At 33.9% G+C, this 72,089-nt stretch overlaps 2 protein-coding genes across 3 annotated transcripts; both read left to right on the forward strand.

The window, feature by feature from the left end:
- Positions 1–29,991: 29,991 nt before the first annotated feature.
- LOC149555916 (pentatricopeptide repeat-containing protein At1g11290, chloroplastic-like) lies at positions 29,992–30,852 on the forward strand. The gene is made up of 3 exons (XM_089829626.1): positions 29,992–30,286; positions 30,384–30,611; positions 30,683–30,852. Exons 1-3 carry the CDS (start codon positions 29,992–29,994, stop codon positions 30,850–30,852), a joined length of 693 nt encoding a protein of 230 aa, XP_089685752.1.
- Positions 30,853–37,524: 6,672 nt separating this feature from the next.
- Positions 37,525–39,828, forward strand: LOC149555917 (ATP-dependent Clp protease ATP-binding subunit). Of its 2 annotated transcripts, none has more exons than XM_089830011.1 (2): positions 37,525–38,239; positions 39,405–39,520. In XM_089830011.1, the coding sequence occupies exons 1-2, from the start codon at positions 37,690–37,692 to the stop codon at positions 39,455–39,457; spliced, it is 603 nt and encodes a 200-aa protein (XP_089686137.1). In that variant the 5' UTR covers positions 37,525–37,689; the 3' UTR covers positions 39,458–39,520. The 2 variants fall into 2 exon arrangements, with proteins under 2 accessions (XP_089686137.1, XP_089686136.1); XM_089830010.1 differs by having other exon boundaries at positions 37,529–38,244; positions 39,405–39,828.
- Positions 39,829–72,089: the final 32,261 nt, after the last annotated feature.

The following is a 72,089-nucleotide window of genomic DNA, read 5'->3' on the forward strand; positions in this document are numbered from 1 at the left end:
ATGTGAACATCTATTATCAATATCCATGTATCACTTTTACTAATATGATAAATAAGGGCTTTTTGTTCTTCATACCTTTCCTCGTTAAGATCTTCTTTAACAACTACATATACCACTTCTACTCCTTCCTTCTCGTTATATATGTCTAAATTAGTGTGGTGTTCCTTAACAATGTAGCATGACTTCTTCCCTTTGTCCTTGTAGTCTATGTTCTTTCTATATTTGTACTCCTTATAATTTATGTCACTCCTATGCTTGTTAAGAAATCTAATAGAAAAATTACCAACTTCATTGCATTTAAAACATATCAGGAGTATTTTACCATTGAATTTTCATTTAACTCTTGGTAGCCTCCTTGCAAAAAGTGCCTCAATCTCATCTGTATCTTCCTCTGAATCTAAATCAATTTCATCCTTATTGCTCTTTTCTTTCTTTGAACTTTCAATGGTTAGTGATGAATTAAAAACATTCTCAATCTTAGGCTCACTATTAACAAAGTTTCTTAATTCAAATGCAGTCAAATGACCAACTAAACCATCAAGAGTAAGATCATTACCATGCATAGCTCTGAATTCCTAAACAACATATACTCTTATAGCATAAATTGGCAATAGTGTTTTGAGAACTTTACTTACAACTTCTTTATTTTTGATGACACCTCCAGATGCTTTGATAACACTAAAAAACTATTCCTTGATTTGGTTAACATACTAAACAATATTTTCTCCATCTTTCATCTTCATCTCATCATATTTTCCTCTAATACTTTCTGCTTTGGATTTCAATACATTCTAATCTCCACCATGCACAAGTATCAACTTATCCCACATTTCTTTGGTAGTACAAAAATCTTTAACATTAAAAAACTTCATTCAATGCAAAAAAAATCTCAAGCATAAGACTATTGTGTTCTTTCTTCTGGTTCATCTCATCAACTATTATAGGACCAATGGGAGGGGTGTACTAGTTGTCTAGATAATATAGTGCATTATCTCAAATCCTAGATAGATAAAGCCTTATCCCACTTTTCCATGAGGATCATTTCTCTTTGTTCAAATTGTGTACCTCTCTCATATACATATTTAGATCTTTAGTTTAAGTCTTCAATGTTCTTCCTTCAATCACTCATCTCTAATACCAATTGTTAGATAACTTGGGGAGGTGGGTGGGGGTGGGCGAGGGGGGTTGTGAACCAAGTATAACCAGTTATCCTATAGGTCTTCAAAACAATTTTCACCAACTTGAACTTCTTAAACTTCTAGATCATTAACTCGGTAACACAATCTAACATCATAAGCTTAACTGATAATTTTTTCAACATCAAAATGTCAATTTTCTATTCCTTACTATAATGAGAATTGGAGCAAACATCCAACTTATGTTGAGTTACAACATTAATTAGTTAACATGAAATAAACATGCAACACAATAAGCATTCACACATTTTGACACAAGTATTTAACATGGAACCCCTATTAAGGGAAAAACCACTTGGGAACCATCAACCCAAATATTTTCACTCTTCTTAAGTGAGCTCTGTTAGGAGTTAAACTTGCTAAAGGTTACATACACATTGTTAATGTGACCTTGTTAGAGGATTTACTCCAAAGATCATCTAGACCATATCACTCCTTGACATTTCTAAAGAGTGACCTACTTTAAAGGACTTACAAATATTACTTTTGAATGTTACCATATAGGATTTCAAAAGATTATTAGGTCCACTCAGTTAAGATATTTTCTACTACAATGGTAAGAAAGTGACAATAAAATGATCTACCAGGTTTTATAACTACCTTGCTTTTTTAGATCTCTACTTTTCTAAATTTCCTTCTTTTGATACCTTTTTGGCTAATTCACACACTTCACACTTCAACTTAGCACTTCCTCTGCATGATCCTCACAATATTGTTATGCTTAGTTTACCTTATTCTTTCTTTTTCAATAAATCGATCAACAACATCACCACCGACAACAACAAAAAAACATATTGGTCATCCCTATGAATTTTTTTTTTTTTTTTTTTGTTTCAAAATCTTGTTGTTTTTCCTACTTAATCACAATCATTATATCTCCATCTAGTTCAAATTTACTGAATCTAGATGCTTAGGAAATAGACTTCCACCTTAAAGTTTGTGCTCTATTTTAAATTGATAAATCTTCTCCATTAGATATTCTTTGAGTTTCTCTAGTTTTTGATCTCATAACTAACTTCATCCTTATCCTTGAAACTTCTTGAACATTCTGTTTTATTATCAAACATCAACCTCAGATTAATCTTTTCTCACTTGTTCTCCATGTTCATCCTTAGTGAAGATTACAACTCACACGATCAATACTAGACCCGATTAAAACTGAAATTGCTTGGTTAACACTATTTTCCCTTACATATTTATTAGGTGCCCAGTGACAATTGTAGTAGCTCAGTCTATATTGTGTCCTTTTATTCATTGACCAAACTATCTGGCCTATATATCTTTCTTGAGATTATGCAAAACAATCAAACCAACATTATACTATTACAGTCTAACTCATTCATGTGCCCGTTGAATACCATACACTTATCAACACTTACATCATCATACTTCCTTCAAATTCTCTTTATGAACCAAATCCTCCTCATCAATCAAATGATATGGCACTCTAATGAATTAGCATAATGTCTAACCAATTAAGGCTTGACATCAATGAAAACATAACAACTAATATGACTCTTACACATACATTAACAACATTATTAGTACAGATTATCATTTTTTTTAGGTATTCATTTCTAATGTTCTAGTATTCACATTGCTATATGCAATACTTTGATATAATGGTCTATCTTTCCTTGCATTCAACACAATACTTGGCATCTAACTTGACATGTGTCCATACCTTCCAACTTGCCCACACATCATTTCTTCTTTCTGTGGCCATAACACTTTATAATAACCTCTTTTCAAATTCAATGCATATCTCACAAGTTATTGTGCTTTGGATTTTGAAAACCTCTATTTTTACTTCTCCATGTGCCAAATCATTCTTTCCATTTATTAACACTTTATAATCTCTTTCTTTTGTCTCTATTTTCCATCTTCCTATCATATTTGCATGGTTTTCACCAAATTTGCATTTTTTTGCAACTAGTACTTGGTGATTTGATAGAGATCCATCCCTTGTGTGATTAATAACTGGTATTTCATTTTTTAAAAATCTACTCTCTCTTTTATTTTCTGGACATGTTGCTCATTTCATTTCCTTCATTTCACCCAAATGTCCACTTGACATTAATTCCATTTCATGTCCATATCTCTTCATTATCTCTTCTTCCAGTCTTGCACAAGTTTCATTTATTTTTATCTACACCCATGTGTTCATTTGATTATAACCTTTCTCAAGCTTATTCTTGCTATATTTTAAAATCAATGGATTATGCATCCCCAAATTTCCGTTTCTTTGTTTATCTGATTCATGGCCAACATGGAATCTTGGGAAATCTCATAGATGATTCTTTGAATAACTTTTTTTGTGTGGATTGTGTGGTTTGCAACCAACATATTGTGTGGTACTTGGTGAATATACACTAAATCCCCTCACACAGTGGCTCATTTATCCTAACTAGGTAGTTTCAATCTTTTGTTCCAATGTACTTGACCTATTGGAGTCGGAGGATGATCTTATTGTGTTGGCTAGAAAAGTTCTTTGACAAGGTGTGGTTTCATATTGTGCATTACAAATTAGGTTTGAGAATTACAAGTTGTGTAGTGCTGATGCTTTAGTTGGTCCTCTTCTCAAAAAGAGAAAATGTCTTTGAAGGCTACCCACATGATCTCATTTATGATTTACTCAAGGAGATACCAAAGAAAATGAATTTCAAGTATATTGATAGCATCTTGTATAAGGATTCTAATGAGATAGGTCATGAAATGGTGAAGCAAGTTGATACTATGGTCAATGCCCTATTTCTTTTTCTGTGACATAACCATTCCAAGGCATCCACTTCTAAAGGTTGTGGTTGACATTCAAACAAGATGGAAATGCATACTTCTACCTCTAAGTATGGTCATCGTTATGGCCACCATGGTTCTGTTCATGGTTCTCATGCTGAAGGTTGTAACTTCAGCATGGCCATGGGGACATCAATTGACATGGATCAAAGTCAGTTGGTTTTGATTCTTGGGTATATGTATCTTTTGGATGTATGTTGGGGTAGTCATTGGTGTTAGTTTTTAGATCCATTTCATAAAAAGATTGTTAATAGGATTATTTATATATTTTTTCATAGGATAGTTGTGAGGATGATAAGTATGGTCTATTGTTTATATCCCACACATATGCCATTTCTTTTTTGATTTTATGGTCAAGGTTTTGATCGTATTCTACCTTTGATCTATGTAATTTGGTTTGGTACCACACCAACAAACATCCAAAATGAGCTTCAACATCCACAAAGAATGTCTTCACCTCCTTATAAAACACCTCAACAAAAATAAGGACCACAAGAGAAGAAGAAGAAATCCAACATAACCAAGCCCCCTTTTTAGCAAGCTGAGTCCCCCCTTGTGAACCAAAACAAGCATTGTCCCAAAACTAGTAATAAGCATCAAGCAAGAGAGAAGGATTCAAGGAAGTCCTTTAGGAATATCTGTAGACATTTTACCACCACCAAAAACAAAACCAATGTCCCTATAGGAAATAATTGATAGTTCAAAAGAAAAGGCCTCCACCTCCAAAGAAATCATAGAAAAAGAAGTAAACCAACCAGATTGAGTCCCATCTTAGAAATTTGAGCAATCCTCTTCACATCCTAGAGAACGCTAGCAGACAAAAGACCACCAAGACTGTGAATAGACATATGAAATTCAAGGTAAGTAAAACCCCTTCCCATGCTAAAAGGAATGGACAATCCAAACAATATGACCACCACATCCAGAGGAGTTCTAGAGGAAGAAAAAGAAAACTGAGAAAACTTTGCCTCCCTCTTGGTAAGTTGGAAACCTCCCTTCATTGTTGGATTAGGAAGAACCCATACCATCTTCATATCATCAGCAAACCAACACCATTTGAAAACTTCCTTCAACTTTCCTCAGTGCTAGGAAACATGACATGGGCATCCAAATAACTTTAAATACCCAATATTTTATGCTTCATTTCATCGCAAACCAAATCTTTAAAAATCAAAGAAGCATTAAAAAACACAAAAACCAGTTCCATCACAAGGAGTAATTATCTATACTACTTTCATCAATAAAAAAGGGAATGACCCTTTTTACCAGCTTCCCAACAACTTTCAAAAACCCAAAGAACACTAAAAGAGGACACCCCATCCTTTGAAAATTCAAGACTCTATTATGAACTTTCACAACTCTAGAAAAAGAATAAAGGCACCGAGTGGTTCTTTGTATCCAATCCCATTGTAAGCTACAAAAACCCAAGCAACCCCTTCAACAAAAAAGGAAAGAATATCATTTGTCGATTGCCAGTCGAGTTTCTTAACACAAAAAATTCTAAAGAGAGCATTCAAAAATCTACGAATAGTCTCAATCACTCCCTCATGCATAATATCATCATCTTTGACATAACAGACAAATTTACAATCTTTTTTTGAACCCAACAACTGGCAATCCCAAAAAGGAGGGTGTAAACCAAAAAAGCAAACCACCATTACCATTCAAAAGGAACATCAAGGACCAAAACAAGGCCAAACTCTAATATAAATAGAAATAGAACTCCACTACCCATCAATAAAACTCAAAGCCAAAAATCCCAACCCTTAATCCTCTGAACATAAGCAACCACCACAGTGTATAAAGACTAGCTAATCACTAGAAAGGAAGACACCCAAAACAATAGAAAGTGACAAAAAAGGGAAAGATAAGACCATTTAATAAATAAAAAACACATCGTAGCCACAAGGATCATCATCTTCTAAATCCTCCTTCCCATCTACTCCAAACTTTGAAAATCAACACTTGCTCTTATTCCCGCTCAGATCCATATTTTAATTATTTATTTAAGGTCCAATTATTTGCATTTTAAATCTTTTAACTTTTGAAAGACTATTATTTTTTTGAAATTTAATATAAAATATATTATAGAATTAATTATACTATTATCATATAATATTTAAATTCTTGAACGATTTAATATATTTTAGATATATAATATAATATTTATTTAAAAATAAAACTATTTAGTTTACATTCAAGTTTTGCTTGTTTACATATGATTTTTTTTTCTCTAAAAACATAACCAAAATAAGTAAAATCAAATATAATATAATAAATATGTGAGAGTTTCTAAAACTCTATGTCACATGCAACTGAGCTTGGGTCATATTTTTTAAATTATGTTTTCTAATTTTTGTCTTTAAATTTTATTAATATATAGACTTTGACCTATATCATATTATCATAGCAAAATCCACACTTGTATCTAAATTCGTATCCCTAATTCTATACATAAATTAAAACTTTGCTAACCACAATTATGATACAATTTATGAGATTAGTAACATGGCTTATGCTCTATAGATATCTCCACAATTCTTAAAGCTTTGTCAAATATGGCTACAAGCCAAAAAAAAGATTCTCCCAAAATTATAGATATTTAACTACATAGATTTACTCCTCTTCGATTTAAGAGATCTAAGAGGTCTCCCCTTCATCCATCATGACAATCCTCTTTATACCCATGTCCTCTTAATCTAGTGGTGGTCGTGTAGTTCAAGCAATATATTAACATATTTTGGTTTTCCAAAAGCTACCTTAAGAACTAGAGAAATTGCTTCAAACATGCATATAATGTTTGACACTAGGTCCATTGGCAAGACCTCTGTCAAATATTCAATCTTTCACCCACTTTTTTTAATAAGAATGTGTTGAACCCATAGTTAAGATGCCATAAAATATAATGATGATCATTCTTTTATGAAGAAAATGTGGTGGAAATACCCACCAAGCCAACATCCAATTCAAATAGGTTAAACTTCCTTACCACCATGTCGACATCATCTAGAGAGGTTATATGTTCTTTGACAAACCAATTGATCATATCAATTAATTTTTGATGGTCTAGTACAAGATAATAGAAGTCAAAGAAAAAATATTGTAGTTATTTCTCTCTCCACCAAGAATAGCACCTATTTGAAACCTCATTACATGTACATATTAGACTCTTCAGCTAAATGACACTATTCTCTATCCCCTAAATTAATGAGATTATACAATCCTTCATTGAAATAGATCCACTTCCTATTTTAAAGTAGATTATTCCATTATAGTAGCACTATCAAGGATATATATAAACAGATTCTCCCCATCAAATTCTTAGCCTCTCTATAATAGTGGCTATTTTTTGTAACTTCCAACTATAGGAAATAATTTCCAAACCTTTGATAAAATATGCCCAATTTACCAACCACATACTTTATTTGACATCAAAGATGACACTATAATTTGGGAGTCTCCATCAATATGAATGTTATTCACCTTTAATTTGACAATGATTCATGTACCTTCTAATAAAGAATTAGATTATACACTATTATTAGTGCCTTTGAGTAACCTTTTTTTCCAAAGATCCTAGCATTTGTCCATTGATATACCTAATGACATACCTTTCTCTAGAGTCTCCAAGATTACCACTACATGTGCCATCAAAATGTAATTTCATCCAACCATTCTATGGGGGGATCCACTTAATTTTGTTTCTAGTTTCCACTTTGTATGGTTTACCCACTAGTACCCCATTAAACAAAATATTAATAAGGTTATGTTAGCATGAATGTTGATGGTATTCCTTTGGGGGAATATTCTAAGCATTGGAGAGATTTTTTATGATTGACATGTTGCATTCATGACTGTGTTTTTCATTGATGTCAACATAGTATTGTTTCTATGAAGTCTGACAGAGTAATAGATAGAGAACAAGGTCATACATACATAGTATTGATGATCAGGTCAAATGTGGTTATAGATGTGTTTGACCCTATGTCTTGAAGATGCGGTTAAGTGCACATCAAGAAAGTTGAAGATATGCTTGATTTACAAAGGATAGTATACAAACAAAGTACCTGAGAAGCAATTTATGATGTTTGGATTGTATCTCCTAACGCATGTGTGAGAAGTTGTAAAGACTAGGAGCTGACAAAGTTGTGTAATTATAAAATAATTAATTATCTTAAAGTGGTCCTATTATAATTAATTTGGAAATCCTCAAGGCGAACTCAAGGAATTTTTTTGAGGACATGGTATAAAGGAAGGTTATTTTCCTTGTTTGGAAATGTGTGTGAAGTATGATTGTGCGAACAAGAGTAGAATATTTGATAAATGTGAGTAAGTGATCGAAGGGATTATTGGATGCGAAGTTGGTGATTTGGTATTGAGATTAGAAGAGGAAGTTTTGTTGATAGGACAGAGGAAGTACAAGTACAGTTCATTTCTATTATTTAGAAAGAATAATATGAAGATCAGTTGGACAGTGAATTCAGTGATCTTACCCTTGAAGCTATTTGGACAGTGGGTCCATCTACCTTCCACAACTCCTAATAGGGATTCAAAGTATCCTAATAGGGAATGATATGTGTTGAATGTATTTATTGACTCCTAATAGGGTCCATCCTCTAACAAGGAACATTTATATTAGTACATCATTTTGTGGGTACCATCCCCACCGGGGTTTTCCCTTTGATCAAGGGTTTCCCTAGTTAACATATCTGGTGTTATTGTGTATAAGTATCTTGTAATGGTTGTTGTTTATATTGTTCACATGCATAAAGGTTAATAAGTTTGATAAGTGTTCTATTAGTTGTATAATTGATTCACCCCCCCCTCTCAATTATATTGGTGGACTTTACTTTCTAATAGGTTCTAATCATTTAAAATCTATGAATGCTCACTAGCAAATTATGAAGAAATGTTCATTGACCTTGAGGTATAGCTAATGACATTCTCATAATTTGACTTCTCTATCCAACTACATATTGATTCCCTTATAGCTTGTTATTATAGTTTCCTAAAAATGGGCTAGTTTAACTAAGAGACCTAAATCATTAAATTAATTAGAATTGCCTTGATTAATCAATCTTCTAATTATGTTAGTATAATTAATAAAATTCACTAGCATAACCCATCAAGAATAAATTAATCAAATAATTAGACATCAAAACTTAATCAAATTGACCAAATAATTAATAGTCAAATCTCAATTAATTAAATTAAATTAACTAAATTAATTAATAATCAAAGCCACTTTGTTTCTAGTTGTTGAATTAAATCAACTAAACATCCTAAATTTCATCTCATTACTAGGAAACTAAAAACTTAGTTCCTGCCAATCAAGGGATACTCACTTGGATCAACTATAAATTTGATGCAAGGGTAGTAGGATAAATGGGGCTAAAGGCTCGCCCTAGTACCCAACCAAGCCTTCTTAACACAACACAAAAGAAAAAACACATGAAGGAGAGATGACAATGAAGATCTAATTCATATATTTAATCAAAGTCTTGATAGATATTGAACTATGAGACCTTCCTAGTTGTGGCCAATATAATGAAGCAATTATAGAACTGTCCTCATACATGCGAGATCCATGATCTCCAGAATCTAAACTCCCCTTCTTTTATCTTGAAAAATTACTCTAAACCTACAACATGACTCCCTATATATACTAGATGAAACATCTCAAAGAACCATCTAGATCCAACACTGAAGAAAGAAAGAACCCAAAATAGGTCCACACGCTTCCCAAATGAAATATTCTTTTATTTAATGAAGACCAAAATTGTATGCATAGTCATCCCAGAAAGATAAGCCAACACATAAGCACTCGGTGAAGCAAGGAACTGAGCAACAACAACCATAAAGAAAAGACATTAAGCTAATTTTGTGATAATGAAAACTTGCCACCTTAGTGACAACATCAACTGACCAACTTGGTGAACAAAATAATTCCACTGAGAATGCTAAAGAAGATACTGAGAAAACCAAACAAAAGGTAATCAAGCACAATTGCTAAGATACCAAGAAACAAATTTTCGAAGAAACCCAAGATGCTCCTGCATCAGATAGCTAGGGTTGAAAAGAAATGATTCTCCAAATCACATGGGAGGTTCACCCTGAGCTAAATCTAACTCAAGCTAAAAAATCCATGTAGAATATTCTATTGGTTTGTTCTTCCATTTTACTAGATATTCCATGCAGTCCTTTCCTCTTGTGCTTGTACCAACTCTTTTTTCTAGAATTTGTTCAAATTCCTATGTATTTTTTTTTAGGATAATCACTTGGTACTGTCATTTCTTCATTAAGCTCATGATAGTCATACAAATTGGCAATGTTAAATATAGGTGATATGTTCATGTCATCAGGTAAGTCCACTTCATAAGCATTTCCAATGTCAAATCTCTCTAATATCTTGCATGGACTAAATTTATTCATGTTCAACTTATTGTATGTTCCAAGAATAAATCTACCTTTGTTCAAATAAACCATTACGTCATCACCAACCTAAAAAATCTTATGTCTCCTTGATCTATCAACACTATCCTTGTATTTTTTATTACTTTTTTATAACTTTCATTTCACATCCTCATTCAAGGTCTTCATGAACTTAACAAAAATTTCTCCTTCAACACTTCTCTTCTCTTCTCCAACAATATCCATCAAAATTGATATACCTCTAGGCTGCATGCAGACAACAATCTAAAAAGGCGTTTTACCAATACTTTTGTTCATTGCATTATTGTATGTAAACTCTACTTGTGCCAATACTCAATCCCAATTACTTTGTGTATCCTCAACTAAACAACTCAATAGATTACCCAAACTCCTATTCTACAACATCTATTTCTCCATTAGTCTGTGTATGAAATATAGAACTATACTTTATCTCAGTGTCTAGTTTCTTACATAAAGTCTTCCAAAGATAACCAACAAACTTATTGTCTCAATCAGAGATGATACTCCTGGTAATCCATGATATTTGACAATCTCCTTAAAGAAAAGATCTTCTACATGTAACACCTCACTTGGGAACCCAAAAGAAATAAACCTAATATGATACAAAGTTTACTGAACTATTCTAAAAATATATATTAAACAACATCAGAGTAGCAATGTGGAAGTAATATACATATACACATTGTTTACACATAAGCAAGTTACAAATACATATTTTATTTGTCAAGGTTTCCTTTGCATTGAGTCACATTTAAGAAGTTTTATTAATTGTTTAAGTCTTAAGTACAATAGCTACAATTATATTGAATGACGGATACATAATATCATAAGAGTGTATACATAAGATCAACTAATAAGATAAAGTACTAACATATAACACCATCCACTACACATGTCATAGGTTATGCAATAATTAATACAAGTACATCAATGTACATTACAACATGTCATAGGATCTCAAGATACGTGATACATAGATACATCAAATGAATAGAAGTCTCCAAGACAAGAACACAAATATCATGGGTATAATTACATCCACCAACAACCAATATCTACCAATTTATGGGGGAGCCTAATATAACAATTCACTACCTCCCGTCTGTGTCGTCACCTAATCAAGCTCCCACTCCCACAATGTAGGGAAGAGAATGAACAATCTGCATATGGATAATCAAATTATAAAACAATCTTAGGCAAGTAATCCTGAAGCCAAATCTATCTCAAGGGTATACAAACTACTAATAAAGAAAAGATAGTCAAAATTGAAAGGACATTCAATCCAATATCAACACCACATACCAAGTCAACATACACATACCAAGTATAAATCAAGTATCAAAAATTAAGAGATAAGATCAATAAAAAATATCCACTTCAAGTCAAAATTATCAAAGTATAATAACTATCAATAAATCAAATGTCATCAATGAAAGTAAATCATAAACAATGAATACATCCAACAAATAAAACACTTCTAGAGGAAAATACAAAATATATGGAGGAGACTCAAGCTAAATACTAGAGAGTTTCCTCACATGATCAAACTATTTGAGTTACCCTGGACTGGTCTCTTATTAGACCCCAAACCCTAAAGTGTTGAGTTACCATGGATTGGTCACTATGGATCCCGAACCCTCAATGTGACATATGTAGAACCAGAATACCCTCTCATGGAGATGAGTAAAACCAGCCATACCTCTCACTAGGTATCATCCAATTCCCATCCTTAGCCTATTCAGTCACTCAAGGAATAGGTGAGGCAATATCTCTAACTTATCTTTTTAGTGTATTTCCAAAATATAAATTAATATATTCTCACTTATTATATAACTTACAATAGGTTTCCTTGATATTGACCACTTTAGGTCCTAAACCCCTATTGCAAGCCACTCCCAAAGAAATGCACCTACACTACCTTCCCAAAACTCACAAATCATAATTGTGTCCCATACCTCAAAAAAACAACTAAAACTTAAGACAATCTACGAATAAATGCAAATACAAACTCTCCAAAACTTTCAATTGTTCTTTTCCTCCAATTCCAAATTTTGCTCCCCAAAACATGTATGTGTGAAACTAAACTACAAACCCTCTAATAAAGAGTCATAACCATAACTAGGGTTTCTATTGATCAATTACTAAAAGCCACTAGCTTTATTAAATAATAATTACTTTACTTATTTAGTAATTTCATGCACACTTAAAGAATTTTTAATTAAAATATTATTTTCTTTTCTTTTCCTCCACTTTATTAATTAATGCAACAACTATTTAAAGCGTAGTTTATTATTTAAATTAATAATAATAATTAAAGCTCGTTATTTAAATGTAACTCTAATTTAATTATTTTTAATTAAAGGCACATAATAAAATAATCTTTAATCTTTAATCTTTTAATAATTTGACTCTCTTTATCCAATTTCCTAAATAAGATTTTTAAATTAAATCTTTTAAACTAAAACATATATTTAATTAATTTCCAATTATTTAAATATCATCACATTTTAATATTTTCTTTTAATAAAATAATATTTAATAATTCTAATAGCATAAGATTAATCCAAAGGTCATAATTAAATTATTTACCATGTAAATCACACAAAGACAACATAAGCACAACCGACCAAAACCAAAATCAAACAACACATGCAAAGATAAATTTACAAGTTTAAAAAAGGGTAGGCAGTCAAATACATGTCCTCCTCAACACAAGTAATTAGGGTATGGTTGGGATTGGACCTAAACATTATCTCCCTATTCTTACCATTGAGTTATTGCGATAGGGCACACTCATCCTAGCAATTTAGGGAAGTTGATGTTTGATACTTGCAATTTGCATAGAAGATGAACATGTACGTGTGCATATATATATATATATATATATATATATATATATATATATATATATATATATATATATATATATATATATATATATATATATATATATATATATATAAGCTAAGCAAACATAGCATGGAGTGGTACATCATGTAGATCCCGACTAGTAGGTGACTACGTCTCCCTCCCTCAACCACATCAAGCATGTCAAACATAAATATAAACTATAGGGTAAGTAAATCCTAAATATGAATGATATCATATTCTAACATGAACATCTCATCATCATAAGAATATAATAAACATCTTTTTAAGACACGTCATATGACATCATCATGAAAGTAATTTCATTAACTAACTAAGAGAAATAAAAGCATCACCATTGCAAGTAGGAGATCATTACTATCTGACATAATCAATTACTCAACATATCAAAGTACTACATTTCAATTATTAAATAAGGGCTAACATATCCACAGAAGAGTTATATAGAACTTTAATAAATAAGTCTACAATGATAGAAAAGGAAGGGTATTACACTACATGTACTGCATGTATTTTTTTCATACATGTTATTAAATGTGTTATGTTTGAAAATCTACCCACAACAACAAATATGGAATCATTACCTCTTGCAGTCGTCGAGAAGACAAGAACAAAAGCCATGCTAATATCACTCCAAGGTTTATCAGGAACATAAATCAATATATACAATCTAGTATTTTGACTCACTCCTTTTGCAACTTGACAAACTTCATAATTCTTCATAAATTTATTAGCATTCTTATATAAATGAGGCCAAAAGTACCTTTCCTTAAGAAATCTCAATGTCTTGTCAATGCCAAAATGTCTAGATAAACTGCTACTATGCTTCTCTATTATCATATTAGTTCTCATTGATCCCCTTGACATAGATAATTGAATTCCTTTGAACAACATACATTCCCGATTGAAATAATCTTTCCACTTACTTGATTGATCTGAAATAGGTGCAGAACACTTCATCCACGACTTAGAAAAATCAGGGTTAATTTCATACAAATTCTTCATATCATCAAAAATAAGAAGCTCAACCCTCATTTCAATCATCAAAGATCTTCCTTTACGCAATGCATCAACAACTCAATTAGTCACTCCACTTTTATGGTTGATCACAAATGTAAAACTATGCAAATATATAACACATTTCACATGTCTCTAATTCAACTTATGCTAACTACCTAAATACTATAAAGCCTTATGATTAGTGTACAACACAAACTCCGTATGCATCAAATATTGTCTCCATTTCTTTAGGGCTTGAACAATAGCATAGAACTCTTGATCATGCACAAAATACTTCCTTTTTGTATCATTCAACTTCTCACTAAAGAAAGAAATAGGTTTCACTTCTTGACTCAACACAACTCCTATTGCACTACCAATTGTATCACAATACTTTATTGAGTTCAGGAAAAGCTAATACAGGAAATTCAACAACCTTCTATTTCAAAGTCTCAAAACTCTTATTAGCTTCATGTATCCACTCAAATTTTCTGTAATCTCCTCTTATAGTTTTAGTCATAGCGTTGCAAATTGAACTAAATTTTTTGATGATTTTTTAGTAAAAACTTTCCAAACCTTGAAATGATCTTACCTCGCTAAAATTCTCATGTGTAGGCCACTCAAGAATTGATTTAACCTTCTTAGAATCCATATTTAAACTATCAGCTAAAAACACAAATCCTAGATACACGAGCTTCTCTTTCATGAAAGTACACTTCTTCAAATTAAACAACAATTTTTCCTCTTTCAGTCTCTACAATGCCTATCTAATGTGTAACAAATGTTCTTCTATGGTTTTACTATAAATCAAAATAGCATCCAACTACACGATCACAAATTTAACCAAGAATTTCTTTAGAACCTCATTCATTAACCTCATAAAATTACTCAATGCATTAGTTAAACCAAAGGGCATAACCAACCACTCATACAAACCTTCTCTTATCTTAAAAGTAGTCTTCCATTCATCACCTTCTCTGATTCTAATCTAATGATATCCACCCTTCAAGTCAATCTTTTTAAAATATCTTGCTCTACCCAAACAATCCATTATGTCATCCATTCTTAGTATAGGAAACCTTTACTTCACTATTATTTTGTTTATAGCTTGGGGATTAGTATAGATTCTTCGTTCTCCATTTTCCTTAGGTGCCAACACAATTGGTACTGTACATGGACTCAATCAAGTTCTCTAATAAATCATTTCTACAAAAATCTTGAACTTATTAGTTAAGCTCTTCATTCTCGGTTGGTGCCAATTATTGTGGTGCTTTATTCGACAAACTAGCTCCCGAAATCAAAACCATACAATTAATAATGCTTCTCTTTGGTGTTAAACCATCAAGTACATTATCTGAAATGATCCCCTTGTACTTGGTGAGAAAGTATTCAACTATTTCTAGAACTCTGTCTTCTATTTCTTCACTAAGTTTGTTAGGAATTATAGCAAAACAAACATCATTCTTCTTCAGATCATTAAAGAGTTGTCTACCTTCCATCAAATAAATTTTTGAAAAATGTACGTATCCCACCAAAAAATTCTTCAATCAAAGGTAATAAGATTTTTTTCTTCCCATCAACCCAAATAGTATATTTATTCAATCTTCCACCATGTACACCATAACAATCATATCACCAAGGTCTACCCAACAAAATATGACAACAATACATAAGCATAATATCACATAACACCTTATGATAATACTTTCCAATTTCTAGATTCACTAAACATTGTTCACTTACCATTAGTGTATGCTCATCCTCAATCCCAAAAATTTGATAAGGTTTAGGGTGCTTCAACCTTTCCAATTGTAACTTTAAAACCATCTCTTCATATGCTAAATTTTTTGAACTTCCATTATCAATGATTATACTTTATCTTCAACTCTACATTTTTACTTGAAAAAAAAACTCCTCATAGGATCATCTATATAATTCTCACTCCATAATGCTATTCTAATGATCGGGTTAGTTTCCTTCTCAGGTTCATTCAGTGAATCTTCAGGTATCAAAGCAGTTCTGCTGCTACTGATCTTCTTACTCAGATTCTTACAATCAGATGAAATATGTCCTTCTTCACCATAATTGTAACAAGTTCCTCATAATCCTCCTCTAATATAGCCACATCAGTAATAACTACCTCTGCCTCAAGATGAATTTTCACTTTTCTACTCAGTCTTTCCCTTGTCTTCACTTTTCCACTTTGTTTTTCTTCTATCACGATTTGTCCTTTCTTGATCAGACTTACTACTTTCACCATAATATTTTTCTCTTCCCCTAGGGAATCTACCTCCTCTTCCACTTTTCCTTTTCTCATGTCTTTTATTCAACTTCTCCTTAACTTTCAGGGAAAATTGATAAGCCTCCTCAATTGTTTCAATCTTAACCAAACTGGTCTCCTCTTGGATTGAAGTGCTCAATCCATTTAGGTACCTTGCAGTTCTCTCCACTTTATCTTCAATGTGTCTTGATCTAATATCTAATCTGTAAAATTCCTTACTGGAATCCTTCATAAAGCTATCTTTCTACTTCAAACTTTGCATTCTCCTAATTAGGTTTATCTGATAATCACAAGGAAGAAACTTTTCTTTCAAATTTTTTACCATCTTTTACCATACCTTGATTCTAGTTTTACATCTTTTCTATCTATCTTTTTGTAGATGTTCCCACCATAAGGATGCATGACCTTTCAACTTTATGCTTGCAATTTTCACCTTCTTCTCATCTACTATGTTCTCATAGTCAAAGTATTTCTCCTTCTTGGTGATCCAATCCATCAACTCACCCGAATCCAAATTTCCATTATACTCAGGAGGGTTAAACTATGATGTAGACTTCAAAATTGTTATTTCCTTCACCAACCTTTCATCTCCTCGATCCATCAAGTTTGTAGATGCAACCACCTCCTGTACTTATTTAACTTCATCATCACAAACATCATCAAGAAGATGCCTTCCATGACATTGGGCTATCTCAACAATATCTAACCTAGAAAAAATCTACCTTAACATATCAACCAATCCTAGATCTGCATCTCTCCTACCATGAACCATCTTGAAAACCTTTGCAATTGCAAGTTAGATTACAATCTACCACCCCACAACAAATCAACAACCTAGGGTTTATAAGAAGGAACCTGCAAGATCTAGAACCTAGATCCAAAACCTACTCTGATACCACTTGACACAAGGGCAATAGGATAAATGGGGCCAAAGCCTTTCCCAAGTGCCCAACCAAGCCTTCTTAACACAACACGAAGAAACAAACACAATAAGAAGAGATAACAATGTGGATTTGATTTATATATTCATTAAAAGTATTGATATATGCCAGGCTATGAGGCCTTCCCATTTGTGGCCAATACAATGAAACAATTATAGAACCGTCCTCATACATGCAAGATCCATGATCTCCATAATCTAAGTTCCCCTTATTATATCTTGAAAAACTACTCTAAACCTACAACATGACTCCCTATATATATTGGATGAAACAACTCAAAGAGCCTTCTAGATCCAACATAGGAGAAAGAAACAACCCAAAATAGGTCCACATGCTTCCCAATGAAAGATCCCTTTATTTAATGAAGACAAAATTGCATGCATAGTCAACCCAAAAAGACAAGTAACCACATAACCACTCAGTGAATTAAGGAACTGAGAAACAACAACCATGAACAAAAGACATCGAGCCAACTCGGTGACAATGGAAACCGATCACCTCAATGACAATAAAAACCAATTGAATTGGTGAACAAAAACATTCCACCAAGTATGCCAAAGAAACTACTAAGCAAACCAAACAAAAGGTAACTAAGCACAACTGCCAAGCTACCAAGATACAAGATTTCCAAGAAACCCAATATGCTCCTGCATCATAATCAATTTTGACCACTTTTCATGGATGAATATAAATAGTTTATTCACATCTCAAATGTATAAAATATCAATTCATATCTAATAATGGCATTCTCTTATGTTGTCATTTTGAGAACTCATTGTTTGTTTGATCACCTAGCTCAGTTCTAACAACTTTTTTTCATGATATCATCTTAAATACATTCTAATTTTTATTATATATCATTAAATCTCTTGTTTTAGGACAATCAAGTCACTGGTCTTAGGATTTAATTTGAGAGATCACTCTTTAGACAATAATCATCCTAATTAGAGTGTAATAAGTCAATTTCTAATAGTTCTTATCCATTTAATTATTGATTTTATGTTGAATTAATAAAGTTAATAACTTATTGAAGTGTATGATTGTAGATATCACATTAGAAAACAAAAACATTTTTTGCACCCACCCTACATAATAGTACATATTACATCGATAGATACACTATGGTTATCTCTGTATAATCTTACGTAATTCCCAATAGAGATGTGCTAACAGGAATGTACTCTGTGAAAGTTTGTGAGGCCACCCCAATAGATCCTCAAGCATCCTACCCAACTTGTAAAGGAACCCCTAAGCACTCTAATTAGACATAAATATGCCTCAATTGATACCCACAAACACACATTGAAGAGGAAGATCACTATATCTAGTGTCCTTATGATCCCAAGGCAAGTATTGGGACACAATAGTAGGATCATGCAATGCTCTATGTAAATATCCAACAATTGTGGCTACACCTTCTCACTATTTATTGATAATCTAAAAATCCTACCTACATCCTCTAGGGTAACTATCATCTCCCCTATCGACATTTGGAAGGTGTTATGTTGAGAATGAAAATTCTCTGTGAGTGTTGTTAGTAGTCCTTGATTTTTCTGGATGTTAGATAAATCGAGTAATCTAAGAAACCCACACTACCTAATAAAGACCTTATCCTCCTTCACCACATTGTGTATCATAAACACTATATGAGGAGATATGTGACCACTTAAAATTGACTCTACAAAATGAATAACAAAATAAAAAATTAGTAACAAATGTATTATACTAATAATCTAGAACTCAAAGTGAAGTAATCAACAAGAAAAAACATTTAAAATAAAAATAAAAATAAAATGGACAATACAAATTACTAGGTACAATTCAGTATCATAAAATCATATGACTCAAAAATTAGGTATGCCTTACAATAGTGTTCCATACAACCCACCTATTACTATACGATCCAAAGCTAAGATAAGATGAACTATAGACCTAGATTTGTACAAACTACAACATACCATGATACAACTATAAAGAAAAAGGTATGAGCTATGAAAAACCCCCATATGACCTACAATTTTGGATTAAAAGATAGTACAAGATAATCTAGGACTCTATGAGAAATAACTCAAAACATCAAATTGAACTAAAAATAAGCTAAAAATGATGAAAAATCAAAAAGTACAAAAATAGATTCAGGAACTCATAGGTGGCAGATATTGTGTTGGTCTCTAATTATTGTTGGCACACATAAAATGATGTCAATAAATGGAGATTAACATTATGCTATCAGAGCTCAAGAACCACTTCAATCAATAGTCAAAATGAATAGTGAAAAAGTAACTTTACCCTATTTAACCCTTTTTGGTCAACTATAATGATTTTTTTGCTTTCATAAGTCATCAACTAAAAATCACCAACAAGGGAAGCCTAAAGAAATTATCAAGAGCTAAATCAAAATAAGTGAGTCAAAATCAGCTAGAAACTTTGGTCAGCCAAAAGCCAATCCAATAGAAATGTCAATTTTGGTCAAACTTCAAGAAAACATTGTGAATTAGCAAGAGAATAAATCAACCAGATACATAAATCAAAAGGAAATTTTGCAAATTAATTTTATGAAAAATTATTAGCAAGTCAACCAAAGTCAACTATATTCAATTTTTGGTCAAACTAAAGTCACACCAAGTCAAATTTGGTCAAATAGAGCAAGCAAACATACTGAAGGATACATATATTAGTACAACATCAAATCAATGATCTAATGACATCAAATCTTGGTCAAGAAAAGTAAAAATTGGTCAAATCACACTTGAAAGTGGTCAAACTTGGTCAAACTATGTTTGATCAACACAAAATCACTCTAAATTGAATGAATATTGATCCAAATCAATACAAAATCTATTGCACATCATCCTAATCACTTAAAAGTGGGATTGAATTAGTTTCTTCATTTTTTTAATCCTAATGGGGCATGATCACATCAAAATCAATCCAATTACACCAATCAAATCAACAAATCTAATCATAAGTACTTTATTAATAATCAAAATAAGCTCATCATTGAATTGAATCAAGTATCAACATTAGGGGCATCAACTTCATTATAAATCATATCAAGTTGATATCCTTGAATCTATTTGGATCATTAAGCTTGGGATGAGTAATTTGATCACAACACATATCAAATTGCCTAGTCATAGTGATAACTAGGGGCATATCAATTTTATCACACCTCATCAAATTGGCATTGTCTTTAGATAGTTGGCTTCATTAGGATCCATTTCAAATCAATTATCTACATCAAACTTTTCATGGAAAATAGTTTCACTGTACCACATCAAACTGGTTATCAATTTAACCTCAAAGTTCAAATCAATCATCAAACATGTGTTCAATTTCATCACTTTACATCAAGCTAAACATTTTGGCTTCTCAATATCGATATTTTTTCAATCAAGTTTGAATATGGTATTATCAAATCTTCAATTTATCTTCATTCAATCAAGTTTATAATTGGTTCCAATTAATAATAACTTTATTTCTTCACATCAATCTATTCTCAGAGTCAACATCAATCTATTCTTTGAATCAGTGTACTTCTCATACATTGATTCAAAGAGAGAGAAATATAATCACCTAAAAATGGGATAGTCTATTTAAGAGGCCTAAATCATCAAAATATTTGGAATTCCCCTAATTAATCAATCTCCTAATTATGTTAGTACAATCAATAAAATTAACTACCATAACTCATAAAAAATCAACCAAGCAAAAAATCAGACATCAAATCTTAATCAAGTTGACCAATCAATTAATGAATGCTCAAAGCCTAATTAATTGAATCAAATCAAATAAATCTTGTGGCTGGAGTTATTAATTAATTCATTTAACTAAATATCCTAAATTACATCTCATCACACAGAGACAGAATACTTAATTCCTACCAATCAAGGGATTCCCACTGAATCAAGCACATGGATCAACTAGGAATCAATCTCAACCATTCTTCATGGATGAATCTAAACCATTTATTCAATTCTAAAATCTATAAAAGAACATCATTTAAATCTCAATTGGTATCTAATAATTATATGCATACCCTTATGCTTCCATTTTGAGAGCTCATAGCTCATAGTTTACATCTTATATCTTATTGTTAAATGGATCATCTAGGTTAGTTTTAATGACTTGTTTCATGATTTATTAGCTTAAATTATCTTAATTTCATTGTAATTTGTATTATAGATCATAAAATATCTCACTTTCAGATAGTCAAGTCACTAGTATTAGGATTTAATTTGAGAGCAATCATTCTTTGGAAAAATTTAATGCTAATTAGAGAGCAATAAGTCAATTTGTAGTAGCTCTTATGTATTTAATTGTTGATATGATGTTGAACTAATGGAGTTAATGACTTATTTAAGTGTTTGATTGTAGATATCAAATTGACACAAGAAAATAGGTACACTTATTTCCTGAAGATAATTAGATTTCTTTCCCACCATATGTTCCACATCACAATAGTAGGTATAATACGCTATATATAGGAGAAGAAAGGCGAGTCTAGAGTTGGCCAACTTGTCAGCCATTCCCTAATGGATTTAGGGAGAGCTTCAACCCATCTTAATTTTTGTAAACTCCATACCCAACATTTTTATGAGAAAGACCATCTTACAAAAAAATGATCTAAATAATCATTCTCATCCCAATATAAGACACACTTGAAATTCTCTACAATATCTAGCTTAGCTAGCCTATCACTAGTTAAAGTTACCTTCTCAAGAGAAAGGTATTTAAATGTACATACTTTTGGGAGGATGGCATCATGCAAAAAAAACTTGTATTCTCTTTTAACATCCTCTTTTATTATGGATTTTATAACTTCGGGCCCCTATTTTTCATTATACTTTCCATCCTTTATTTTGTTCCATACTAGGAAATCCTAGAATAAGTTATGGAAGGCATATATTTAGTCTAGAATATCCTTTAACAACTATCATTTTTAATCTAATATGTCTACTTATGATAAATCCTTATAGGCCCTCATTGATGAATGCTCACAACCCTTTTCATGAAGATAACCTTTTACTTTTACTCCTAGGTACTTTATAACATACATGGGTTCTCTAAGTTGTGAATTGCATCTAAGAGGGGGGAATCGATTTTAAGGATCCTCCTTGAATATCGTTGAATTGCCTACTCTGATTACCCATGAAAGGTGTGGAAGGATTATTTTCTCACATTTAATTATGAAATTTATTATTAGTGATCCTTTAGGTGGGTTTGATATAGTAAATAATCCTTTATATTTGTTATTATCAAGATACTTAACCTTGATGATCTTGGCCCATGTCATTTATGTTTTCATAAAACTTCCATGCTAACCTTGCACCAAGGCTTCGATTTCTCTCAAAGATGTCGTGGATGCTTGTACCCCCATTTATTTTTTATTTGCACATGAGATAAGATTAAAAAAAATTGTGGTTATCCATATTCCCCTTCTATAGGAAATCTCTCATATGTTTGTTTATTATATCAATAAAAATTTTTGGGTGCTTGTAATTTGGATATCACGTAATATGAGATGCTACTTAAGACTATTTTCATCAATAAAATTTGACCTGCTAAGTAAATTAATCTCTCTTTCCATGATGCTATCCTTTCCTTTATAGATGTCAATATGTTCGTCAAGTATGATAACTTGTTGGCCCCATAAAAAAATGAGTCCCCAAGATATTTACATGGAAGAGATGGTTTCCCAAGTATCTTTGTATAGGCTCATTGGACACCTAAGTTTGAATGTTAAACAAATAGATCATATATTTGGTTACATTTAGTTTTTGTCTTGAAGCAACACAATATAATTCTATAGTTTGTTATCCCCATCCACAAGTTGTGGTCATATTTCAAAATGGTAAATTTACTCAATCCCTTGGTAGGATGATGAAGATAAAAGGAGACAAGGAATCACCCTACCTTAAACCCTGACTAGAGGAAAATAATCCACACAAAGCTCCATTAATAAGAAAAGAGAATGTATCCCCTCTTATGCAAGGAAAAATTAACTTATACCATTTGGACCCAAATCATATCTTGATTGATACTTTGTGTAGGAAATCCCAAGATAAATGCCTTCGTCATGTATAATTTAAGTACCGTCACTCCTATACACTCTGGATTTATTGAGTATAAGACTTCATAGGCCACAAAATCTTCTTATATAGTATCTCTACCAGAGACAAAGCCACCATATTTTTGAGAAATGATCAACAAAATGATCTTGGCTAATCTTATTGAAACACACTTATTAAAGATCTCATTTATGGTTTTACACAGGGAAATTGGTCTAAATTTTGAAAAGGAATAAGGTTGTCAAAATTTTTGTATGAGGATAACAAAGTTGGTGTTGAGATACTTTAGCATGGTTTCATTTGTCCTTGATTCCTCTAAGTCTAGAAGAATGTCTTTACTAATGAAATCCCAATATTTATATAAGAATAAAGGGGTGACACCATCAGGACCTAGGGTCTTATCTATTGCAATAGAGAATACTACATACCTAACTTCCTATAAAGGGAAAAGGCTCATAAGAAATTTGTTTTTCTTTGACACCAATATAGGAATAATATCAATCACCTCCCCAATCTCTTTTGACACATCCACCTTGTTGTCTATTAGTAAATCTTATAAGAAGGAAGTTTCTTCTCTTTGTATGGTTGATTCATCCTTGATAATGTCTCCTACCACATTCTTGACCTAATAAATGGAATTCTTGTAACCAAAGTTATCTTGACTGTTGTCTCTAGCATGTTTCCTCCAAGTTAAAATCTCATATAGATGAAGGGCAATATCCTTCTAAGTTTCAAAAAACAAAGAATTAAGTCCCTTAGCAATTATTTTCTTGTTAATATCATTGGATTGTTGCACTAAAATTAATCTTTTTGGAAGATTTTTTTAAAGATTGTGTTGTTCCATTACATGATCTTCCTTTTCATGAAGGACAATCTCCTAGCTCATTGGAACATCCTAGACCCCTTCATAAATGAACTTTCACTCCACCATTTTTTTAGAATATTAATGAACTACATATATTTGAACCAAATTATCTCTAGCTTAAAATAAGGCTTCTTTCTATTCAACCTATGGATTCCACCAATATGTCAAGCTGAAGTGCATAGTGATTTGACCCTGTCTAGGGGAGTATCGTTACATTGGGCATGCCTAACTCTAGAATCCAACTGTAATTTACAAAGAATCTATCCAAATGTACACCAATGTGAAGGAAATTTTTCTTCTTGTTAGTCCAAGCCACCTTCCCATTTTTAGGGATATAGTTGATTATGCCACTCACTTGTACAAATTCATTAAAGTATTGAACAACTCTAGTTAGGAGTGCATTAATGCCACCCACTTTATCTTCGAATCCTAATATGTAATTTAAATATCCTCCCACCATAATTTTATGATTTTCACTGACAATCTTTTTTCCAAGTTGTTGAATCACATGCACCAATATTTATCAAGAATAATGATGCATCAAAATTGGTTACTTCAAAACCCATCCAATTTGTATTACATGCTATTTCCTTTTCCTTTACTTTATTATTATTTCGAAGGATTTCCATATCTCCCAAGGTACCAATGGAAGAATATCAAATATATGATTAGTGGCTCCATTTATTGAAAAAAATTTCAACCTAGCTTGCATACATCTTAGTTTCTTACAATGAGATGATCTATGCCTCACCTATGTTGATTTTAATGTTTGACGAGGCAATATTTTTTAGGGGCATTAATGTCCCTAACATTCTAGGATATAAGTTTCATTGGTCCCTCAGAGAGATAATGGCCCTTCTACACATAAATATTTTCTTGAGAATCAAGGAAAAAACCATTTCCTTCAACTTTCTAGGTCTCATCTCAAAGTTAAGGACAATATGAATTTATGCAATGATTTCCTATTTAATTGTTTACTCTTTAGTGGCCTACCCCTTGTTAGGAATAGAGAGACAAAAATAATAATTGCATGCAAATATAACCAATATCACAAAGGAATAAAGCATACACAAGAGAACACAAGACACACATATTTAATGAGGTTCACCCAATCCCTAGGTTACATCCACCAAACAACAAGCCTAATTATAACATAAAATCCCTTGCAACTCAATACTGTTGTAAGAAGCTACAATTTCATCATACATCATAAAATCCCTAACCCTAAGACATTTTATATGAGAGTTGTGTCTTACAAATTAGGGCTAGAATATGTCATCTAATAAGAAAATAGCTCCCAATGCCTTCCATTATCATAAAGCCATTTTTCGCCACAAGGGGTGCTTCCCCTAAACCCCCATAGAATGAATCTAGGGGAAAACCACATCTAACAATGTGGAAAAAATTAACCTCCAAGTCTAATTAGGCTCTACATAACAGCAATACTTTCTTCTTACTAGATCCTTTAGGGATAAATAGATTACTTACCTCAACAAGAAGATAGGTAATGACGAGTCCCCATTTCCATTCTTTTCCATATTTGAGGAATTAAAGAGATCTATTTCTCATGTAATGTCATTGTCTTCCTCCACTCTATTATTTTGTTCCTCCTACATTCCTCCCTCATTGTCACTAAGATTCTCGCCCTCAACTACTCTTAAATTATCTCATTCAACTTATCATTTGTGACCTAAATTAGAATAATGTTAGCCAATTTTTCATCTCCTTTTCAGATGGATTTAGAGCCAAAGCCTTACTAGATTTGAATTTGCGTCACTGGTCATATCCTTAGTAAGATCACTTACCTTCTCCTCCACTCTTGTGGTTTCATAAGTTTGAACATCCCATCCTCCCAACTTGTCACTTTGTTAAACACCTAATAAATCTACCTTTGTTGCACCTGTATCCATCAAATTCATTGTCTCATCCATCTCTCTACTTCCTAACTTCAAAGACATTATTAGCTTTTAAATCACCTTCTCCTTGTGCCTCCTTGACACCAAATACATTATCAAGATGCATGAAAGAAAGAGATGCATAATAGATAAGATATGATGCAGACAACGCCAAATGTAGGATATATAATAAGGGATAGGCCAAGTGGACATTCTAATCAAGAGAGAACTAAAAAGAAAATTAAAAGACACAAGTATAGAGTAAAACAAAAAATACAAATAATAGTACTATGACCTGGTAATTACCAAATATGACAAAGGTGACGCCTCAATCATTATGAACAAGAAAGACTATGTCTCCAAAATGCTTAACCTTCTATCTAATCCCAATAGCTAAAAACCCTCGTCTCACAGCTCATGTTCAAAAATATTGAAAAAATTCAGAGCGATTGTAGTTACCCCTTCCTTTGATGATGACACCAAGAGAAGATTGATTCCATCCAAAGAAGTCACCTCTCAGATCTATGGTGTTCCAAAAATTCACAAATTGGGCACCCCTTTAAGGTCCATTGTCAACACCTTGGGCTCTCCCACCTACTCTTTGGCCTCCTATCTCACCAAATTGATTTTCCCCATAGTGGGAAATTTAAAATCCTTTGTCAAGGAATTGAACCACTTCATCTAATTATCAAGGATGCTAAACTTGAGAGCAGTGAAATCTTAGTGAGTTTTGATGTATTCTTCCTCTTCACTAAGACCTAACTCCCTACTTCTATTGAGATTTTGAAACATAAAATTAGTGTGGAGAGTGCTAATTTGGAGGAGTTGTGCTTGAGATCTACACTTTCTTCCTTCCAATGTCATTTATAAACAAATATATGGTGTGTTTGTGGGCTCCCCTCTTTCCCCCATCATCACCAACCTTTATATGGAACATGTTGAGGAGTTAGCCCTTCAATCATTCCCTCTCAAGCCTAAATGGTGGAAACGGTACATATAGATGACACAAATATTTGTTGGCATCACAGGCTTGAAAAATTAGAAGAGTTCCACAAGCACATCAATAAAATCACCCCTTGCATTTCCTGCACCTTTGAGCTCAAGTCAGATAACCAATAGATGTTCTTCTCATCAAGAAACCAGATGGTTCCCTCGATCATTAGGTTTTCCAAAAGCTACTCACACTGACTTATACCTCCACTCTTCTTCCCACCACCACCCTAGCCAAAAATTTGGTAGCCTTAAGACTCTTGCCTTGAGAGCTTTGAGAATTTGTGATGATGATACCTTAGATCTTGAGCTCAATCATCTTCACCGTGTCTTTAGGTTGAATGGTTATTTGCATAAGAAAATTTCTAGGACCCTTTGTCAAGTCAAGTCCTTCCACCTTTTCTCCTCTAATCCTAAAACTTCCCCTCCCCTGTAGGTTTTGGATGCTTCTCTCCCTTTTATGGATAATATCTCCCAAAAGTTGTCCAATATCCTTTCCAAGAAAGGGTTGCGTGTTTCTTTCAAACTCCTTTCTAGATTGAGAAATGGGGTTCCTCTTCTCAAAGATTTCAAAGACATTTTTTCAAACTCAAGAGTCTACAAGGTGGTTTGCTCTTGTGACACCCCTATATTGGCGAAACAAGTCGCTCTTTTAACACCCAGATCAAAGAACACAATGCTGACATAAAGCATGATAGGGTCCACAAATCCACTTTAGTCGAGCATTCATTTGCCACCAAACATCATGTCTATTTGGAGAAGACACAAATCCTTTTCAAAGAGGATAACTTTTTTTCAAAAAGATGCTTAAAGAAGCCATTGAGATCAACAATCACCCTATCAATATTAATAGTGACAATGGTTGGACCTTAAGCTCTTCCTAGCAACCTTTGGTATCTGTTCATGACAATGCTCCTCGTCCTTATGTTGGTTCCTCTTTCTTGTCTCTCCTTCTTCCCATGCTCACCCGCCCCACCCTCCTTTCCTTGGACCTCCCCCCCCCCCCCTTCAAATCCCTACCTCGTTGTCTTTTGTTTCTTGTTTGTTCATCCCCTTCCCCTTCTCTCCCTTCCTGGTCCTTGTTCTCCCTTTTTAATCTCCCCCCCCCCCCCCCCCGGCGTTGTCTAACTTCCTTATGGGTGCCCTTCCACGTGTTTGGGTTTGTCTCATCCTCAATTTTGGGTACACTTGCGCATGTGAACACATACACACACACACTTGTAATTTTATGTTCTTGTAAGTTTTCCACCTTTAAAATTTTTTTTTGGAGCATTTTTTGCTTATACATATGTGGGCGCATGTGTCCATTAATTACACCCCCCCACCCCCAGAGAGAGAGAGAGAGAGAGAGAGATTTCATATATATACAAACATAAACACATTCATATACATGCACAAAATCTATATATTTAATTTCTTTCTTCTAGTTTTATTTTTATTTCTTACTTTTACATTAGGGTCACGTATGTTTTTTATCTTTTAAGCTACGACTAGTATTATTTTTCTCCTTAATTTTATCTTTTTAGTGTCTTTATCAATCATTAGTACTAACATTATTCTTTTATTATTTTAAAAGTTCTTATTTTTATAAGTTCTAGTACAGGTAGTAGTTGTGTTATGCTTGTTGATACTCTTTTAGTTGTGATTCCGAACAATGTTTTTGTGTTAAAAGTGGTAGGGGGTAATTTTGGTTGGTGTGATCTACTAGTGGTTCACCAATTTGACTGTTTAATGGGCCAACCCCCTTATTTTGGTTGCTTTTTAATTCAAAAACATTATCTATTATTATTATTATTATTTTATTTGTAATTTTGTTGTTTATAATTCTTTTTCTAATATTATCAATTTGTCTATGCACAATATAATTCAAAAGCTAATGATTGTAAAAAATTATAAATGTTTGAAATTAACTTAAATATATCATAACTAGCCTTATGCTTATGAGTGCCATCCGTAGCTAGATAAGATAGTCTCGTCCACAAGATCAAATATTTCATCAAAGTAGGAATTCCCCAAGCACGTACACGACAGCTCTTGGGTAGGGCTAAATCGATCTGGAAAGATGAAATTAGGCAGAAATCAATGTTCATTCAGTCGCCCTCTTCATTATGGCCCACTCCCCAGCCAGACCAGATCTCATCTCCTCTCAATAAATCACAGATTTGGTAGACCTCCACATGAAAACCCTAAACTCATTGGTACATCTCTTGCAGCAAACGTCCAGACAAAGATAAGAGGAAACAGAAAAATAGATAAATGGGATATTATTGCCAATTCCTCTGCCCGTGCTGTGCATGCTGAAGAAAGTGGAATGAAAAGGAGAGAAGAAGAATTAACAACGGGTTTTAGGGTAAAGCTGCAAACATTAAATGGGTACAAACTGGACATAGGCAGATATTTCTGATTTTGAGTACAATGCTGAAGGAGGAGTTGGTCAGAATTTGAGTGGGGGAAGATTTGAATTTTAGTTTGACGTAGGGAGTCTCTACATTCCACCATTGACATATCAGACTACAAAGTTCTGGGGTTTTCCTCTGCCTCCACTACTTAGCATAACCATTCTTCCTCAAGCCTTTCAAGGATTCATGGACCAAGCTACAGGCAAGATTTACTAAATGGGTGCTTTGGAACAGGGTATGGAGATCCATCAGAAAATAATGGAGAGCGGACTTGGATCAAATGTTTTTGTTATGACTGCTGTGATGGGTTTGTCTGCAAAGTGTGGAAACATAGACAAGGCACGAGAATTGTTTGACAAAATGCCTCAACGAAATGTGGTGTCGTGGACTGCAATCGTTGTTGGATATGTGCAAAATGGACTTGTTGAGATTGCCTCGGAGCTTTTTAAACAGATGCGATTGGTAGGTATAAAGCCAAACTCTGCAACCTTCGCTACCATAATCCCAGCATGTACCAAAATGGGAGCTTTGGATCTGGGCATGGAGATCCATCAAGAAATAATCGAAAGCGGATTTTTCTCATATAGTAATTGTGAATGTGTTGATAGACATGTATGGAAAATGTGGACTAGTGCAGATGGCACAGAAATTGTTAGACAAAATGCCTCAACATGATGTGGTTTCATGGAATACAATGATCGGAGGATATGCACAAAATGGTTACGGTGACAAAGCCTTAGAAGTTTTTAAGCACATGGAATTGGTACACTTGCCAAACTCGACGACATTTGCCAGCATCCTCCCAGCTTGTGCCAAACTTGGAGCTTTGGAACAGGGTATGGAAATCCATCAAAAAAATAATCAAAAATGGGTTTTTTTCACATTGCGGTTGTGAATGCCCTGATAGGCATGTATGCAAAATGTCAAATGATGAAGAAGGCATGTGATTTATTTGACAAACTGGATAATCCAAACGTTGTCTCATGGAATGTAATGATTACAGGATATATTCAAAATGGTGTTCTAGATGAAGCCTTGAAGCTTTTCAAAGAAATGCCTCATAGAAATATGGTTTGATGAAACTTCTGCTAACCCATGCCATTGTTTATCCAGCCAAGAATAACCTTGGGCAACATTGAACTTTCCTTTAGGACTTGGACCCCAAACAAGGATATCCTTGTCTTTAGAAGAACTGCAAAGCCTATCCAAGAGGAGGTTAGCAAGTTCAGCCCGAATCACCATGGAACCACCTAAAGGCCACTCCCATGGGTCCTTCCAACAAGCCACATCCACTAAGCCACACCTTTTGACAATTTTGGAGTGTGCCACCTTAGTCACCTTGCATCTGTAAAGATATGGCAGAGAGGCTAAAAATGGGGATAACTAGATAGAATGGGAGGATGGCCATCCCACGAATCATGTCAGAACAAAGCACACGATCCCTCATTACATATCCAGAAAACGCCATCCTTGATAAGATATGCTCCCTTTTTAAGAGTATCTCAAATAAAAGAACCTTTCCCAACTAGAGAAAGTCTTGGGATATCCTGATAATCCACTCCCAGAAAATACTTTTGGGCAAGAATCTTGGCCCAATCCCGATCCTGATTATTGCACCACCTCTAGTATAACTTAGCAGCCAAAGCCTTGGTAGCAAGAGTCATACACCTAAGAACCAAACCCCCTAGCAAACTTGGGCAAGCAAACTGTGTCCCAATTGACTAAGCTCCACTTTGAAGAGAGAAGGTTACCTAACCAAAGAAATTGTCGAGACAAAGCATCAATTTCTTTCATAAAACCGGCAGGGGGAGTTTGCACAAAACACCTGTAAATGGGAACAACTTGAAACACTGTCTTCAGGAGAATAACTCTTCTAGCGGAAGAGAGCCACCTATTAGTCCAGTGGCTCACCCTACTATGGAATTTATCCAAAAGGTCCTGCCAATAATCCTTCAGTTGAGCTCCCAGAGCTAAGGGTACTCCAAGGTACATTAGAGGAAGAGAGTCGACCTAAAACCTAAGAATCCTAGCAATCCTATGCTGGATAGGTTGCGCAGTATTAAAGAAATAAATGGAGGACTTACCTTCGTTGATTTTATGCCCAGAAGCTTTCAGATAGGTGTCTAAAATCTTTCTAAAGTTTCTTGCCTCATTGATTGTAACCAAGCCGATCAGTCCAGTGTCATCCACAAATTGGAGGTGAGAGTATGCTGGGAGATTATTATTCCATTTCCACCCATGGATGAGCCCTTGTTCAGCCTGAAATTTAATATATCTGCCCAAGCCCTCGGCCATAATGATAAAGAGATATGGTGATAGAGGATCCCCTTGTTGGAGTCCCCGAGAAGCGGAAAATAGCTCAGTAGGTTCTCCATTTATAAGAACAGAAAAGGAGGGAGAAGCAACACAACTGAGAATCCAATCAACTCATTCCACGTCAAAACCAAAAGCTAGAACCATTCTACTCAAAAAATCCCAGCCTACCTGGTCATATGCTTTTGCCAAATCCAGCTTGATGAACATGGCCTTTTGCTTGGAGGTGGCCATAGAGTGAATAACCTTTGATGCAATTACAACCCCATCAAGGATCTTTCTATTGCCAACAAAGCCTACCTGCTCCTTAGAGATCAAAGTAGCCAAAAAAGGCTTGATCCTTTCAGCAATTAATTTGGTGATAATTTTGTAAGTAACATTACACAAAGCAATAGGCTTGAATTGATCCAAACCATTGGCCTCATCAATCTTGGGTATAAGAGCCAAGAAGGTAGCATTCAAAGACTTGAGCATTTGTTTGTTCTTATGGGATTCCTAGACCACTTCAAGAAGTTCAAATTTAATAATCTCCCAGAATTCTTGAAAAAAATCAATGGGAAAACCATTTGGGCTGAGGGCTTTTCCTTTCTTCATGCCAAATACCACTTTCTCCATCTCACCTAACGAAATAGGTTGTAAGAGATTCCTATTCATTTCATTAGAAACAAGATAGGAAATGCAATATAAATGGTCCTTGCCTCCAACATTGGAATCGGTTCCTCCCTAAAAAAAAGTTGGGAAAAGTAATTGATGGCCTCTAGAGAAATATCCTCTTTGGAAGAGAGTTGTGCTCCAATAACAGAGATGAGAGAGGAGATGGAATTACCAAACATGTGGGCTTTAACCATGTTATGGAAGAAAGCAGTGTTCCTATCTCCCTCTTGAAGCCAATCCACCCGAGACTTTTCCTTCCAAAAGATTTCCTCCTGAAGCTCCCATTCCTCTAACACCCTCAGTGTTGAGGACTCAACAATAATTAAATCCACATTCATTCCTTGGTCCCTAATCTCGCGAGTGACATTGTCCAACCTAGACTGAGCCACTAGCTTTTGGTCTTGCAGATTCCCAAAACATTGTTTGTTCCACCTTTTAAGCCTAAATTTCACATGCTGAAGCCTCTTCTTGAAAGAGAACATGGCAGTACCATGAGAAGGTCTACCCTCGTGCCACCATACTATCATAAGATTCTGTAAAAAGTGATCTCTTGACCACATCAACTGAAATTTGAAAGGACTTTTAGTAGCCTTGAAGGGAGTGACAAAAAGCTTAATAGGCCAATGATCAGAGCTTCTCCAATCAAGAACATCTGATCTAGTAGACCATCCGACATCCATCCACTAGTAAGAAACTAATAACCTATCTAGCCTTTCACAAATAGCCTCAGTCCCGCTCCTTCTATTATTCCAGGTGAAAGTACCATTGTCAGGTTTAATATCTATGAGATTCAAAAAACTGATATTATCTCTAAGCATATTTGAAGAAGCCCAACCGAGCTACCCCTCCTCTCTTTTCATCTAAGCTAGTAACAACATTAAAATCCCCAACCACAATCCAAGGAGGGAAGGATCTAAGGAACAAACAAAGGTAATTTAGGACCACATAAGAGATTTACCCACCAAATCATTAGGAGCATAAATATTAGAAAACATGCACCTTTCTCTAGTCTCAAAGTGGGAAGCAATCAAAGAGATAGATGACCTACTCGAAATCCACCACAAAGGTGTCACTTTCCTTGGATTCCAAAGATAGGAAATTCCACAAGAGCTACCTTGAGCACCCACTCCCTACTAGCTACCATGGGGCCACAACTTTGGCCCATAGCTATCCAAACCATCAAATATAAACTTGGTTTTGAAAACAATATCTGGATAATGAGACTCTATCAATCTACAGACAACCTTTTGTCTAAGGATGTTGTTCAACCCCCTCACATTCCAAGAGAGAATAATCATTTGGGAGGTTGAGAGAAGTGGGAATCAATGGGCTTCACAAACCTTGACTTAACTAATGCCTCCCCCAACATCTTAACCTTCTCATAGTCAGTCATCCTTCCGCTCTTGGATGGCTTCTCTGAGGACCCTTTTAAAAAAGGCTCCTGTTATAATCCTAAAGTAGTTGCAACCCTGGTACCTTTTGTGTTATCTAGCATCCCCTTCTGGGCAAGGAGAGTAGAAGCAGAGTTATTTAAATTGCCCCCAGGTTTTGCCCCCCCCACAAGGACACAACAATCCTTCCCCTGAAGTGGCTCATCTAAAAGAATTTGTTGACCTTGTTTCTCTTCTGGTAACTAGGCTAGATTCCTTACCTCCTCCTCCTAGGTCCCTTGTTGAGATCCACCCCATGATGTCACATCAACTGGTATGCTTTCCTCTTGCACCAATTCATCTAGAACATTAAACCTATTAAAAGTGTCATCATTCTATTCGTCCATCCAAGTTCTCTTCTTCCCTTTTCCTTTATTGCAAGGCTTAACTAGGACAAATCCCTCCTTGTCTGCAGATCCTCAAGCATAGGGGCCTTAACCTTATCATCCTTAGGGGCCAATGCAACAGAAACCAATGGTTGAGAAAATTTATTTCGAGGGCACTTATGTTGTAAGTGCCCATACTCATGACATATCCTGCATCTAAAAGGGAGGGTTTCATAGTCCAATTGTTGAACCCATGAGGTAGGGCCCAAGCAAATTTCCGTAGAGTCTGGCAGTGAATTATTAAGATCTACCTCAACACAAATCCATGCATAAGATATTACCTTACAACCTTGAGTCTGTTTAGCCGAACCTACAGGTTTCCCAAGCAATATCGAAATTGAGTGGAGAATATCCTCTCTTCAAAATTCCAGAGGTAGCCTTGGTAAACGAACCCACATTGGTACCCGAGAGGGGATTTCCTTAGTAGAATTAAATCCTATGTGCCAAGGTTTGATAAAGAGACCCACCCGGTTAAAGAAATATGGACCACCTTCAAACACCTTATTCCTGTTTGTCATATTAAAAAAAAATACCATAAAATAGCTATTGGCAACCAGGAGAATCTCCATGTCCCCCTTAGGATTCCAAATCTGATGCGCCCATGATTCCAACACATGAAGAGAGAGACGAAGACCCAAAAACTTACAAATGAGCACATGCTTGCTCCAGTATTCTACATCATTTGAAATTTGCTTAGGTTGAATAATCAATACTGGTCGATCATCTGATCTCTCTAGACACCCATTCACCTTTTTGATTCAAATAATACCCTTTGAAGTAGAAGCATCAACCCTAGTTGGGAGATTATCAACCTAGCCCTTGTCCCCCATTTGCATCAATAGAGAGGATTCAACCACCTCCATATCAATGGATAAAGTTTGAGAAGAGAGAATCTTCGGTTGCCCCGTGACAAAAACCCAAAGAATCCCTATAACCAAAACCCGACAACCCTTTACCTTTGGTAAGCAACTATCCACCATGTAGAGCCAAAGTGCAAAGGCCACACACCCTAGGCCCAACCCCAACCATCACCAATCCCTAAGCTTCCACCAATAACCCCAAAACGGCCCCCGCAATCATGCCTCACTCCCTCTCCACTCACCGGCAACCAACCACAATCGGAAGCAAAGGATGTCGCATAGCCCCGCAAGCAATAGACAGAGAATGCCAAGGAAGTGTGGGCTAGGGCATGCTCAACCTAGCCATCCTGGTTGCAACGCTCAACTCCATCCTAATGATTATTTCTATATAATTAAAATTCTTATATAATTTTATAAATGATTAGAAAAAAATCATGTTAAAACTTCAACAAATTTTCTCTCAAATTTGAGAAATAAGCTCATAGAGATCATAATCATGAAAGAATTATAGAAAAGAAAAGAAAAGAAAATGCTTATATTTCTATACTTATCAAGAGAAGATAACCATTGAATAAATTGAAAAACTTATCTAATTAGTTGACTAATATATGTGGCAAGTACATTATGTGCATTTTTAATTATTTTGTTCTAGATTTACACAAAGATATAACACTTCAAACATTTAAGATGGAGTTCTTAAAGTTTTGTAGGTTAATTTTTTGTTTTAATAGTTTATTTAATATTAGCAGACATAAGTGATCAAATGGAAATAATTAGAAAAAGGGTAGATTTAAATTAATTTTGATGGAGTCTAAAAGACAATCCAAGACCTAGTGGAATAAGGTGTGTGTCTAGGGATGGCAAAGGTAGTGTTTTGAGAATGAAAGCTAGAAGAATTGAAGATAAAATGAATAATGTGATAGAACTATTGGTAGTCTTATAAGTAATTAAGCTTGAAAGGAAGATGTGGGCCAAAGAATTGCATTTGGAAGGTGATTCCCTAGTAATTGTTCAACCGATTATAGGGGGAGCAATGCAAGCATGACATTTGCAAAAATCCATCCAAATTATTCAAAATAAATAAATTTGTTTTCATGAATTTAAAATTACACATATGAAATGGTTGGGAAGTGACGTAACAAACACATTTTCAAAATAGGTGGTTGGCAATTGGAGAAGTTCAATGAGAAGATTTTCACAATATTCAAATGACACTGGCAATGATGAGTTAATGCCTAGTTTATGATTTTTAAATGAGAAGAATGAATGTCATTGTTATTAAACAACCTAGTGAGGCATGTAATGGGACGATAGAGTGTGTGAAGGGCTTTAAATATGGAATGCTTGCATAAGGGTAATAAATGTGATCTCGACTAGTTTTGTCTTGGAGGAACAACCAAAAGATGAAGGCCAATTTCTCTTTGGTGTCGCCACAACAACATGCATTGTTTTGAAGAGGTAAAGAGTAAGAGGTTGAGGCACATGCTGAAATGAAAAAAATAAAATAGGTGGCAAAGGAGATGATGGAGACTTTGGGAGAACTCGTCATAACCAGACATAGATATCCATGCTCACAACCAACACAGACTTCACATAAACATGTATATCATTTGTATAGTGGTGGCATGGGGTCTAGATATCTATTCAATTATTTCATTCTAGTTAAGCACTTTCCAATAATTGTGATGGTAGTTGATAAAATATCCAATATTTTTTAAAATACTTCACTAATAGTTGTAACTTCAAAGTTGTTATTGTTGATGATGACTAACTATAACTAAAAGAAATGTATTCCTTAGATCTAAAAACATCATGTAATATACAAATAAAATATAACTTAGTTCCCAAATATCCTCCACTCTTTTGTAGTCTTTTTAGACATTTTGACAAAAAGAACATACTAAAATGACAATATTTGATATTAATATCTATTAATATCTTAAAACTTAAAAACTTTCATTTTATAAAAGAATCTCAACAAATAAATTTCTCTCAAAAATTGTAAATAATTTGAAATTAACTTCTAATTTATCATAACTGGCTTTGTGCGCCCCATCAGAGTTGGTTAGGAAACAACTTATTTGCACCCCTTCCCAATGCATTTTGTGCTACACTCATAAGAAGTGCATTTTTTTGGCACCTTAGACGGCGCCCCATCTCTACATGGATAAGATGATCTTGTCCACAAGGACAGATATTTCATCAAAGTAGGAATTCACCAAGCACAACGTACGCCCCAGCTCTTGGGTAGGGCTAAATCGGTCTGTAAAGATGAAATTGGTCAGAAATCAGTGTTCCATCCGTCGCCATCTTCATTATACCCTAGTCTCCAGCCACACCAGATCTCATCTCCTCTCAATAAATTACACATCTGCTCGACCTCCACATGAAAACCCTAAACTCATTGGTACATCTCTTGCAGCAAACGTCCAGACAAAGATAAGAGGAAACAGAAAAATTGATAAATGGGATATTATTGCCAATTCCTCTGCCCATGCTGTAGAGGCTGAAGAAAGTGGAATGACAAGGAGAGAAGAAGAAGAAAAAAGTGTTTTTAGGGTAAAGCTGCAAACATTAAATGGGTGCAGACTGGGAATAGGCAGATATCCTGATTTTGAGTACAATGCTGAAGGAGGAGGTGGGGATGGAGTTGGTCAGAATCTGAGTGGGGGGAGATTTGAAGTTAAGTTTGATGTTGGGAGTCTGTACATTCCGCCATTGACATATCAGACTACAAAGTTCTTGGGTCTTCCGCTGCCTCCAATACTTAGCATAACCATTCTTCCTCAAGTCTTTCAAGGATTCATGGACCAAGCTACAGGCAAGGTACACCCAATTCAACAATTATGTTATTATGAAAACCAAAAAAATTCTTTAATGCATATGAAACTATAAAATTTGATGTTTTTGGATTGACTGTAGGATTATTTTTGCATCAACATTTTGGGTCTATCATCAGAATAAGAGAGCATCATGAGAATGTGATTAAGAGAAAGAGAGCTTCATAAGGATAAGAGTTGCTCTTTTTTTCTTATTCTGATGATAGATTGAAAAATTGATGCAAAAATAATCTCACAATCGAATCCAGAAACATAAAATTTGATAATGTTAATGATAATAAATATTGTTTTGAAAATTTTAAGAAGTAAAATTAGTTTATGCGATCTATCAGAAGTCTTTATCTTTAGTGGGTGAATATATAATTAGGATTATATTTCATTAGAATCATGAATTTGAGTAATGAAAGAATTGTGGTTAAGTTTGATGTTGGGAAGCCCTATATTTTGCCATTGATATATTGAACAATTCTCAGCATAAGAATTCTTCCTCGGTCCAAAGGTTTCGTGGACTGATAGAGGTGAGGTGAACCCCAATTCAATAATAATAATGATACAAACACCATTATGAGATTCTTAAATGTGAAATTAGTTTATTGGGCCGGTCAGAAGTTTATCATTCAGATGTACATGATCCTTAGTCTTTAGCTTTAGTGTATGAATATGATTAGAGTTATATTTTTCTAAATTATTTGGATCATGAATTTGAGTGGTAGAAGAATTGAAGTTAAGTTTGATGTTGGAGTCTCTACATTCTACCATTGACACATCAATCTACAAAGAATTTTCTGAATTTGATTGCTGAGATTTTTCCTTTCTTTTCCAATGTTTTAATGACGAATTATAAAATTTGATTCAAAATGTTAACACCAAAAATTTATATAATTGAATCTAGAAAAAAATCAACTAAACTTTTATGTTTTGTATATTTTTTTCAAATGAAAAAAAAAAAAACAACTGCACACAGCCACCATTTGCTTCATATGTTTGTTTTAATAGACATTTTTAGGGGGCATAAATTGCCCATCTGAAGATGAAATTCTTTCTTAAAAAAGAGTCAAATTATTTAAGTTCATGAAAAACATTCTTTCTAAGAAGAGTACATTTTTCATGAGCCCTGATGATATATGTTTTTGGGTCCCTTGGCAGGTGGAGTTGAACTTCAAGGCAAACTTCTTATTCCAAATGCTGTCCCTATATAAACCTCCTCCACTGCAAGTAGAAACACTTCTTACAACAGAAGAGGTAAGAGGGAAAATGAGAAAGGGGAAAGGGGAGAGACTGAATTCAGAAGGGTGTTGCAAGCTTGTTGGATTGGCCACTGTTGTTCCTATAAATGATTCTTTCCTTAATACATTTCTTAACCTTCCAACTGAATGCCTTGCTGACATGTCTGCCAAAATCCTCCTCACAACTACATTATAGCACACCCAATTCTACAGACCATATTATGCATGGATAAGACATTGTAGCCCCTTTTCAACCAAGGTTGTCAAAAAATTGAGAGTTTGGAAAAGGAAAATATTTCTATGTATTATTTGCGAGTTCAATTGTATATATTTATTTGTATCAATATGTTGACTTACAATCTATTCTCCCCTACCTTTCTTTTGGTCAAAAATAAATTAAAAAAATTATAGATGATCCAGCAATGTTAATTGTAATTAATCTAAATCTTAACATTATTTACCCAGAGTCCTACTATATTAAAAAATTGGTTTCATCAAATATTTTGGTGACAATATTTGAGTTGGATGCATCATAATGCTCCTACAAGGTAATAGCTCTCCAACTTATTTCAAGAGGGCAAATGGTCTTTTCTTGTATGAATTTTTTTAAGCTTAACTATTTTTCTCTTCCTTTATGTCCAATGTTGTTTCTTCTGAAACTAATAAATTTATAAGAATGCTTCTTTATCAAGGGTCAGATTATATTTGTTAATGGAAACGATAATAAATTTATAAATCTACAGTATGGTTATCGATTAAGGGCCAGATTATATTTATTAACGGAAATACTAATTTGGTGTGTAATTTGATAGATATTGATAAAATGTTTTTAAAAATATATAATATTGAGCAAAATATAAATTATGTATTTTTCAAGATTTCATTATATAAGTATTTATTATTATTATTTTGTACCATATTTTATAGTTTATAATTTAGAAGTTTTTTTTTTTTTTGATTTTATTTTCTGATGATAGATCATAAGTATGATCTAAAATGTTAATGGAAAAAAGCTTGCACGATCAATTTTAAAACATGTACGATCTAGTATTATAGATTAGAAATTTAATGTTTTTAATTAAGAAAAAATGAATGTAATTGTATTTAGTGTGCCCTATCTAATATATATGTGTATACATACATATATACATGCATGCAAAAACATAATACAATATTTGAGAATTGTTGTGCAAATATGTTTATATTGATAAAAGTAGAACAGATATCACACGCCTCTTCAAATAAACAACCTTATTAAAGAAGCTCTATTAAAAAGATATGATTTCAATCATTTTTACTTTAAAGTCAATACAAATACCTCAACAAAAATTGTCTCATAAGTACAATGAACAAAAATAATTCATAGTTAATATGAACTTATCATATAACCAAAATTTAAAAAGGAAAATCCCAACATAAAACAATGATATATAACTTTTCATATTTCATAAAACTCTACCAAGAAAACAACTCAATTATATTTTTAAAAATTCAACTAGCTTTGTTTCTTAAGTTTATGTAATATTTGTGGGAGAATTTCATCCATGATAAGGTGATTTCCACATACATTGCCTACATTCCATACAGGTAATCTTAATTTTCGATGGTTATCTTAAAAATTGAGAGACATGAAGTTAGGGTATTAAACTTTTGAGTCATCTTCTTTATGTATCAACATATTGCATACTTTTGTGCTAAGTTTGGATCATTTTACATTTGTTATTCCCCTTCTTTCCAACTATATTTACACCTATTTTTGTATAGTTGGCCTTATTCTATCCCTATTTATGACATTCTTATATATTTTCATTTACACATCATTTATAGGCTTACATCCAAACTCAAGTCAACATATCTACTATATGCATCAAAACTAGAACTATGTTGTTCTTGTCTTGAGAGTGACCTTAAAAACTTAAAATTTAAAAATCTCGGTCTAAAACTCCCACCGTTTCCTACTTGTCATTATCAACAAATTTACTTCATGCTTAACAACTTATTACATGACTTTCTATGTAATGGCATTTAGAATCTATAATATATTGGCTATTTATATGTTTGAGAATATTGATCAAAGAAGACTCTAAAAATTGGTGAATCTTCCCTAAGGTTTTTTGAAGTGTCACTCGAACTTAATTGGGTTTTTGAGATGCCACCTTGATTTCATTGGAAACGAATAAAAAGTAACAATAACCTATAGAGAAAGGAATTAATAAATAATCAACACAAACATATCAATTTAATGAAGAGCAAAAAGAGGAGTGACATAGAACTTGGAGATGCAAAAGGGGAGGCAAAGGAAACAAATGATGATCCTAGTGGTTGTGTAATTTTGGGAGGTGGTTGTGGTCAAAACTTCTCATGTAGTGCATTTGTGTGGAGGTTGTGGTCACTTATTTGTGGATGGGGTTTTTCCTTGGTGCTTTGTGGTTCCACTTGTAGGAGACCTTTTCCTAGAACACCTTTCAATGGTTGTTTGGTGGTTGTACAAGGGCATGTTTGGCTCGTGGTCAGTGTTTAGGGGGCAATTTTGTGTGAGGACTAGGTTCTAGTTTTTTCTTGGGCCTTTTGTTCTCTATGTTGACTGGGTTGGAATGGGCCTTATTCGGGAGTTGGTTTCCTTATTCTATTTGGTGGAATACTCTTTTGCAATCTCTTTGGATGGTTACACTTGTGTTTTTCCTTAACTCTCTTCTTTGTGTCACTCACCCTTAGGTGATTTTAGTGGATGACAGGGTATCCCCCCCAGGGATTATGGGGTTCTTTAAATGCTTGAGGATTATTTAGGGTGTTGATGCTTTCACTAGTTGAAGGTGATTTGATTAGCAACCTCTGTTGTTGTTGTTGCTAGAGCTTGACTATTCTTTTGTGACTTGTTTATGGCTTCTATTCTTGTGTGGGAGATGGCTCTTTAGACTTTTATTGTGCAGATTGGTGGACAATCTTAGATCCTTTGTTTCTAGTGTCTCTATGGAGTGTTGGCATGTGGATGGTGTTGTGTCTGATGACCCATTTATAGGAGATGTCCTTATTTCACACATTGGTTTTGGTACAAACATTTTTTGGAGTGTTCATGTTGAATTTAGGTTTTAAAACTTTCTTGGCAATAGTTTCTTCAACTACCTTGTGTTTCTCCTAGATGAGGTGTTTACTAATTTGGGTCCCTCCTATGATGCTAGTGTTACAAGCTAGGATTGCCATTGCACCAAAAGATCAACTTGCCAATGCCTGATACAACCATTGGACTTATAGAACAAAGAAGACAGTTAAGCCATGTTACAGATCCTAACCCATGTTACAGATCCTAAAGGGTTACATTGGTGGTTAGTTTAACAATCCCCCCGCTGCCAAGTAGATTTGAATCTGTGACCCACGGATAACTTTAAGAAATCCCCTCCCAGGAAATTTTATAATATCTTGGCGAATCTAAGATTATTTCAGGGGAAAAAAATTATTGTTGATTATTTTTGCAAAGTAGGGGGAAAAATTATTTAAATTGGCAATTTTTTTCTAACCATGTAGTAGAATACCATAAAATCAAGGCGATTAATGCATTAATTTGAGGGAAAATATATAATGTATGAGGCAAATATTTACCTTTTGATGGAAGAACTCTATAATGTATGAGGCGATTTTTTTCCCTTTGATGAAAAAGATATATAATGTGTTGGCAAATGTGTTGCCTATAAATGTAAAAGAAATTAATTATATTGGTGAACAACCACTTTTTAATACTTGTTACATGCCATGTGAGAAAATGCAAAATAGGAATTGATAAGAGATATCACAATGGATGATGTTGTTGATTAGCACGATGTGTGCCTAACATTCATCTACCTTTTGATGATTATATAGCAGCGGTTAAAGTTCTATTTTGGGTTGAATGTCTCAAATGAAACCTCAATCTTCTCCAAGTCTTTGGAATGGTAACACATCTCCCTTCACCCTATTCCACTTATAGTGCACATTAAGTAAATGTCTTATCACTATTAGTAACATTCTCTCTTCCATCCACTTCACACATATCACTTCTTTTTTGGTACTGAATATATTACAATTCTACATTTATGGGAAATATTTCCAAAGATTTAATCATTTGAATCAATTTAATTGGAAGGGCATAGGAATGAATAGGGTTGGGGATGAAATTGCCAGACAGGTGAGGTTATTTATATAGACAATTGAATTTCTTTCTTCGTCACTGCTTAATTTGTCTTTGGTAGTCACTAGTCTCGTAGAAGTCACTATTATGGACTTTGGTAGATAAATCTTGTTCAAGCCAATAGTTTGCAGAAAATTAGTGTGGTTTAGTTCATTTCTGTCTAAGTAATTTGATTTTTCTGTTTGCGTAAATTTAGATGAACACGCCAATTCGACTTGTATGCAAGTTAGAGGAGGCCCAAAAGAAGGCCTTTTTAGGCACCTTCTCTAATGAAACCCTCCAGTCAATTTGCAATAAGGGTGAGTCATTCATACCCGAGGCTATTAAAATGGTGTTGGGTCACAAGTTTTTGAGAAATGTAGACAAACACTTTGTGAACATTTATATTGCATCCCAATTTGTGATCTCTCTCCTTGACCTCAAAGGAGAAAATGTGGACATTTTGATGCTGCTGAGGAAGACCTTCAAAGAAAGCTACCTAGGAAATGATATTGAGGTTGTTTTTTCAAAAATAGGGGTGGGGATCCCTCAGGCAAGTGAAATCCCCAAACTTCTCCTCTTAGGCCAAAATATGGCCATGCTTGCACCTTTTTTGTTGGGCCTAAATGTTGGGCAGTTGAAGCATCATACGAAATGGGCATTTGTCAGTGATTTTCTCCATGAATAGTCTTTTCTAGATGAAGTGGAGGAGGGTCAATACAACTAACTTTAAGAATTCTTAGACTTAATCCTTTTTGAAGAATTCTACAAAGATGTAGGGGAAAATCACTAGGGTTTCTTAGGGCTCGTCACCCCTTGTTGACATTTTTTTTTCTAGTACAATAATAGTACATACCTATAGTAGTTCTTAAATGTTTTGGCTTTAAAGGTTCAATATTTTAAAGGCTTCTAAAAATTTCTATTTACTGTAAATGTTAGTTTTTTTAAAGTTTAATTTTGTAAATTAAGTTTACTGTAATATTACATCAAATTACCCTACACAATTTACATATATAAAAATAAATATCTAAAAGGTGCCTTCATTGGTTGGATAAAAAATCAAAGGTTCAAGGTGTATTTCAGGCTTAAGTTGATAACGAGAATTAGATTAAATCATAACCCAACAAAAATGTGAAATGTATCATATTTAATTTAGATTAATTGTAATTGTGGGGCCCATTTTCTATCAAACAACTATATATATCAAGGCCCAAAAACCATTAGATCACAATAGATCAATGATGTATGTTGTATTTCGGGTCACAGGGGAAATAAAAACCAAATTCACAAAAATACTTTCAAAATCTTGACACGTGTCCAGTATCTACTAATGATAATGACACATAACTAATGACTTGGCAAATGTTAGAGGGACACACAACATCTACATGGACTATAGTCTACCAATGAGGCAATGCGTTGACCATCATTTGATCAATATACATCAACAATCCTAGATGTATTTTGGGTCAATTTGGGGAACACTCAACCCATTTTGTAAATGTCCCCTGGAAAGAAGGCATGTGTCATATATTAGCATTGGTGACAATTCAATATCATCATGTTAAAATAATTTAATTTACATAGTCATAAAAACTATTTTTGTTGAAGGTGATTTGCTAATAGATCTGGGGTCTTATAGAGTGGATTTTAAGGATGCACTGTGCACATTATAACCCATTTTTCATGGATGCATTATTCGACCGAAGCCTAGATTTATTATTATTTATTTAGATTAATTATTGTTATTTGTTAAGTTTGAGTATATTTGAACTCAAGACCTCCCAAATGAGAGGCTCACAATTTACCATTGTGTTATAGGCTTTTGTATACATTATTAATCTATTTTATCTATTAATATATTATATATAAAGATTGCATGTTATATTAAAATATAAATATAATATACAGATAATTTATAGACGTAAAATATGCTAATCAATGTTTAATTTATTCTTTATGAAATCTGAACATAAACATTCAATATGAAATCATTTTTTAAAATACATTTTAACTTTGCAGTGTTAGAATTTGTAATAATTTTTTACTTGTATAAATAAAAAATACATTTATATAATTAAAAAATTCTAATTTACTTTTAAAATGTTAATTCAATTACTATTTGACAATATTAAATAAATTATAAATTAAAAAATATATACATTAAAATTATTATAATGTTATCTTTTAAACTTATCAAATTTTTTATTTTAAATTTTTATCTTTTAAATATATTATAATTATAATTACACAATAGTATATCTATTAAATCTATTATTATATAAATTTTGGTATTGTAAATGAAATGATATTTTGTATAATTTTTTATTTAATTGTTACATTTTTGTCTTCTAATAATATCATTCCTACTATATCTAATTAAATTATGTGTAATATTATAATTATAATCAACAAAATTTGTTTCTCTATAATTAATACCCTAAAACTTATGTTCTATGATACCTCATTAAATTATGTTTAATATTAAGTTATAATTGGGGTATATACTTGTCACTATGTGACACTTATTTTTTTATTATAAATTAATGGTTAACAATTTCAGTTATCCTTAATTTGAACATAGACAATAGTTTTCATATTATGTATTTCATTTGACATGTATCATGTTAGGTTTTCAAACTCCTCTTAAAATGTGACATGTATAATATTCAATTCAGATAATTGTAACCATGGGGCCCATTGTCTATTAAACAACTTTATACCAAGGCCCAACAACCATTAGATCACTAAAGATCAATAACATAGAGTGTATTTTGGGCTACATGGCAATAAAAACCAAAATTTGTAAAATACTTCTAAAAAGTGTCTAGTAATCACTAATGGTGACAATGTGTAACTAATGACATGGAAAATGTTAGAGGGACACAACATCTACATGAACTATAGTCTACCAATGAGATGACGTGTTGACCATAGTTTGATCAACATAGATCAATGAACCAAGATGTATTTTGGGCCAATTTGGGGAATTCTCAACTCTATTTGCAAATGCCTATCGAAAGAAGACGCGTGTCATAAGCGTGTCTTTAGAAGGAAGCAATAAAAGTCAATACCAAAAATGGTGTTGCACATTTCTACAAGTTGTACTTAGTGACCTTTTTTTTGCTCTTTGTGTAAAATTGTACTTGTATTTTCAATCTAAGTGTTTAAGTTCTATCAAGTAATAAATATTGGAGATTTAGAAATGGGTTACGATTTATGACTTCTAGGTTGAGAAATGGAACATAGTCTCTCAACTCTTTGCCTACTCTCAGTGTTCTAGTTCTCAAATTGAAATTTTGGGTAAAACCTAAACACTATTGTGCACCTTTATAATTTTTCAATTCCTACCACATGGTTTATTGCATTGTAGATTGTAGAAATTAGGGTTTAATTTTGAATCATGCATGTAAGTATAAATTGTTACATTCTAGTGAACTTCCTAAGTAGAATAATATAATTACTTACAATTTTTAAACAACTACATAATGGCCAAAACAAATTAGGGTTTACTCTTTATTTACACATGTAAATTATAATTTGTAATTGTGTATAGTTATTAGAATTTTTCAATGAGTACATACCAAGATGGCGAAAACATACACCAAGAGTGCAATGCAAAAATAGGAGAAATACATAATAGACTTCCATAAATTGGTTAAAATGCAAGGTTTCACTAATTAATTCCACGATATTTATGATCTTGTTATCTATGGGAAAATGAGTATTATGTAAATTAGATTTGCACTTCAAAACAAGTGGAAAGATCCACTCAAGGAGATAAAATTTTATCCATTTAACAACACAATACAATCAAAGAAAAATAATATTGTACTGTGGGTTGTTGAATCGGCCCACATGGCATTACCTCATGTATTCCCTTGTCCATACATTGCCATGGTATGGACTTAAAACTATGATGAGAATAGAAAGGGGGTTTTTAATAAATATGTGCAAGAGGTAATTTTGTTGATAACAAAGAGTGAATTTCCTAGTTTATTGGACCAAGGATTTGAAGCACAAAACTCAAATGTGCACATTGACCTAGGAAACCTGGCAGAGAAATATGAAAAATTAAAGCAAATAATATATATATATATATATATATATATATATATATATATATATATATATTAGAGGAATAACAAACAATTGAAAATTGAATTGTGATCATAAGTCTCTTTATAATTATGATATTTTTGTTCTATGGGTTCAGGATTGGAAAGTAACAAAGAAGTGGGTACTTGCATTCTTAAAACAATTTTCAATATTCATTGTCAATTAGAACTAGTAAGATATAATTTTGTTGAGCACACTATTCATTGAATGCAAGAAGAAGTGTTAATGATTAAAATAGGTTCACATAAGACATTTAGATTCACAACCTACTTATGCTAGCTTTTAGTATTATCAAAGCATCATCAAATATTTTTAAAAAACAAGCTTTAGATTCAAGTTCAAAATCTAATATATGAATGGACACCTCTGATAAGGATGAGTGATAATAGAAGGAACTAAAACCATTTTCTAGACTTTTTTTGGCATCAACGTATCATAAAACTGCAGGTACTTCAAAGCCTAGATTTCATGTCCCTTGTATAGATGACATTCATCTCAGAAGTCAAGTACAATTGGCTAATTGGTACTTCATGGAAGAGTACAATTTATTAAGGTTTTGTGGTTCAATGATAGACCCTACAAACTTCCAATACATGTGATAAAGAAGGTTTTTGCATTGGAATATGTACGAAAGATGGATAGTACAAATGTACTCTTTCATGGTTAGAAAAAAAATGATATTTCCTTCCTTGCCTTTCTCATGCAGAGGGATCACATTTGACAAAAACGATTCAAAGTGCCACAATTTTTTTATAATTTTTAAATCAGAGGTTGACTATCACTGGGAATATGATCCACTAAACATAATTGATGTTGACATATAGAATGGGAGCTCCACAACCAAATTTCAACATGAGAGTATGTCATTGATTGAAAGTTTTAAAAATATGGACTCCTAGGAAGTGGCAAAAAAAGAGATGGATAAATACGTCGCTGAAAACAATTTTTCAATACAAGAATTATTAGCACAAATAATGGAATTGTACAAACAAAAAGGAAAATTCCAACCTAGGACATCCTACAATCTACCAGGAAGTGGATAGTCCAACTAAAAAATATATTCCAAACAACATATATGAAGACTATGAAGTTGATAATTGGGCTCCAAGAAAAATTACTAATTTTGGGGAAATGAGGAAGAATCTTGGCAAGCCAAAGGCCTTTGCAGATTTTTATGATGTGAAAAAGGATAGAATATTTAGCCAATTGTGGGATAATGAGAATCAATATGAATCATATCATGTTGATGATAACGGTGAAGATAACTACTGTGAGGCGTCTATGGATCCAAGATCCACTAGTTCCAACCCCCAAACTACTACAATCTCTTCATTATTTTTTGTACTCAATATGGAGACAAGGAAAACTTATGGGAAATGGGCAAAGTTGATACAAAAATTAGGTTATTCAAGTGATGGTGGGTTGGATCCAATAGGTGAAGGAATTTGGTTTCTAGTTGCCACACTAGATCCACCAAAACATGGTGGTAAATCGATCATTGGAGGTGAATCATCAAGTCCATAAAAAATGTAGAACTTGAACCCTTGCAATTGCACCTTCATTTTTCCCATCTTCAATTCTAACTCTACCTATTCCAAACCCTCAAATTCAATCTAAACCAAGTTCCATTGCCACTAGTGGGGATGACATTCGTAGTTCTAGTTGTTCAATAAGGACAGTATGAGTGAACTTGAAGAAAATAGGGGATCTTAATCAACAAGGAAATGTAAAGAAGAAAAAGGTTATGGCAACAATGCCAATATTGAGTCCAACAATTCCCACTACTAATCCAATCACAATGGTGAATGCAAACGTTAAGATTATAGGTTTGGTTTTCACTTGGTTATGTTTTTTATGTGTTGTATCAGTGGCAGGTTTGTCATTGATGTCAACATATATATTTACATCCATGATATACAAGGATTCTACAGATCACAAAGGTTTATTGAGTTAGTGAAGTTGGGATATAAAAGGTTAAGCTATGTGAGCTTAAGATCATGTTCAATAATGTGTTTAGATGCTATATCTATGTTCACATATGTTTTAGATAGATATTATATGAGTTACAATCCCTTTGGTGAAGACTAGTAGCAAGCTAGTGTGCAGGAAAAAAATTGCAAGTTTTTTGGTTATATCTTATTAGTGAAATGGAATTAAGGTGACTGATCTTGGATCATGTTTAAAGATATTTTCGTAATGCTATGTTTTTTGTAACATATCTTGATCGTCATTTTGGTAAGGTTGTTGAAGTGGAACGTGCAATGTGTTCACTACTAGCTAACTTTGTTTTGGGAATCATTTTGAAAGTTGTGAATTGTATTGTAACATGTGGGAACCTTAATGCAATATCTTAATAAGGTCATATATAACTAGTTATACATTAGAGAAGCTCAAAAATCCAACCTAATTAATCTTTTGGGTTGGGTATTTAGGAAGATATTTTGGTTGGGTAAAGTATCATTATTATGTATGTGATCAATTGATGTGAACATAAAGGAAGAATCGTCAAACTATAGCAGAGAAGAGTTAGAGCTAGTTGATGGCATTGAACTTCAAATGAATTGCATTAGCAATTGAGTTGCAGTATTGGTTAGTTCACTTGTTGGATTTGTCACCTTGAAGATTGCTCTTCACAGTTGCTGAAGCAATTTGGACAATGGGTTTTGTAAATCACCCAAAAATGGTCTAGTAAACTATAAGCCCCATTTTCAACATTTTAAATCTCTATGCTAGACCACATTATGCTTAATCAATTTTGCATAAATTTAATCTATAATCCTTGATCAAATCATTAATTTTATTTTATCCTATGGTTTGACCACCTTATCCTAAGTTTTATTTAATTGGAACATATCCCCTTTTAATTAAATCAAAATCCTCTTTATTCTATGTGCACATGAAAAAGATATTTGCTTAAAAAATAATATTTAGAAACAACTAATTGAATATACACCCTTTAAAACTACATCTTGATGAGTACCCAGATAATCAAGATCGAGAGTAGGTAATAGAAGATGAAGAGGAGGTTGAATATGATATTTTGCTACTATTTGAGAAGGAGAAAAACTAGACCATGTGTATCCTTCTTAGGAGAAATATGAATAGGGTTTTTTACACTATGTTCCTTAATACCAAGTCCTAAGTCTTTGTAGCCTTTTTTAATAATAATGTAATATCCTATAGCATAGTTATTTTTCAAATCTTCAATAGGAGGATATTTTTTTAATAGAATTATGAGAAAAGGTAGTGTAAGGTATAATAAGAAGAGGAGGAATAAAAGTAGATTTTTGTTTCCACTTAATATCATGATCATAAGTAGGAAGAGGAAGAGAAGGTTCATCAAAGAATTCTTTAACATCCTCATCATGAATTATGTTTTGAGCTTGAACATATGTTTTTGAACTCCCAAGATATGAAGAAGAAGAAGAATGAGGGTTAGGAGGGTTAGACAAAGGATTAGGAGGGTGAGGAAGATGGTTAGGAGGATCACTAACTAAGGTTCTCACATAATCCAAATAAGAAATAAGCCAAACACATAAAGACCTTACCATAAACTTGAAAGAAGGAAAATATGTATCTGTTAATCTCATAATAGCACAAGCAAGGAGAGTATGAAGAGCCATAAACTCCATGAAATGCAAGAAACTCTCATATACATCATAAGTACTACAAAGAGATGCTAGAAACATAATATTGAGAAGGATAGTCATAAACCAAAAGAGCTTCATAATGCAAAGTGTAAGCTTAACCAAGATCATACAAGAATCTAACTCCAATATCAAAATTGGAGATGTCAAAAGTCAAGTTCACCAAAGATGTGCAGGGGGGAAATGGAATTAACCACCCTACCAACTAATTGAGGGGGAAACCCAAGATTCATGTCCTAATGTAGGCCCAATTAACACAAATTGGAGTGTCAATGTATGACCTAATGCAAAAGAGTGAATTGCTTAGATTTACTTCCCTCACCTCCACCTTAAAAAGGTTTTAGGCAAGTAGATATGCCATGTAAAAAATTGAAATATAAAGAAATGAAAATGTGTATGGAAATGGAGAAGGAAGGATGATATACCTTGTAGAATACAAACTTGAAAATGGGTTGTCAAATGATCTCTAAAAATGCTCAACCCAATGATCAAGAGCAAAAACACCGAGATCTACAAAGCCCATAAATCATTTGGTTCTTTGGCATAGTCAAGTTGTCTTAGCAAGGATCACTTTAGGTAGTAGGGAAGAAATATGATCATGATCAGCGGTCCCCAAATGCAAAGTAGTTTATGAATCTCTGAGGTTTTGCGAAAAGGGTATTTGAATCTACAACTTGTTCTTCCTTCCAAGATCTACAACCTGCAAAAGAAAGAAAGATTTTTGTATTTATTTTTTCAGGTGGGGTGGGGGGAAGATTGCCTCAGACAAACCCTAGTTTAGGAATTAACCCTAAATTGAGATAGAAAATAGAGAATGATAACAAGTAGTAGAAGTAGATCTAACATGAAGTAATGCAAATCTATGAATAACTTGAATTTGGAATGTAATCAAGTATGTATATCTAATAGCCTTAACTCAACTTCAAAAACCATAAGAAAGAAAATCAAAGTAAATTAAAAAATTTATGAATGAATTTGATTGACACTTGCCTTAGACATAAATGGAAGGATGGATGTAGTAGATGTCATAAAGGATATTGAATGTATGAAGAGATATCTTGAATGTGGAAAATGCTAGATCTTGCCTAAACTCCTTCAATTGTTTGCATGCTTGAATCTTTGATATTCAATGGAGAACTTGCTTTAATGCCTTGAATGCTTGAGAAATGCTTGAGAACTTAAGAGCTCGAGTATGTGTGAAATGAGATGTAAAATGAGGTAAATAGATGAGTTTATAAAGAGACCAAAATAAAATTTCTCATGTAGGCTGAGTGTAACTTGGAATTAGCACCTCAGATCAATCTAGACTGAGGACTCGAGAAGTGAACCTAAAATAGGTCCCTAGCAAGGACACACGGTGTCCATGATTGAGAAAGTAGGGATGCATTGCATCCCTGATTGAGAAGGGATGCACTACGTACTTGCTAACCAAGCCCCAAAATACCTAGAATTCCCTTGGGCTACCAAAATAGGTCCCAATATTCAAAAATCAAGTGCAGTTTTCAAGAAAAAAAAAACTAGCTCAAAAAATAGATTCAAAGTGATTAGATGAAGCCAAGGGAGGACCCAAGTGGTTAGATCCTATCTCAAGCTTTGTGCCATGAAATGGGAACACTAAGGAGGATCTATTAGGTCCTACCCCAATTCTGCCTAGGAGAAATGAGAAGAAAATAGGAATATGCATGAATGATGACCTCACATTAAATGGGTGCTAAATCATCATTAAAATGATGTGCTTCCAATTTGAGGCAGTACAATTATTTTCTTAGCTTCTTCCTTGATTATTATTATTTTTAATAATATTTTCTCTCCTATAGTTAAATCAATATTCAATTATTAATTTACCCTTATCTCATATTTCCTCATTATTAATGTATAAAATATAGTGATTGTCAATGGTAGACAACCACTTTATACATGCATTGGAAGACCAAAAATTTGATCCTTAGGAAAAATATGATTTGTATAACCCAAGAGGATGAAGGGATACAAATTAAAGGCCTAGCCAAATGAGGCATTTAGGGCACTTCCTTATGTGGATAGGAAAATAAGGTTGCAAATGACTAAAGAGATGTTGACCAGAAAGATATAATAATATGCTTGATCTAATGTACCAAGGTAGATGTAAGAAAGAGTGATAAGAATGTGTGCACTCAAAAGGAAGAAATGAAGAAGACACTTTAAGACTGATTTTATGTCTTTCAAAGTCCTAGAGTGACATGGTCTTTACCCCTGGCAGTCCACAATCTACAAATTTGAAATGGGTAGTAAATAGAGTGGCGCCTTTTTGCTACCACAACTTTGTGCACTTACCCTAAACTTAAATATCCAATGTCAAATCTTATGGTCTCCAAGAACATGTTGATTTTCACCACCTATTAGGTATAGCTCTAACTTTATGGGTGTAAGTCAAACTCAATGGCCTATACCTAAAACTAAGAGTGACAAAAACTAAAAGTGTATCCAAAAAGCTTTTGATTAAGGAAAATAGGTTTTGAAGCATGCCTGAAACCCTATATAAAGCTAAAGTTATTAAATATTCACTTATCTGAAAAGAAACAACGAACCTAGGTGAAATTGGGCACCAACCGAGAAGAGGGGCAACCCTAGTGAGAGAAAAGACAATCACCAACCAACTCAAAAAATTAACTAGGTCACCAAGATCCCAACTACAGGATCAGCCACTTAAAAAGGCCTATCACAACAAGGGAACATATGATTTACTCTTTGATTTAGAACCTCCCTTGCAGGGCTTGAGATACATATCTAGAGGAGGAATAGAGGACTTAGATTTCTTACTTTTTACAGTGATCCATCCATCCTCCACCTTTGTGGCCTTTAATTGCCAAAGCCCCGAAGACATAGAAGATTGGGAGATAGGAGGAGCAGAAGAAACCATCATAGTTTTCTCACTAGGAGAAACCAAATCAAGCAAGCCCACAACAAGATCAGAAGGAACAATAGAGTTAGGGGTAGGAGAAAGGATAGGATCCTCACTGGCAGAGAGGACAAGATCAAGACCAATAGGCCAAACATCCACAGCAACAGGATCCAGGCAAGCAGAAAGAACAAGATCCTGACCAGAAGGCCGGACATCCTCAGCAGTGTATCCAAAAAGCTATCCCTAATGGGTTTCTTGTTATGTATATAAAATTGTGCTATGAATCTGCACCTACACACAAGAGAAAAGGGGAAATTGTTTGGGGGCACTTGCTTTGGACAAGCTCCCATTTAGGAATTAACCTTCAAATGTAATTGAGAAAGCATGAGGAAATGTAAAATAGATTTGAAACATAAATTACCATGTACATCAATGATGTTATGTAGCTTTAGAGATGATCGCATGTGTTGACGCAATAGTTTGGACTCCACAAAAACCCAGTAGGAAATCATGAAACCAAATCCTTGAATGTTGAATGTTTTTATTTGCCACAATATTGAATTGAAGATGAAAAATGAAGTCTTGATAGATAAATGTGGATCTCCTCCCTTAATGGCCAAATCCTTTGTCTCCAATGAAGGCAAAAGATAGATCAATGAAAGGAAATGCATGAAGGCTTGATGGATGATGGATGAATGCTTTCTTGAACTCCTTGAATGCACAATAACTTTATTGTAAGAATGCTCATGGATCCTAGATATGAAAATGAGAGGAAGAGGTATCCCTTTATAGTGATGTCAGGGTCAATTTCCAAAAGGGTTGACTATACGGGGTGGTAAAATAAAAATATTTGACATTATCAATCGGTTGCACTCCATTCTTTAGTGTTATCTTAAAAATCATGGACGTGAGGTATACATTTGTTTTTTTTTTTTTTTTTTTCATGATTTAGAGCTATATTTATTATTTTCTAGTAAATTTATAGATCTAGACTAGTTTGTGCTTGGATTGATTAGGGTTAACAAATATATTTAATATTCAGCCTACATAAGCATGTCTCTAGTGTTAGAGACTAGAGGAATTACAAGGTATAATGATCTCCAATGTCTAGTCTCTTTTTATGGTTATCTTTATGAATCCAATTCAAGGGCCTAGACTAGGCCTTTGAGTGACTCTCTCACCCCTCCACAAAAAAGCATGACATATCAAGGACCATCATGGCCACCCTTTATAAATTAATTGAATACATATACTAGACCATGGTGTTGTAGTTGTGCCAACTCCCTTAAGTTCTCCTTTGGATATTGCCTCTCAAATATACCAATCAAATCCCTTATTAACTCAATGTGCATGTTGATAAGGCTATATCCTTGGGTGACTAGCTCATTGCACTACCATTCATATGCAACTTCTTCCAATTGAATAACCAAATAATTAAAATACATCCTCATACATAGGGATCAATGAGAAGTTTTATTAGGTACATTAAATGAGAAGATAATTAGCTTCCCCAACCTACTTTGTGAGTCACTAAGCCCTATTTGGAGGACCTTGACTTGTGTTCCTAGTTCTAGTTTTTATTTCCCATATCATTTTCTTGGAAATCAAAACTTATTTATGCAAGAATGTAATCCTAGGGAGCGCTACACATATAATTTACTTCAATGAGATGTTTGGTTTGTTCTTTGTGCATTATTTCTTGAATATGATGCGGCATGATATGTTTCTTGGTTTAACTTGCGTACTCAAAATGAAGAGTTTGATAAGTTGTCGATGCCAATCCTTTATGGATTTTATCACCTTCTAAATACTCATATTATTTGTCCTCGTTTGACATTTTTTACTTACATCTATTGACTGTGTTGACTCATGTTCTTTGTGACATGGGGCATATATGTTTTGATTTTTTATAAACATATTCATTTTTGTCTTTTACATAGGTTTGTAAGAATCACTATTAAAACCCCAATATATAATATAACCCAAAAACCACTCTTGCAATTAATATCTTTATATTTTTATTTTATTAATGCACATTCAACCAAATCAAAGCTTAATACTTTGATACAACTCACTTGACAAGTTCAAGATGTAAAACTAATTTTCCTATGATGAACATGGAACACTTGGAAACTTAATCTATTGTAGGATTTCATCCCCAAGTAAAATATAGTCATTACATATATTGTCTCCAAATGCTCAGAAGTTATTGCAATCAGCATTATAATTCTAAAATGTAATTGATTTTTGTTTTTTTTTTCGAATAGTATTTTTTGTTTCTTCCTCAACACCTCTTATAACTTGTGGCCCTTACATCTCCAATCGTAAGTAGTTTCAACACTTAACTAAGCAGTCTCTTGCTCAAGTTTGACACTCAATTATAGATTCATTTCCTCAGTTTTAACACCTAAGTTACTAAAACCAATGATCACACAAGCCATGATTACTGGCTAGCTTGAGCTGTCTAAGATTTGCATTGCATGCTACTAGGCTAGCTATGACATGATTATGGTTAACCCATCACATGATTGACAAATTATTCAAGCAAATGAGTAAATAAATTAGGAAAAACTAGAAAAACATTAGTAGACAAGAATAAACGCAAAGTAGCAACAATGATTTAAATGTGTACACTAACGCTAATAAGACACCAATGGTGAATGGCTCATAGGAAGCTCTAATTACAGTGCTGCATCTTGAGCCTTATTATTACTCTAATGAACCTAAGGCTAAATCCGAAGCCTATAATATTACAACTTACCCACTCTATTATAAGCATTTTTCGAATCTATCTTGACACAGAGAATTCACACGGTAGATCATGCATACTTGATGCTTTCCTATCAGCTAAACTGTTCAACCTATTTTAAGCTCATTTAAATACACAGATGGAACCTATGTGCTCATCTATCTGCTCAAGGAGCCAGGTAGGGGCTAATCTAAATTTGTTTAGTTTGGTCAGCAGGGATTTTCCATCAAATCATCTAAAAATTCCTCTTGTTTGGTGGCTCTACCTCTAATTGAGTTGGGGGTAGTGATATCCTAAAGTTGATGTTTTTGCTAAAGAGACCATGAGAAGAATCCAGTGCTTCTATCAACTTCTCTCAAGAATGCAAATTTTCCCTAGTTAAAACCCCTTATGTTGTCCCAAAATTAGAAATTCAGAAAGCACGAATAGCTCTCTGCAAGTAAAGGGGCCAGTATCTTATAACTAATTTCCACCTTAGCCAACCCTTCACTGGCATGTTCACCTTTTGGCTTTCTATTCTTAGTAGCTTGCTTCCATGCCCCCTTCTTGGTCCATATAGAAGGCACAATTTTGAGCCCAGTGGAGTTTTGGTGTGAAAAAAATAATTCCCTTGTGAGTTTCCAAAGATAACATTTAATGCTCTTGAATGACATCTCTGTTGGAAGTAACCTAAAGTAAAAACTACCTTTACCTTACTCTTTGATTTGGGATTACTAACAACAGTTTTCTCCTTTTGTACAGCCTGACTCAAATCTCATACAAGGAAAGCCACTAATTCCATACGGCTTTAGTGTTGTCTATGCAGTAAAAAGCATTTATTATTGCAGCAAACATGATTGAGCTCAAATCTATCTCTTCGTGACTTCAAAACATTTGCGCTCAAGAATATTCTGAAGTGTAAGTTGCTATGATTAGGCAATCTGCAATAGACTAAAATTTGACAGACAAGACGAATTTAACTATCATGGTGATGCCTATAGTTGAAATGGGTGTATAGTTCAATTGATTTGTGCCTAATATGTAAATCAGGACCAAATTAGACAAGTTTCCTCTTAGGACCTCTTTCAGGAAGCTGATAAAAGGACTATACTTGTCTCTTCACCTGCAATATATACCTCCTTTAAGACAAGGAAATATTCAAAACTTACAATTTCAAATTTTAACTAGAAACCAAACAAAATTGTAGTATCTACAAAAGGAGTTCTATTAAATTATAACCCCAAGTAGCAACTACTTCATCAGGGAAACAATGAACAATGTGTTTGAACTATTAGATAAAAGCCTGAAATAGGAAACACAAACAAGAGATATGATCTTCAAAATACCAAGAAATGGCTAGTAACATCATCATGCATAGCTTGACTTCATTAAGACACCAAATTCTGATTTTGGTGTCAATATTGCTATTAAAATTGTTGGAAGATTGGCAAGATTGGAAGATTGGTTTGATGATGATATGTTACATTCATGACTAAGTTTCTCATTGATGTCAACATAGCATGTTTGATATCTTTTGTGGTATCTGACAGAAGAATAGTGGAAAGATTAAGTTGGTACGGATGACTAGTTGAGCATAATAACCACCGAAAGTTATGGGAGATACTTCTACGTATCTGGTAAATGCAGTTAATGTCGGAAGCAAAAAGGACAAGTCTAGAAGAAGTTATGTAAGTTTTGGTGATGTTTGTTCTGAGATAGAGTTTACAGAGGCATGTTTTGGTAAACTTATTATATCTCCTAGCAGAGTTGATATCTTGAGGATCGAGGTTGAGGACATGAATGAGACATGTTGAGGATGATGTGGCTAAGCTCGCTCGTCATAATATTGCGCGTATGAAGAGTTATTCAAGTTGCAAAGTGGAAGATTAAGATTATCGCTAAATGTAACATGTTCTTAGTGAGGTCCTATAATAATTAATTGAGAAGGACTAATAGATGACTCAGGGAATTGTTTATGGACTCGATATAAAGGAAGGACATTTTCCTTTATCATGAGGTGTGTTGATATGATTGAATGATCAATGATAAACAACAGAGAATGCAAATTTAAATGGTTAAGTTTTTTTAAAGAAGATAAGTATTTCAATTATAGGATAACTGATTCAACCGCACACCCCCCCCTCTCAGTTATCTTGGTGGACTATTGTTTCTAACAATTGGTATCAGAGCTTCAAGTCCTTGAAGAAAAATTTTAATAGCTTTGGGAGATCCATGGTGAACATGTTCAGGAAAGATAGTTTGAAGTTTGATGGAACAAACTATGACAGCTGGAAGGGAAAGGTGAAGACACATTTGTTGTGTATGGGTCCGGAATATTGGATCTTGACAAAATCAGTGAAAACAATCATCGAAGAAAATGAGTTGGAAAGTTGCTCCAAAGTAGAAAGAGATCTTTTCATGTGTGACATGAGAGCTAGGGAAGCACTATTGACTTCACTTCCTAAAGTTGAGTACAATCAGGTAAAATCACTTCCTACTTCATATTTGATTTGGAAAGCTTTGGAAAATAGTTTTGAAGGTGATGCACACTCTAAGAAGTTGAGGCTACAAAGTTGGATTTGTGTGTTTCAAGATGGTAAGATGATGGAAGATGAATCTGTAAGAACATATATAGGCATGATATCATAAATGACTGCAGGTATTAAAGCTCAAGGAGGAAACAAAGAAGATGATGAGGTTATATGGAAGATATTGAAGACTCTAACACCACCATTCAAGACAATAGTTTAGATGATACAATTGTTGATATCTTGTACCAAGGATTTCACAAAGGAGACATTGCTTGGAAGACTTGAAGCAGTTAAGAATAAACTTAGACAGTCCGAAGAATTAATCAGAACAGGGACAACTTTCTGTGTCTTGAATATTCAACCTAACCTATCTAGGAGCACAAGTGCTAGAGGAGATTTTGCTAGCAGTAGCAGATTTGAAGAAGACAAAAAGATTGATGAAGCAATAGCCTTCTAGTAAGAAGAGAGAAAGGAGGTAAGAAAATCTTTAATGTTGGACTTGTGATGAGTATGGTCATTATGCATCTAAGTGTCCTAAAAGGGAGAAAAAGTATAAGGGAAATCATAAGTCTAGAAAAGATAAAGATTGTTTGCATGCAAATGAAGATAATGATTCTGATGATGAAGCATTAAGTGCTAGTGATGACGAAATTGGATTTGTGGCAACAAAAAAAAAAATTCCAAAAAAGGTAGCTTTGGTATCACAGGTTGAGAAGAAATCGAATTGGATAATTGATAATGGTTGTTCACATCATATGACTGGTGATATGAACAAGTTTGTTGACTTCAAAAGTTAGGATGGAGGAATTGTCAGAGTGGGAAACAATGCAGCATGTCAAGTAAAAGGTAATGGATCTATAACTCTTGATGGTAAAACTAATACTGAGGATGTATACTTTGTTGATGGTTTAAAGTGCAATCTTTTGAGTGTTGGACAACTAGTAGACAAAGGTTATCAGTTGTAGTTCACAGAAAAGACATGTATAATCAAAGACAAAGATGGAAAGGTAATTGGAATAGGAACTAGATCTAGAGGTAATGTATTTCAGTTGAATCCCATTGAAATGACATGTTTGGTTGCAAAGGTATATGACAGTTGGTTATGGCATAAGAGATTCTATCATATAAACTTTGATAGTACTGTGAGGACTAGTAAAATGTTTGTTGTTAGAGATTTGTCGAAGATTGTAAAGCCTACTAACACAATTTGCAAGGAGTGTTTTTTGGCAAAGCATAACATAACTTTTTTTCCTAGAAAGAAGTTTACTACTACAGCGAAGTTGGAGATTGTACACATAGATCTCAGCAGTCCTACAAAGACTAGAGGATTCTATGGTGAAAAGTATTTTATGATTCTTGTTGATGATTTTTCTAGAATGATGTGGGTTGCATTTCTTAAAGAGAAATATGAGGCATTTGACAAGTTCAAAATATTCAAGAATAGAGTTGAGGATGAATCTGGTGTAAAGATTAAATGTTTAAGATCAAATAGAGGAGGAGAATTTACTTCAAATGAATTTAACATATTTTGTGAGGAAAATGGAATTAAGAGACAGCTATCAACTCCGAGAACCCTTGAATAGAATGGCATTGCAGAGAGAAGAAACAAGTCTATAACATAAGCAACTAGAGCTATGTTAGCAGAAAATGATGTATCCAAGACATTTTGGAGAGAAGCAGTGAATACAATAGTCTATAGTATGAACAAAGTTCAAGTCAAGAAGGACACACATAAGACACCTTATGAACTGTGGTTTAGTCACTCACCTACAGTTAAGTACTTCAAAATATTTGGAAGTAAGTGTTACATTAAGAGAGATGATGCCATTGGTAAGTTTAATGCTAGAAGTGATGAAGCTATGTTTCTTGGTTATTCATTGAAAAGAAAGGCTTATTGATGTTATAATAAGAGAACTAAGACTATTATGGAAAGTGCTAATGTGAAAATTGATGAGAAATTCAAAGTACAAGAGAGAATGGTTGATTACAATTCAAATGATGATGTTGTTGTTACTAAGCCAAGAAATGATGAGTTATTTCTTGAGAGTAACAATGATTTGCAGAATGAAGGAGAGCAAAGGCAAGAACAAAACTCAAAACCTTTAGTAGAGCCAAGAGTTGAGATGACAACTCCTACTTCAGGAAAGAACATGATAAAGAATCACCCATCCGAACAAATCATCGGAAGCAAAGACAAAAGTGTGATGAAAAGAAGCATAGTTAATGAAGAACTATGCTTGATATCTCAAGTTGAGCCGAAGAATGTAGATGAAGCATGTAAAGATGACTAGTGGAAGCAAGCTATGAAAGAGGAATTGGATCAGATAGTAAAGAATGAGACATGGGAATTGGTCCCCAGACCAGTAAATAAGAATGTGATAGAAACTAAATAGGCATTCAAAAACAAGATGAATGAGCAAGGAGAAGTTGTAAGAAATAAAGTAAGATTGGTATGTAATGGTTATAGCAAGAAGGAATAGACTATGAAGAGACTTATGCTCCAGTGGCTATAAAAGAAGCAATAAGATTATTCTTAGCCTATGCAGCATAGAAGAAATTCAAAGTATATCAGATGGATGTCAAGTCAACATTTTCAAATGGAGAACTTGAAGAAGAGGTATGCATTGAGTAGTCTGAAGGATGCCCTTTGACAGATGACAAGGACATAGTATGCAGACTAAGGAAAGCATTGTATGGATTGAAGCAAGCACCCAAAACCTGGTATGCAAGGTTGGAAAAGCATTTGACAAAGCTCAAATATAGCACAGGTATGACAAATAGTAATCTATATTGGAAAGAAACTAATGATGGTTTGATGATTTTGGTAATATTTGTTGATGATATCATGTTTGGAGGAAATGATGAAGAAAGTAATAAGTTTGCAGAAGAAATGAAGAAAGAATTTGAAATGAGTATGACAGGAGAGATGAAATATTTCCTAGGATTGCAGATAGTACAAATTAAAGAAGGAATCCTTATTTCTCAAACTAAGTACTTCAAGGATTTACTGAAAAGGTTTGGTTTGGAAACATGTAAACCTGTTGGAACACCTATGGTAACTGGACACAAGTTATCTACTAAGGATGAGACACTTACTGTTGAGCAGAAGAAGTACAAATCTATGATCAAAGGTTTGAAATATCTGACTCACACAAGACTGGATATAACAAATGCAGTTGGAATTGTTGCAAGATTCCAGGCTAATCCCAAAAAAGCACATTATGCAACAGTGAAAAGGATATTTAGATATCTGAAAGGAACTTCAGAATTTGGATTATGGTATGACAGATCTAATGATTTTACTCTAAGTGCTTATATCGATACAGATTGGGTAGGTAGTATGGATGACAGAAAGAGCACTAGTCTAGGAGCTTTCTTTCTTGGAGAAAGATTGGTTTCTTGGTTTAGCAAGAAGCAGAATTGTACATCTCAAAGTATAGTAGAAGCAGAGTATGTTGCAGCAGCAAATAATTGCAATCAAGTTATTTGGATGAAGCAGATACTGAAGGATATAAGGATAGAAATCGGTGAACTTGTTGTTATACATTGTGACAACACAAGCACAGTAAATATGTCTAAGAATCCAGTATTGCATTCAAGGATGAAGCACATTTCTATTAAGTATCATATGTTGAGAGAAAAAGTTGCAGACAAGGAAATCAGATTGGAGTATGTGAGCACTAAAGATCAAATTGTAGATATATTCACTAAGCCTCTTTCCAAAGAGACTTTTGAGTATTTGTGAGGTATGCTTGGGGTTATGCCCCTTCCTACATCAAAGTAGAAGATGCAAGAGTGGATCAATCCAAGGTAACAGAGCACCATTTTTTGTCTAGACTGGATGTTGATCCTTCCTATATGGGGGAGTATCTATGATGGACAGAGTCATTCAGGACTCTTATTGATTTTGTTGATGTTGTTTTGAATAGTTTCTTTTGACACTCAAGCTGAGTAAGTATCAATTGTTGCAAAGTTGGATGCAGAGATGTTGGTTGCAGGAACCTTTGACATTAATGTCAATGGAGGAGAAGTATTGCAATGGGGAGAAGTATTATAGGAAAGTATTATATTAAAGGAGAAGTTTGGTACTGAGCACATTGAGGTATATAAATAGGGGAGTATGATTGATGCAGGGTATTTGAAAATTGTTTTTCCTTTGTTGGTATTCTTGGAACTAGATGTTTTTCATCTATGTTTCCATCAATGCCAAAGGGGGAGATTATTGAAAGATTGGAAAGATTAGAAGATTGGTTTGATGATGATATGTTACATTCATGATTGAGTTTGTCATTGATGTCAACATAGCATGTTTGATGTCTTCTGTGGTATCTAACAGAAGAACAACATAAAGATTAAGTTGGTACGGACGGCTAGTTGAGCATGATAACCACCCGAGGTTATGGTAGATACTTCTGAGTAATGGGAGATATTTCTATTGGAGTGTTAACCTCACTTAAGGTGGTGGTGAAACAGAGAAATGCATTGAAATAAGAGTAAAAAGAAGTCTACAATGGAGCAATGTTGTATTGACTAAATTTCTGTTATTTGACTAGATAAATTGGCACTTTTCTTTGAACTGGTGTGCACATTTATTTACATTTAATGATAAATAAGGACCAATGCAAAACAAGTGTGTTGAAGATCACTATCATAAATAAGTTGATTTATCCAGAAATGGGGCTGTAATTTGAGTTAAAAGAACCTCAATTGAAGTCACTCACAGGGTAGACGATTGTCAAGCTCATTTAAGGTAAGGCATAGGGATTTGACAAAGGTGAGGATCAGTTTGTAATGTAGGACCCATAGATTGATGATAGTATCAGTAAATGTATGACATTGATTTCTGACATAGCCAAGGGACCAATTACGGTCTCCCATGATCCAATGATTGATATGTTAGTTGATTGAGGTAACTTATTGGGCAATAATGGAATTAGGACTACTAGAGGTAAATCATGGTCCAAATACTGAAATAAAGCTCAACTCATGTAAGGAACAGACCACAGTTAGAAAGGAAGGTTAGTTAGGTAACTCATGATCCAATGATCGAAGCACGATTAAGTTGAGATCATTTGAAGGCCATTATTTTTGCATCATCAATCAAACTACTTTAGAAGGTTTATAATGAATTGAAATGAGATTCAATTATGACTTGTATTAATGATTATGCAAAAAAAAAAGAATTTGTTTTGGTTAGAATCAGTCCCAAATAATCAAATTATCCATGTATCATGAAGATAAACATCAAAAGACACATCTTTCAGATGGTTTAATGGTGGTATTCCTCCTATCTAGAGCTACTGGTTATAGTTACTACCATTATTTGTTTCTATGTATTATGGAAGACAAGATCTTATCTTTCTTGAATTTTTCAGATGTATTTTCATACTCTAACAAGACAGTCCATAAAACTTTATGTCATCTAAACCCTTAAATTTTGGCAACATTTTACCTGAACAAAAGAAACCATTCTTCAATAGTAGCACCAGCCTCTAAATTGCACAACTCCTATGCAAAATCTTAGGAACATTGCCACATGAAGTGGCCAACTTGCATGGAATAGTTTTAACTTGTAATAAACTAGCAATCACACCTTAGTGTGCAATGGGTACGCTGAAGATGTGTGGATGGTGAATTTGATGGGAGTAAATTGTTGGTAGAATTTTGTAAAGATGTGTTATCACATGGCTTTGTACTACCACAAAATATACACAAAATGGATTTATGAAAAATTTCTTTTTTATATTTATCTCTATGGAGATTTAGCTTTCTAAGAATCACAAAAGTTGAATTATAAAGAAAAAATTACCATTAATGTTGAAGTCAATGTAAATATGGCATAAACTTATTGATCTTTATATTAATGAAAATACCTCTAAATGTTTTCTAAGATTTTAGCATTTCAACACAATTTTCCAGTGTCCTTGATCTTAGCTTTTGACTCCGTTTGGATGCTTGCTTGTAAATAATGGATAAATTTATTGATACCAATAGAGTGCTTTGGACAAAGGTTCTTGACCTAAGCCAAGGCAAAATTTCCTAAAATCAAGTGAAAAGTTCTTTGTTTCCCACCTCAATTAACTCAAGCTTTTGGTTGAAGAAATAGACAAGTAAGACATTTTTCACAACATAAATTTATATATGTGCTTCTTTATATAGAGGAAATCACGGATATGACAAACAAATAATCAAGGGAAAGATGAAAAACTTACTATAAACTCAAATACATAAATACGAAAAGATATTGTTATTTGCATATAGTAGCGTAATCTAAAGCCACATCAACATCCTTAGCTCTAGTATGCAACATATTTTGTGCACCCAACTCCATGAATAACATCTTGGGCCAAAAGAGAACAATAAAAAATTGTACGATGCATTGCTTGGAATTGCACGACTCATATAAGTTGGGTTTGCAAAATAGAGTATTTAAGTCAAACAATATCTAATTTACCATCCTAGAAAGTAAAGATTCTTTACTATAAACTCAAAGACATAAATAAGAAAAGATATTGTTGTTTGCATATAGTAGCGTAATCTAAAGCCACATCAACATCCTTAGTTCTAGTATGCAGCAAATTTTGTGCACCCAACTCTATGAATAACATCTTGCGCCAGAAGAGAACAATAAACATTATACGATGCATTGCTTGGAATTGCACGACTCATATAAGTTGGGTTTGCAAAATAGAGTATTTAAGTCAAACATATCTAATTTCTCATCCTAGAAAGTAAAGATTCTTTAGGCAACACTCCAAATTGTTTGAATGCAAAGAGATGACAAGAAAATCTACCTAGTATTTTTTATTGTGATATTGGATTTCTAAAAACATCATATAAAAAATTATAAACTTTAATTGCTTCTCTAATGTTTGATTAGAATGACAATATTCATATCTTAAATAAATATATTTAAAGTATAGGTAGATATATTTTATTTAAAATTAGTACGCAATATTTTGTTATAATCACAATTTTCAAAATTTAAGTAACATAAAAATTTCCTTGAGAAGATAGGAGGGAGAATGCAAAATCACTCTACTAAGGTTTTTCATGTCGTACGACTTTCCTTTTGAGTTCATCTCTGTGTTTTGCACCTGTCATACTGCATTTATTATGGGAGCATTAGGGGTTTTTAATATGGCTCTTGCAAACTTTAGCCTAGTAGTTGATATTGGTGTTGGAGTTGTTGCAACGGATGCTCATGGCACCTCCTCCAAACAAACACACTAGAAAATTTGTTTTGAAAGCAAGGTAAGCCCACCCTGATATTGTTCTTAACATTCAGGATTTTGATAATGCTTGTGATTGGTTAGAAAAGCATACTTTGATAGGGTATTTTGTGGGTAGAACTCCTCCTAAAAGCATGCTTAAAGAATGGGTTGCCAAGGCCTAGACTCCTCATGGGATTTGGCTTGAAGGCATTCAAAGCCTCATCAAGCGCTTTTTTAAATTTTAGTTTGCAAGCCCTTCCTAGGTCGACACAATTTTCAACCACATGCCCTGGATAGTTAGGTCTTTGTTGCTTGCTTTTCAACACTGGTCCCAAGACTCCTTTGTCTCAGTTGACAAGAAATTGAAGGTCACGGTGTGGGTTGAGTTCTCGAGTCTCCCTGTGCCTTGTTGGTCATTCATCCATCCCATTGCACAAACCCTTGGTAAGGTGATGTGCATGGAACCAAAGAAGTTTTTCAATGCTTGCCCTCAAAGGAGGGCTTGCGTTGAAGTCGACCTTTCTTGGGATCTCAAAGAAACTATTGACATCTAGGTTGGGGCTTATACCTTCACCCAAAAGGTGCTTTATTTGAACCTTCCAAAGACCTATTATCAATGTCAATCGACCGAGCATAAGATCAAGGACTGCCCGTTGGCAGTGCCTTGCAAGTTGGTTCCTAGCAAGGAGACGTAGGCTAAGCTTGCCGAGAATGGAAAAAAAGATGAGTAGACAACTATTGTGCACAAGGATAAAACTTCCTTACCTTCAAAACAACAACATCTTCTTATATCCAGCCTTCATTGGAGATTGTTCCGGAGACTTTCATTGCTGTGCTAGTCATGCCAGTGGTGCCTCTTCCGACACCACCCATTTCAAACCCTGTTGGATAGGGAACAGTGGTGTCTATGAGTGTCTCTCAACCCACTTGGGTCCACACTCCATAGGCGGCTTCTATGATTGCTTCCCAACCTTTGCAAAGGTCTCGCAGCCCAAATGGTCATGGAGAAAATCCAAACAGTGGCTCTAAGAAGCGAAGAATCATTTCTAGTGGAGAGTCTTCTCTTAGCTTCACAACTAGCTCCTTACATAATAATTTCTCCTCCCTTGGAGATGAGGATGACATGCAAGAGTTTTTATCATGAATTTTCACTCATGGAATATGTAGGGTCTCACAGACCTTCCTCACCAATACTATGTGCGTGAGACCAGATGTCGACTTGGGTTCCTAGATATTTTGTCTCTCCAGGAAGTTAAAATTTTAGGATTTTTGCTCACTGCTGCTTGTCATGTTATTTGGCTAGATAATGTTGTTTATTCTTGCTAGCATAAAGGTGGCAAAGGTGGGTGATTAATTCGTCACCCCTTGTTTAATTTCTTCAATTATTTCTCATGGTTCTAACCACATGCAATGAATTGTATAGATTTTGTTGTCCTTCAATAATCATTCCTTTGGTATAGTTAATGTTTATGCTTCCAATGATGTTATTGAAATATCACAGCTATGGTGTTGGATGGCAGATTTTCTAGCACCTGCCACTTGGGTAGTGTGTGGGGATTTCAATATGGTTGAGCTGGCTTCTGACAAAGATGGGATTTTACCTTTCCACTGAACAGTTGGGGAATGAGAAGCTTGGTACTACATGTGCAATAAATTGTGCCTTTTTTATCCCAATGCTCATCGTCGCCATAATGGTGGGATTTGGCATACTTAATCTAATTTTAGAGTCAGTTTTGACATGACTTTTAAGAGGCTTAATCGTGTGATGATATCTGCACAATTTCTTTTCTCTTTTTTTGAAGGGAATTACCTGTGATTCCTCTGCATGATGTGACTTTGTCAGACCACTATCCCATCCTATTTACTTTAATTTGGCAACAGCTCAGAGGCGTCCTCCTAAGATGCAATTTTTTCTCAACATGTCACTTTTGAGTCATGACCTCACTATGGCTCATATTTTGTGTTTGGAATTTGGAAACTTGACTCCACACCCACATTGGATGAATTCAATGGTGAAATGATGTCATCTCCCGTACGGCAAGATTTCTCTACATTTATGGTAGGCAACTTGCTCTATACTACAGGTGGTCCTATGACACCACTACTAAAGATTTGTGTGTGGCTTATGAGGCCCTGGCCTTGAGTCCATTTGATTCAAACTTGCAACTTTGGCTTGCAAATCTCCATCACCAGAAGTAAATTGCTAACAATTATGCTGCCAGGGGTGCTCAAATTAAGGCTCGTCTCTACTAGCTTGAAGTTGGAGACCAAGCTTCAAAGGAATTTTTCTAGGCTCTTAGAGCTTGTCACACCTTTGTGGGGATCAAAAGAATTAAGAAAGGCCAATAGATCCTCTCTGAGCTTCTTGACATTCTTCAAGCTTTTGTTCTTCACTATGAGAAGTTGTCCATAGCGCAGGGAAATTTAGTTGACATGGGCCAAGCCTTGGAGGAATGCAACGTGCTTCCTGTGAGCAAATGCTTACCCTCTATGACCTCAAGGAAGTCATCTTCTCTATGGCGGATGACAAGGCTCCTGGGTGTGATGGCTTCCCATGTGAATTTTACAAAGCTTTGCAGGGTTCCATTGGGCCCGATCTGCACAAAGTCTACTTGGAAGCTTTCTACTCTAAATCCCTCAACAATATTATCAACAAAGAAAACATTAAATGCATACCTAAAGCTAGAGATCCTGAAGACATTTACAACTAGAGACCTATCACCTTATTGAATGTCTCCTACAAGATCATAGCTAAAGCCCTGGCTCTTAAAACTTGCCATCTTTCGCCTTTGGTTGTGCACCTAGAGTATAATGGTTTCATCAAATCCAGGTATATCCCTGACAACAGCATTGTTATTCGGGAAGGTATGGAATGGGCTCATAGGTCTAAGCAGCAAACCCTTTTCTCAAAATTGATTTTGCCAAGGCTTATGACCGCATTAAATGGTCTTTCATTCTTGCTATGCTTCAAGCCTTAGGATTTGGTTTAGTTTTTCTTCAATCCATTGAAATGCTTTTCGAGGATGCTTCTACTTGCATTACCATCAATGGCAGGCAATCTGAAGCCTTTCGTCTCTTCTTCCACCAGGGATGTCCTCTAGCTACGACTTTGTATGTTATTGCTGCTAAAGGGTTTGGGTATCGGCTTGCTAATATCATCTCCTCTAGCCATGTCAGAGGTATTTTCCTTCCTAAGTCGCCTACTCAACTTGTCAATGGGCTATTTGTTGATGACTCCTTTCTCACTCTCTATTACATCCCAATTTTTGACCCAATTTAAAATGTTCATATAGCCATTGAGGTTCACATGAAGCCAGTTGACAATTAAATTTGTTATAATCCTGTGAAATGGTAAGATGGTTAGTTGTTATAATTTTATATGAAGATAACATGCTAGTTGATTATTTATCATGAATTCATGGAATTGAAAAGGCGGTTAGCTGTTATGATTGTTTATGATTAATAACTTGTTATGGTAATATGATTTAACTGTGAAGAATTTCCTTGTAGGGAGCACGTCAAAGGGGTGGAAGCATTGTTAGAAAAGAATTGGGCACAAAGACATCACCATCATTGGGCAAATGGGTATTAATCGTGAATCACCATGGTTGAGGACCTAGCGACTGCATAACAGGATACAATTAATGAACACACATGAGCTATTAAATAAACATTTAAAATATTAATCTTTTTAACTTAATTAATGCGTACCTCAAATGGTTTTTGGTTGACTTTTCCACCACATCATTATAATACATTTTTATGTATGTACACATAGATATAAATTAAAAGTGACATCATAGTATTATTTTTATACAAGATTTTATCTATTTCATATGTACATTAAAATACATGTACAAGAAGATAAAATAAATCTTCCAAGATGAAACATGTATTTAGATATACATATTTAAAAGATATGACCTTGGATAAACATTTAATATGTGCCATCTTAATAAAATATAATTGCGTGCAAGTAAATAAATATGTTTATGTTATTCTTTTGATTTGTAACCTTTCAAGTTCTTTTCCATATTTATTTATTTATTTTCTTTACTAGAAACCGAAATCTTTAAGAGTTATACCTTCTTGGAAGCCTTGGAAAAATCGAATGCCTCTATATATTTGGGAGCCGTGAGAAACCAAGATGAAGAATTGATTTTCTCTCCCTATTCTTTTTTCGATTTACCTCTGCAGTATTTCTCACGTCCTTACCTTCTTCTTTCTACCTCTGCTGAAAGTTGCGATTATTAATCACTCAGCACTGTGCGTTCGGAATTACTCTAGTGGAAGAATTGGATTGTTAGTGCCCAGCCAAGGCTCTTCCTTCTTCCAACAACTAGGTTATGTGGTCGACTTTCCATTATCAAATGATATATATTTTTCCTTTATCAAATTACTAGTGCATTTGTACTTATAGCAGTAAGGTATATTTCCATGAAATACTGAACTTTATCTTTGTTTGGTGTCACCAAATAGTTTCTCAGTGAGCCAGTTATTCCCATGTTGAGTTGAGATCAATTATTCATGTCAAGTCTATACATCTTTAAATATTTACTATTGTATGACAGAATCGAATTTGTATTGCTGCAAGTCTTAAGATTATTTTCCTCAAGTTATAAAAGCTAATTATATACTGGAACATGTAATTTTCATACACTAGTTGAAGATCAGCAAAATGAGTTGGTTTACTCTGAGATATAACACCAGGGACTCACCCAGCTATATGGCCAAGGAAGAGGTGAAGAGGTGATAAAGAAATTTGCAATAACATGGAATCAGAATCATATATAACAATTATATATTATTTTTAAAAAGGAAAATCATTTAATAGCTTATGCATGTCCAATTCATTATTTGTTGTCATGTCGAGTGGTGTGATTAAGTATCAGGATGCTCAGTGGTTGATAAGGTGTTCTATGTCTATTCCAAGAAGGGAGAGCCTTTCTAGTTAGAGAAAGTGTGGGGATAAGTTGAAGGTCTGTGGTTGGGTGGTTAAGCCTCTGACAATGTTTCCCCTCTCTAGAAGATGTTAGGATGTGCATCAGATAAAGATATGTTGAGCATCCAAACATTTATTGGTAACTAGTATTTTTACTTTCATGATATTTATGCAAGAAGAAGATATGATGGATTTTTTTATTTTTTTTAAGAGGGGTAAACGCTTTGACTTGGAGCTATGAACCAGTGAGGCCACAAACGAGGGACCTCATCCCCATGAGATTTGAACCTTGATGGCAAGGATAACAACACAACAACTTAACCATCACAACATGCCACTATTGGCAGAAGATATGATGGATTAATTTATATCGTTGAATTCAGTTATTTCCTTTGATGAAAG

Source organism: Cupressus sempervirens, chromosome 5 (assembly GCF_028749045.1).
Source record: "Cupressus sempervirens isolate cs-2001-9-10 chromosome 5, ASM2874904v1, whole genome shotgun sequence".
Classification (NCBI taxonomy): Eukaryota; Viridiplantae; Streptophyta; class Pinopsida; order Cupressales; family Cupressaceae; genus Cupressus; species Cupressus sempervirens.

Coding starts and splice junctions, on each gene's coding strand:
- LOC149555916 (XM_089829626.1), top strand. CDS start 29,992: ATGGGTGCTTTGGAACAGGGTATGGAGATCCATCAGAAAATAATGGAG. Junction 30,287..30,383: donor CGCTACCATAATCCCAGCAT/GTACCAAAATGG, acceptor ATGTGTTGATAG/ACATGTATGGAAAATGTGGA. Junction 30,612..30,682: donor ACTTGGAGCTTTGGAACAGG/GTATGGAAATCC, acceptor ATGCCCTGATAG/GCATGTATGCAAAATGTCAA.
- LOC149555917 (XM_089830010.1), top strand. CDS start 37,690: ATGAAATTGGTCAGAAATCAGTGTTCCATCCGTCGCCATCTTCATTAT. Junction 38,245..39,404: donor TGGACCAAGCTACAGGCAAG/GTACACCCAATT, acceptor GTCCCTTGGCAG/GTGGAGTTGAACTTCAAGGC.